This window comes from Megalops cyprinoides, chromosome 9, assembly GCF_013368585.1.
Source record: "Megalops cyprinoides isolate fMegCyp1 chromosome 9, fMegCyp1.pri, whole genome shotgun sequence".
Lineage (NCBI taxonomy): Eukaryota > Metazoa > Chordata > Actinopteri > Elopiformes > Megalopidae > Megalops > Megalops cyprinoides.
Window position 1 is genome coordinate 5,520,688 of NC_050591.1, and position 60,948 is coordinate 5,581,635.

At 43.9% G+C, this 60,948-nt stretch overlaps 2 protein-coding genes across 8 annotated transcripts; both read right to left on the reverse strand.

Annotated features, from left to right (window-relative positions):
• Positions 1–31,016: 31,016 nt before the first annotated feature.
• LOC118782604 (ubiquitin carboxyl-terminal hydrolase 25-like) lies at positions 31,017–52,561 on the reverse strand. Of its 6 annotated transcripts, none has more exons than XM_036535967.1 (24): positions 52,398–52,561; positions 50,567–50,644; positions 49,315–49,459; positions 48,349–48,454; positions 47,926–48,088; positions 45,560–45,646; positions 44,376–44,513; positions 43,966–44,042; positions 43,690–43,763; positions 43,421–43,569; positions 42,713–42,840; positions 42,426–42,521; positions 41,146–41,310; positions 40,826–41,007; positions 40,483–40,553; positions 39,792–40,020; positions 38,271–38,477; positions 37,442–37,581; positions 37,044–37,222; positions 36,213–36,291; positions 35,558–35,637; positions 34,929–35,052; positions 32,147–32,342; positions 31,017–31,589 (listed from the first exon to the last, which is right to left on the reverse strand). In XM_036535967.1, exons 1-24 carry the CDS (start codon positions 52,437–52,439, stop codon positions 31,417–31,419), a joined length of 3,108 nt encoding a protein of 1,035 aa, XP_036391860.1. In that variant the 5' UTR covers positions 52,440–52,561; the 3' UTR covers positions 31,017–31,416. The 6 variants fall into 6 exon arrangements, with proteins under 6 accessions (XP_036391860.1, XP_036391857.1, XP_036391858.1 ...); XM_036535964.1 differs by having other exon boundaries at positions 43,966–44,045; XM_036535965.1 differs by lacking the exon at positions 50,567–50,644 and having other exon boundaries at positions 43,966–44,045.
• Positions 52,562–53,199: 638 nt separating this feature from the next.
• zgc:153372 (uncharacterized protein LOC767695 homolog) lies at positions 53,200–60,286 on the reverse strand. Of its 2 annotated transcripts, XM_036535970.1 has the most exons (11): positions 60,073–60,286; positions 59,824–59,886; positions 59,575–59,705; positions 59,183–59,333; positions 58,942–59,078; positions 58,183–58,252; positions 57,284–57,365; positions 56,076–56,207; positions 55,528–55,670; positions 54,837–54,959; positions 53,203–53,700 (listed from the first exon to the last, which is right to left on the reverse strand). In XM_036535970.1, the coding sequence occupies exons 2-11, from the start codon at positions 59,851–59,853 to the stop codon at positions 53,557–53,559; spliced, it is 1,143 nt and encodes a 380-aa protein (XP_036391863.1). In that variant the 5' UTR covers positions 59,854–59,886; positions 60,073–60,286; the 3' UTR covers positions 53,203–53,556. The 2 variants fall into 2 exon arrangements, with proteins under 2 accessions (XP_036391864.1, XP_036391863.1); XM_036535971.1 differs by lacking the exons at positions 59,824–59,886; positions 60,073–60,286 and having other exon boundaries at positions 53,200–53,700; positions 59,586–59,702.
• Positions 60,287–60,948: the final 662 nt, after the last annotated feature.

Below are 60,948 nucleotides of genomic sequence, written 5' to 3' on the forward strand. Positions count from 1 at the left end.
CTAAACTAAGGCACACATCTGGAAAAATCTGCTTTCCCCACTCTGTTTCATTGATGGGTGAATGTACCCTTATTGGGGTCAGGCTTTTTGTGGGGACCACCACGGGCAATAGTGGGGCGGAATACAATCCCAGTAAAATTTGGGAATACGGGCCCATCCCCCCCGATCGTGCCGCCTGTACCCTGTGTCCCCTGGCTGTCCCCATCGAGTGGCCTCTGCACTCATATGGCCTGGCTGTGGCGGCAGGCCTTGGAGCAGCTGCGCTCCGCTCACAGACGCAGGGTCCAGACCGCCACATGCATTATTTATCAGCCCGTCCTCGGCAGAGGGCAAGGAGCGACAGATATGGTGGCGAAATGCCGCCTCTCTCCTCTCCTCTAACACGCCCCCTTCCCCCCCAACACACACACACACACAGAGACACACATGCGCACACACACACCCCTCTCCCCACACACACACACACACACACACAGACACCCCTCTCGCCGCATGCACAACCCCCTCCCTCTACCCTGACCCCGCTGACAGCGCACACTCCCTCATTCCAGAGGCGTCTGGCAGAAGTAACATGCTTGTGCAACACACGGTGCACTTTATAGCACAATTATTACACACATACAGCACACGTGTCTGTAGAAACGTGCCTGTGTCTGCCAGCCATCCCACGATTACGTCATGAAAAAATATCCCTTCAACTGGCTGTGAAAACCTATGAGCATGTAGCATAGAGGACACTGACCATGCCCCAATGTAATTACAACCTGTCTGAATGTCATCTATAACCTTAGATTACATTACATTACTTTATCATATTAATAGACAACCTAACATTACTGTCTGGTAAGGAATTTACCCGACCTTGATATTCAACATTACAAACAGGCAATATTTTTCCTTATTCTGCAAATGAATATATTGTTAAATACAATATGAGTTATGGGGAGTTCATGCACTTCACAAGGTTTTATCTCCAGCATACTTTTTAACATGCTTGTTTTACCTAATTATATTCAGACATGCATAGAAGTTTCAGTTAAATAAGTTCATAAATGTCTGTGAAAATAAAATTTAAACCCCAAATAAGATATATTGTTCTATTGATTGAATTTGAAACATTACAGAATTTGAAACATTATAGTATAGAAATCCTATTCTAGAGTTCTAGAAATGAATAAACCATACATTTGGCACATGAGGCAATAATGTTATTTTTTCTAAAATGGGGGGAGAACACAAACAAAGCTTGAAACGTTTCCCAGGTCCACATTTTCAATTTTCTTCATATTTATAGCATTGAGCTTTATTCTTTTAATTGTCATTTCAGCCGAAGCGTATTTGCCTTCCCAGGCAGCGCGGTTCCTCGCCGCTCTGGGTTTTCACCGGGAGAAGCCGTTACTAAAGCGAGACAGCAAGGGGGAGGGCCCCTGGCACTGGGGAGCTTAATACCTGTGGCTTACCGCGGGGCGAGCAAACAACCCCTCTCCGCCAGCTTGTTTTTGTGATTGTAGACAAAAGGACACACCCATCGCACCCCACGCAGCGGGGCATTAAAGCGTTTAATTATCTGAAAACAAGTAAATACCCTGCATTTACATGACAAGGCGGCGCGCGCTCCTGGAGCGGGTTCCAAAGAAAAGCCGCCGATCGCCACGCGGAAGTCATCCCCTCGAGCACAGCGCAGACCCCCGCACCCGCAAATTACTGAGACCGGACTCCCGTCTGCTTCTCCAATTAATTGGGGTTTTAAATGGGCAGGCGCAGATGCAAATTAGCGCCCGCCATTCAGAGCGGCGGCTGTAAACAGTGTTTACTTCACAATTACGCTGCCATTTCAAATTACAGGCAGGGGATCTCCATACATTAACCGAGACAAGATAATATTCTGTTTGAGTAGAGAGAAGTAATATTACACGAACAGAGGTGATACAAAAGCAAAACAAAACAAAAAATGGTGGAAATTCATAGAATTTTCCTAAAACATCAAACTTGGAATAGTATCCATTCTGACAATACCAAACATGCAAATAATTCGTAATAATAATGAAATCAAAATGATAGCATGTATAAAATGTATTACTACACATTTAGAAGATTTTTGAATGCACAGATACTTTCTACTTTGTTATATTTCTCTAAAATAACCTATCAAATAAATTTTGATATGAGGGGAGTAACTATCTATATATCAAGGATGGCATTTGAAACTAATTAAAAAAACATCACTTGAGGAAGACATATTAACTACATGTAAGTGTAGCCACAACATAAAGAAAGCCAAAGAGAGCAGCTGTAGCCTGATAGAACTTCAGTATGTAATGCCAGCGATTAAAAAATAAATAAATAAATAAAATGTATTAAGCTTTTTGGGGCCTTTGGTTAAAGTGCCCAGTGCCAGAGTTCAGGTTTCCATGACGATGACTCTGTCTGACAGAGTGAGCCAGCTCACTGGCACTGCTTCTGAGCACTGACAGACTCTGGACAACCTCTGCCTTAACCAATAGCATGCTGGGGCACTGCCGACCCAGAAGTGCCTTAAAAACTGGCAAATCACCCCAGCTGATACTCACCCACCACAGAGCATTCTGGGAGAGTGCTATTTATGACAGACACGGTGCCTGCTGGGAATTGTTTTCCACAGCTGCTCCACTGAGCATTTTCCTCAATGAATAGGAAGTGCCTTATGAGGACGCTTATGGCAACATGTCAGATCGGCCTTTCCACCTGACAGCGGAGGGCATGGCAAGAAGAAGATGATATTGTTGGCTATGCAATGAAAATCCATGTGACTCATCCAATCTGAAGAGGAGGTGACGTGCAGACATACATGCACATTCACACACACACACACACACACACACACACACACACACACACACACACACACACACACACACACACATGCACATACACACTGGCATGCATATACACACATGAAAACATGCATAAACACAGTGTATAAATATTAAAACTTAATAAATCTCATTAAACATCAATCACTGATCCAAACTGGGCCCCAGAGAATAATTGCTAAAATAAATGCAATTTATGCAATTACTTGGCACTTGCTTGGGTATTAATTACATCAGCCTTTACTGACCGTGTAACCCCAAAAAAGAGCAAAATAATATTTGCTCAATACTAATTTAATAGCACTGTCAAAACCAATAATAAATACTGAAATACTAGAAATATACATTTTGGAGAATTTGAAGGGTTTTCGCAACATGACTTGACATGTGGAACCTGCTCACCTTGAAAAAGAAGCTCCAGATTTTTTTCTCTGAGAGAAAAAAACATGAATACACAGCAGTAGTATATCATGGGATGATATAACCAGAACTTTCTTGTTACTGTAAATATCAATAAAGATTTCTACCATATATACTATTGATATTTGATCTGACCCAATAGCTCCTCTTCAATAAATACCAGAGGGCAGTTAGATTTATTTCTTTCTCAAAGGAATAAATCCCTTTCATTTTAAAATCTAAATATAAAACTTAATATGATTTTAGGCAGTGTGTTGGCACCATTAGCAGTTTCTTTCTTTGTCACATTAGTCCACCTGCTAGTGACTCAACAGGTCTGGGTATTGAAAAGTACTTGAGTTACAATACAGGGGACTCTGTGTGTGTGTGTGAGAGATAGAAAGAGAGAGAGTGTGTGTGTGAGTATGTGCGCTGAATTATCCAGCTGTGATTCCAATGATAACTGGTCTCTCACACACGCATGAGAAAGAAAGGAGGAATGAGCAGACTGTCAGTGTGTAACTCTGGAGGTGAGAAACAGCAGGAGAAATGAGAGAGGGAGGGAAGAGAGCAGGACAGTAGAGAGAAAGAGATGGAAGAAGAAAAGGAGAGAGGATAACATACATACACACTCACACATACAAATACACACGTACACACTCACACACTCATACTCATACACACAAACACACACTCACACATACAAATACACACATACACACTCACACACTCATACACACGCACACACACACACACACACACACACACACACACACACACACACACACACACACACACACACAGTATTCACAGCAGCATGAGAGAGGGGAAAGTGAAGGAGGGAAGAGGGGGCAAGGAGGCCATGTTTGTGCGCTGTGTCTCTCTCAGGGAGCGCGCCTTGGTGTCCCCTTTGTGTGTGGTGCAGGAATGTGCTGGCTGTTCACTCGCTCTCTTTGTGTCCGAGATGCAGTCTGTCTCTCTCCGCTGGTGTTTAAGCCACACGGGGTCAGGGCAAACAGGCCGCTTTCACCCACAGCCCAGTTTATGTGAGAATCTGCCCTGCTCTGACCCCCATCTCCATATCAATAATAAGCCTGAAAGTACGAGGTCCCGTTCACACTGAAAACTCTGCTGAAAATGGCTGCATCTCTTCTGTTCCTTCTGGCTGAATAGATTCAATCACTGAACACTCCCCTCCTCCCAACCGCCACCCCCAAGATCACCACAATCATCACTGCCCCTGCCATATGCACATCCTAAACAAGCGCGCACACACACACACACACACAATGTACTCCCTTGCTGTCTGTCACATACACACATACATATATGACTACACACAAACACACACGAGGTACAAAATTACACACATACATATGCACAAAATTTCACCCCTGAACAGTCACACTGATATTCACAAATGTGATGATGCATACAAACGACAGATAATATAAAGGTCATACAATTATGACTGCACCCCAGTAACAGAGTGATACAGCAGTGACTGCACGACGATCTGAGACCTGGGACCAGCTCAGCACCACGTCTAGCTATAGAGTATAAAACAGATGGGCCTACATATTTAAACATGCATTCACCTCTCGCTAGGTGTATATGCTCCGGACTGATCTGAGGTTACGCCCGGAATCCTTCATCGTTAAGCCTAAATTAAAATGTCGTCAGACAGACACTGAGGACAATGAAACAAACAGACAGCAATCTGCCTCTCCTACCTCACACACCAGTTACAGACTCCAGCTCATACACTCCCAAAAACATCTTCAGCTCAAGCTATTTATGAAGAAAGGAACACTTCCAACTGCCTCAGCTTACAGCACTATCATACAATATGCCAGAAACAAATTCTGACAAAATTAAATATACTTTAGACAAATTAGGGATTAAATGTGTATCATTTAAACATCACAACTGTAGCATGTCTTTAACTTAAATGTGGTTCCTTTAAAGAAATGAATGTAAAACATACAGCAAAATGCTAAGTGCATTCACTGGCTCACTCATTTTGTGAAATTCATTTTATGAAAATATAAGATGCAAACATAAACACAATTTTGTTTTTCAAAATCAATACAATGCAATGAGTCTAATCTCTTACACAATCTGATCTGTGAAGAAACAAGTCATTAGGACAGAAAAGCCATGCCAGTGGCAGAACAATATTATTCTAGGACAAAATTCACTGAATTTAACATCCCTGCACCAAACTAGAGATCTGGACCAAATGCAAGCAAAGGTTCATAAAAGGAAAATCAAGATTTTTTGGTCATTCAAAGAAGATGTGAAAAAGTAATCTTGTTAGTAGAATCTTGATTAAAACCTTTTTATTTGAAATGCTTTATTCAGATGAGCCCAGAGGGCGAGCTGGCATGACACAGTGACACAGCATAATCCTCACAGATTGCCAGGCGAAACCATGGTTCCTGTCTTACTGAGAGGGGAGTCAAACCTGGAACCTTTAATAGAGCACATCACTGTGCGGTTGCATTCAAACCCACTGGGGAAAGGCAAACAGGCCTCTGACTTCATCATCCAGTTTTATAGTCTTTATTCAGGTTTTGAGCTAGTCACCTCCGTAACCAACTGTAGCATAACATGCATTGTTATGCTACAGTTGGTTACTGGTTATTGTCAGTGTCCTGAGCGCCCCTATGTCCAGTTCCATTTAACGTTCAAGTTCGCCTCTGCTAAGGAGACAAGGATGGCTTTCAGAGACTCATGCTGGGGTTCCACATAAAGATCGAAGCAAATTTTTGTTCCTGGCACGGAGCAGCAATGCATGTTTCTCATTTGGAGATAGAGAGCCCCCTCACACACACCCACACACACACACACACACACACACTAGCTCCTCTTTGGCTTTGCACCACTCCCAGCAATCACAGCTGAAATTCATTCACCATCAATGCGAGATGGTAACGCAGTTTGTCCTTCGATGACCCTCAGAAACTCCTGTGGGTTTTTTGGTTTTTTGTATCAATGGATCGTCACACATCAGGTCAATGCAAGAGCCTTGTTTGACTTTTTTGACTTCCTTGTTCCTTGTGCCTGTTAAGCAAATTAAGCAAATTTTACAAGAGACAAGACAAGACTATTATCTGGAGAGCTGAGTGCTTTTAATCACTTTTCAATGATGAGTGTTATTTACTCCTTTATTATTGATTTATTACTTATTAATTTGTTAAGACGTTTTTATGTAAAGCAACATACAAGGCCATTGTGGCCAGGCACTGAAAGCACTGGTATATGCACAGTACCCAGCATTTACCCTTAAGAGCCACATACCTGTCATGAACATGCATACAGAACATAACAATGACCCACAAGAGTAGCGATACTCCTGTGATATGAATGTGTTCTATTCATCGTATCACTCAGACATAAAGATGGCAGTATTGATGCTTCTTGATGTCAGTATTCGCTCAGCATTCTCAGAAGGAGCCCCTCCTCTTCAACCCCATAATGATTGCTGGTTGAAATTGTGTATTAATATCCTGTATTATTGATAAACTGCAGGTGGCCACTCTGACACAAACATACTTCTGTGCAGTTGGGGATCAAGGGACTGATTCAAGATGGCCGAAAACCATGGGTAAACATCAAGAGTATATAACACACTGGTGTATTTCGAGCTGTGAAGCAGGTGTAAAATAGGCACTTTTGAGGGCACACATTCTGGGGCTGGGGCTGAGGCTGGACCTATTCTTCCGAACACACCCTGTCTGCACTGGAGGGCTGAGCCGAGCCCGTCCTTATTCAGAGCATTAAGAGCAGGGGAGGGGTGACAGACACAATAAGACCCTGACATCAGCACGGTGCCATTCAGAGGCTCTGTTAAAGGCATATAGGTCACATTCGCATTCAGCTGCGATCCGCAAAAAAGACTTGTATACTGGAGCTCTGTCGCTGCAACAAACAGCTGTGTGCGTGGCGCATTGTGGAACTCTAGTATGTGACTGGACTGTATGTGCCACTCACTCTAGCCTTGCGCTATGTAACTGTATGTGCAACGCTCTGAGCCCTGTATTATGCGACCATGCACTGACGCTCAAAATACCACCTTGAGAAGAGCAGGCGGTCATTAAGAGATGATCCGGTTACGGGGCAGTCTGGGGTTTTCTACTCCCTCCCCAGGGCATGGTTTCTCTCCTTTCTTCTGATGACAAAGAGAGCGGCAGAAGGTCAGAGGTCAGAGGTCAGGCATCAGCCACTCTGCCCTTGCTGCCCCTGAAATAGGGACTTTTCTCCTGTAGTGACTATATGTGTGTGCAGACAACAGACACCCACAGACAATCCAAACAGACACAGATAAACAAATGAACGTACACTTATCAGCCACCCAACATTTTGTAAATTTCTCTAAGGCCATGTGCCAAATACTTCTATGATGATATATAACATATGAATAATTATGTGATATTCAGTGTTATCGTCCCATTATATTACTGGCATTACAAATAAGATGATCTCCTGACACCTAAGATGTGTAGATAGACATAGATTGATCGATTGATACATGGATTGATGCACAGCTGGGTTGATACATCACTGACTTTCAAACAAACCGCTATGTACATACATGTACTTTCATATGTGCATTCTGTATTTTTATGTATTATTCACAGCACTGCATGTCCTGAAACAGGCTCAGATCATGTCCTCTTAGTGCAAAATCAATCATGGACATGAAAAACACCAAAAGAGCTTTAAAGCCATTAAATCATGTAAAGTAGATTGAGCCCTCAATAGTTTTAATGATACTAAGACAGATTGATGCAGAAATTCAAATACAATATATTACAGGTAAAATATTACAAGTAAAATAAAAGTATGTATGTCCTTGTATGCTCAGTCAAAAGAGATCAGATTTGTATACACGTAAATACTCTGTGGAAATGAAGAGCTATCCACAGGAGCACCAGTGTCAGCCTTGACACGTGCAAAGTGCTTTTTACGTGTCCGAAAATGCTCTGAGCTTGCGTGGCTTGTGAGCACAGCACACAAAAACAATATCCCCCGAGGTGCCTCGGAAAGCTGACGGGTGCTCCGTTTTCGTCTGTCCGGCGGCCTTCCCTTTTCATTTATTTTGGGTGCGTACGCCTCTCGCGTCAGGTCGGCCTGTTTAATGGGTCCCAGAGACAGGGCTCCAGACGGGTCAATACCAAAGCAGACCACTAATTACTTAGCACCCCACTATCTTGGGCAGCTGCAGGCCCTGGCGTGCACAATGGCGGCAGCCGATATTAAGTTTCGCCCTCCCTCTCTGGCCCTTTATTGCTTTTAAACCTGTCTGAACCGGACCCCTCTAACCTGGGATCGCGGGGCTCCTGCTTTGTCTGGGCCAGAGAGGGCCCGCATCCCATAATACCCAGGGCCCCCAGCTTATCTTTCACCTGCCAGACACTGCAACTTTCCTCCCTTCTCTTTTTTATATCTGAATTTAATATCATCATTTTATATCATCTGGTTTTTGAAAATGCACATTGCACAAATGCTTTCTCACACATGAACACATAGACAAACACACACATACACACATACACACACGCACACGCACACACACACACACACACACACACACACACACACACACACCCTTTCCCCTAATTTGCTTGTGTTGTATTGTTCCTCACTTGTGAGTCACTTTGGATAAAAGTGTCTGCCAAATGAATAGATGTAAATGTAAATGTTATTTCAGTGGCTTCCATGTAGTCATACTGAACACTAAAACGCTATTTAGAATCATGGCTTCGTGTGGAAAGAGACTATTTTCATTTTTGGTTTAAATGTCTGAATCAATGTCAGAAGAGTATCAACCATAACATCTGAAAGTACATTAAAAACACACAATTTTCAGATCAAATACTATTTCACAGCTGGCACAGAACTCCTGAAATTATTATACCTAAGAATTTCAAAAGGGGAAGATTTAAAATAAATAAACCCTGATTATACATTCCATACATGATACCAAAAATAATTAAGTAATTTAATGTCTTAACTTCTTTCATTCTGTGTATGATTTGTATTTGTATGATTTATGATTTACTAAAATGTAACTTCCTGTCTTCTTACCCTCAACTACTTCACAGCAGCAAAGTCACACAAATTCTTCTTTTTTTCTAAATTTTACTTCTATTGTAAATTGTCTGGTTTGGGAAATTCTTATCCAATATCATAAACTGAACTTTCATATTACTAAATGATCTCTTGACATTACTTCTATATTAACTTTGTGTTCCTGGAAAAAATGATGACCCTTTTGTCAACTATAAGAAACAATCAACCCTTCTTTCCTTTCCAATTTCCTTCTTCATGTAAACACAAATGTAGCGGTTAGGGGTAATAACTATATTTAACATGACATGATTATCAGTAACAATGCAAATGACTTATTTAATATAAATAAACATCATAAGATCCAGGCAGCACTATCATCTCTTGATTCATGATTCTTCTCACCACTCTCCAGAACAACTGTTCCACAAAAAATGGAGGCAGAGTAAAATTAATATTTAGATGTTTTTCTTAACAGACTTAATTCATAAAATGAAATCCATATTGTTTGGTGCAGCCTGACCACTCACTGTTGAAACATTACTTTCAAAGGGAGACTTTGTTTCCTCAATGTTAAAAATTCTAAAACAGAACCTGTTTTTAATGAAGGGAAACACATGATATGGTTAATATTAATATATACAACAAATGCAGCCTGTAGCATATGCCAAGACAAATGTTAATGTAGAGAACATTCAGGAAATGTAATTCCTATATAATTTAATAACAGGGTTATGGTACAAGAGTTAAAGTCCAAATAAATTTTAAACTGATTTATTGAAATGGGCTTCCTTTATTTAAAAGGTGAACATTACCAGGAAATTTTTACATATCCGATTCCATGTAAAAAGCTCTACAATTATGTATGTTTTCACATGTTCTATATTTCGCTGTATCTGCATATTAAATGTCTGCCCCCAGCCACATTCCTGCAAAAGGCTTAACACTGAAATGAAGGGATATTTTATATTTGATACACAAACCACTTCACAAAACATCAAACATGACATTAACTACGTAAATCTATATTTAAACTATCAATCTTCAATCAAGAGGAAGGGACGGGATGACTGATCTGAGGAAATGCCTTTCGGTATTTTTGCACAACGGTTCGCTGGAGGACAGACTATGGCGATCTGCTGCATATTTTGGCTAGAACAATGTGGCTTTTATCATTCTACTTTTCACTCATTAACCGCTTACTGACAGAAATGTGATATTAATGTCCTACCAAGCGTGACACTGTTCAGTTAATTACCTCTAAGGCGAGCAAGACTTTAAAATAATGAGTGGTTTATTACCCTAGGGGACTTCTTTCTCCTCCAAAAAAAGCCTCGCGTAAGAACTGTGTATTCATACAGATAACGGCCAAGACAAAGGAGGATTAGGATGGGGGTAAATATGAAGAAGAAAGTCTGAGGCACAAAGGACAGGAAGTGGCTCGTGTGGTGCTGCGTATCTGCCAGATTTGGGGTGATAAATGTGACCGTGGGGGATCGTGTGACCCCCCTCGCACCAGCGGGTGGCTGTTCCAGTCTTTCTCATTTGCAGCCGGCAGAAGACATCCCCTAATTAAGCTCACGTGGGCGGGCGTCACGGCTCCCCCCACTGCGGGCTGCTAACAGCGGCCACGGCAGCCATTGTCTCACACTAAATATTTACCCTAAAAGTCTATTGTATCTGCATCCCCCTCCCTCCCCTCCCCCACCCCACACCCCTCCACTCCATCACATAGGCCATGGATCCTGGTTTCAACCCCCTCTCCCTGCACCCATATCATGAAAAGGACAATGCCAAGGTAGTTAAAGGCTCCCACTGTTTTAAGAAGGTCCACAGCAAATATCCCCCACCCCCTCATTCTCCCAGCTCCCTTCCTACAATGTGATTGGTAGTAAGAGGGAACCTCTCCCATGGTGATTGGATGCACCTACGTACAAGAGAGAGAAACAGACAGAGCAAGATGCACAAGGAAGAATCCTAATTAGTAATACTAATTCCACTCAGGTGACACCCTAGTCTCCCACAGCCAGGTGGCTAAATGTTGTGTTGTTACATGCAGGAAGTGATGGCAGAATCTTAGGCCATAAACTTCCACTTATTTCCTCAAATGAGTTTTCCTGAGTGAAAAATGCCATGCCTTGAGTTAGGTTAAACATGCAGCTCCCTCCCATCCATGTGTGCTAACACCAGTACAACAGCCAGCCACCCTCTGAAGAGGAAAAACTGCTTCTATGATTAACACATGATGGGTGAGCTGTCCTATTCAAGGAAATCTCATCTGGCAAGAGAAAAAGACTCAGTTACATGGTGTGTGATATGTCACTTGATAGAGAGACTGCTGTACGATGTCAAGAAGACAGCTGCTTAAATGTTCTATAACTTTGAGCGATGGAAATACTGTACTTTCCAAAATAATTACTCAGGTGACATAGCAGTCAAGGAGGTGGATTCCACATCACAGAACTGCAAGTTCAAATCCCAGACAAGCAGGTGTGGCTGCTGCCCCTTGAGCAAGGTAGTGAAGGCAGTGAGAATAATAACGCAAACAGCTTTGGATAAGGTGTGTGTGTGTATGGGTGTGTGTGTATGTATATAACACAGCTGTTAAATGTAAAATTCACATTTTCTTCACAATTTCATTCGTTCTATTGCACAGAAAACAAGCATGAATCAAATCTTTAAAAAATGTTACAAGGCTCAGAATGGCACACATGGTTCTGAGTGGGGGAGGGGCTCTCTGAGTCTACAGCATTCAACAGCCACTAAGTGTTTATTGCCAGCAATTATCACTGATCAAAACACTGCACTTAATTAGATCATAAACCCAGAGCATGAGTGACACATTTAGAATTTGTGCTAAACTACAGGAAGGATTAGCAGCCCACTGAACCCACAGCTCTAAAGATGCAGATTTATCCATCAGCTCAACAGCCCCCAGTCAGTTATACTTCTGCACATAATAAATCTTACTTGCTTTATGCTTTTGTGGCCAGAACACATTTTTAAGCACTTGAAGTTTGCTTGTTTTTGGTTTCAATTGTTTTATTGACAGGAGGAATGGCCAACAGCCCATATTTGCCTGCAGAACTTCTTAGATAAGAAGATTTGGAGGGACAATAAACGCTACCCTTACAGCTCACTCCCTCTGCCTTCCATTACAAGCAGAAACTACAGAATGTACTGTAAATATCAGCCTTTTCACATTCAATATCAGGTTTTCCTGAATGTGGGAGAATACGATAAGTTTAAGCAGAGGTTTTTAGCTCTCGTCTGCACTGAAAATAGTCCCCTTATTAAGTTCGGACTTGGACACACCTGATTTAAACTGAACCTTTAAGAGAGTGAAAAACCCAGAGATTACTGTCATGAATGCAAGAAGGTCATTAAGAACCTATTCTTCAGGAAGAGGCCTGTTCATAGAGCAGCCACTTGCTCTTGAGTGTGTTAAAAATCCTGTACGCTTGAAACACTTGAATAAATTAGACTAATTGGTCTGTCAGACCAGCAAATCCTTGTATATGGGCACCATTGTATACACTACAATGACCGTGTCTGGTTCAGGTTTATGACAGAAACCTATAGGAAAGTCAGGCAGCCATAAAGACCGCACACACTCACAGCCACAAGCAGGGAGCTGATGTTATCTTCAAGACTACAGCATGGCTAATGTTTTCACATGCGAGCTCTGTGGTCAGAATCAACCAAGCCTGCTCCAGTGCTCCCAGGCTGTTGTGCTTGTATGCATTATGCATTACAGTCTTATAATTTCCACTGCTGAAGATAGATATGGAATTATCAAGCAGTTCACGGGGCAAAAAGAAAGACATGTTACTTGTACATGTTACTTGTATAAAATGGTGTTTGGGTAAATGAATTCCTTTTTGCAGTTAAAAACTGAAGTTCAAAGACACAATGGGCTGTCTGCTTTGAAACACTTTGTTTCAAGTGAAAAGATAGTAGTGAATTTGTAAAGTAATGTAAGGCTAGATAAAATCATTCATAACTGACTGAAGATCCGGCTTTGCAGAATGAGCATTCATCATCTACATTACACGTGTGTTCAGATCAAATACACAAAGCACGACTTCCAGCAGCAATCAAAATGTCCTGCATTCTTTCCAATTCCCCAGCTGAACCCGACTGTTAATATCAGAATGTCACTCATAGCTGCAGTAAGCCAATGATTTCAGACCAAACTATCACTAAATCCCCAGTTACCACCAGCCTTTGGCCCTAAAAATAGTTAACCGATCACAGCTTTTTATTCACATTCATAATTCATCCCTCTGACTGGTCAGCTCAAGGGCATGAAAAATAAATAGATGACTAAAAACCATTGAAACACCTGGTAAGGAGGCTTTTGACAAACGCCATGCCTGGTGGCCAGCAGGTGCCGTGGCTAATTGTGGCTCACCCTTTCTGCCTTGCAAACATTGAGGGCACTCCACATTAGAGCCTTTTATCTTTATACTGCTACCTGTCCCAATCATGACAGTAAGCCGTATCAAACAGATCAGAAAGCAGTTTTAAGTTAAAACCTTTTTTGTTAAAAGGATTTTATTTGAAGTGCATAGAAGTAATTGTAACATTAGATGCAATCAAGTAAAATCCAGTAATGAGTGATTCCTTATTTAAACCATCAAAAGAGCCCCCTCTATTTATCTGACTAAATGTGAGGTCTCTCCTATACCCATCTTACCTACCTCACTTGTCCCTTCTGGTGTGTATTTTAAAGATAGCAAAGCATCTTATTATTCTGCTGAAACCATGTAAGCGAATGAAAACTGAATTAGTATACCACTGGATTATGAGATTCAATTCCTTGGGCCATACAAATGCTTGTTCATAAACAAGGTAAAGCTTTTTTCTTTTTTATCAATATTTATCTAATATTTAAGAGAGCCTAAGAGCCTGTATGAAATAGCAAATTTATGGATATCATTCATTTTCATAGCTGAAATGTGACTGACTGCAGATCTCTTGGCAGTGAGTCATTATTTACACAGAGAGAACCAGTTTCATACAGTGTTGGGTGATGGAAAAATACAGTGTTAAATTATTCACAAATAATTGTTCAAATATTCTGGAGGCACAGAGTATTTGAATATTAAACTACTCAAAATGAACATTCCTTGTTCAAACAATTAAGTGATGTGTTTTCTATTGAAAATGCTCTCTAGAGGAGGGTATTACAATGTACTTTTATTCTTCAAAAGTACAGATCAGAAATATAAGCAATCACCAAAAATGAATGAAACTACACAAACTACACACTTTTACTACACAAACAAATACTGCAATTATGTGTGAGTCAAAATCAAGGACAAATGTTAGCTGAAACAGGTCTTAGGGTTTAAGCTAGGCACATATCAGAGTATCATGGCAGTGAGGCTACCGAAGGAAACAGGAACTGTGTGTTGTGAGAATCCAGTGTTCTGGAAAGGTGTTGATGGGAGCTGGAGTCCACATCTGAAGGTTGAGGAATGCTTTTGATGTAGCTCTGGACTTAAATTCCCATCAGCCAAAGGTAAAAAAGTGAAGGGACAGTGGGACCAGGAAAAGATACAGTGTTCTACCCCTTCTCTGTCCCGTGGAAACAAAATTTTACAGTAAGGAAATAGGAAGGAGGGAGGAAGTACTGGCTATAGCAGGCTATTTGTGTCTTAATACTGACTGCATATATGCAAATTATGTTCACTTATTTGTTTGTTTATATTGTCAGTTTTTCCCAAACAACATGTATTGACATTAAAAATTAAGAATATGAACTATATACTTGCTTGGAGGATAAACCAAAAAGAAAATAAAGAATGCATTGCAGAAAAGGAAAATTGCAACTGTTCCAACTGAACTCCTGCCAAACTCAAAAAATAAACCACTCCTTGCACTGGGACAACAAGCATCTCAAAACTAAAGATTCCCATGACTATGTGTAATGATAGACAATAGTTTTGTGAACAGTACTTATACTTATTAGTATATCTAAAAGAAGTCACAGCATATTCCATATATCCCATATTCTGTAATGTAGCTAGCTAAATAACTTCAGATTTAACAAAATAATTTAGTAGTTGTTGCATTTATTAAATATCAGTCGTAACAATGTGCTGGTGTAACATTCTGGTTCATGGACATGAACTTGACCTCTTTTGCAAAGTGCAAGGCAAAATTACATACTTCAGAATGTATTTTCTCTTTTTCATTTGATATGAATAGATAAACAGAGATATTTAGTATTATGTGAAATTCAAGAGTTCCACAAATTATTCTACAACCCTATAAATAATACATGACGCTGAAATAGATCAATGTTATTTCTATATGTCGACTCTTTTGTTGACTTTAAGAAATCACCTTCCTTTGGTGGGACCCCACACACACACACACACACACAAACACCCTCCACATTTCCGTGAGTATCCTGGAATAACTGATTGTGAAAGTGGAAAGTTGCTCTGATTGCAAATGCTGTTTCCATGACAGGATCCAGGCTGAAGTAGAGCAGGAATGTGCCACAGACCCCAGCACTCTTGGCTGCTTTGTCTCCAAACATGTGGAGGCCCTTCCTTATTCCAGCACCGTGCTCTGCACACAAATAACCTGCTAAAAAACCCCCTTGCCAGACCAAGGGCTGACATTCCACAAAACCTGAACTCTGAAACAACAGTCCTAACGGTGGAGGCATTCTAACATTAGAGTTTTTAATACAGATACAGATACAGGCATGTAGCAGTGAGTTTAGCATGGATACAGACACAGGCATGTAACCAGGGTGCGAAATACAGGGGGTCTCGGGGGTCAGAGACCCCTTGATTGATACTTGAGCCCCAACAGCAAAATTTTGGGAGGTCTCTGGAAAAATCTTGATTTGTCACTTGCAATTGTCACTAAAAATGTGTTTTAACCCTTAAAACCCGACAGACACAGCCTGCGTCCAAATTCACATCCCCTCTTCCCAGTTGGATTGCTCACGAAGTATTCATCGCTTGTCCATGTGACAAAGTGTTGGCGAGAAAAATAATTTTGAATTTACATCAAATTTAATCATAGTTACAATCTGCACACAGCTCTGCATCCATCTCCACACCCATTACTCTTGTTTGAATTACTCAGGAACTTGGCATTGCATAGATATGGAATATGTATCACAAGAAAGAGCGGAACCCGAACTTTGTTATGATGCTAGTCACATATTTGTACATACCGAAGTAATCACGTTATGAAGACAGATCAAACTTCTGCAAAATAATATCTTTACTAATTTCTTCACCCATTTTCACACTCCTGCTTTTCGGTTGAATAAGTCACAAAGTCCCTATATCGCTTCACAACGTACCGCATATCAAAATATACAGCAGAACTTAGCCTTTCCAATGATACTAGCTGTTTCTCTGTGCGACAAAGCATTGTCTGTTTGTCTGATGTTACCCAAGTTGCCAGATCATCTATGAAACACAATCTACACACACAATCCACACACTACATACAATTTTTCATTTACTTATTTATTTACTTACTATCTGCTATCCACTTTACTATCTGGAAAAACCCGTATTTTGAAACCTAAATGTTGGCAGGTATGGGTAGGGGGGACCCCTTGATTGCCACCGGGTATTTCAGACACAGCTGTGTAGCAATAATTTTAATAGGGACAAAGATACAGGCAGGTAGCTGTGAGTTTAACATGGATACAGATGCAGACATGTAGGAGTGAGTTTAGCATGGATACAGATACAGGCATGTAACAGTGAGTTTAATATGGATACAGATACAGGCGTGTAGCAGTGATCATAACATGGATAAAGATACAGCCATGTAACAGTGAGTTTAATATGGATACAGATACAGGCATATAGCAGTGAGTTTAGCATATATACAGATACAGGCGTGTAGCAGTGATCATAACATGGATACAGATATAGCCATGTAACAGTGAGTTTAATATGGATACAGATACAGGCGTGTAGCAGTGAGTTTAGCATGGATACAGATACAGGCGTGTAGCAGTGATCATAACATGGATACAGATACAGGCATGTAGCAGTGAGTTTAGTATGGATACAGATACAGGCATATAGCGGTGAGTTTAGCATGGATACAGATACAGGCATAACGCAGTGAGATTAGTATGGATACAGCTACAGCCATGTAGCAGTGAGTTTAGTATGGATACAGATACAGGCATGTAGCAGTGAGTTTAGTATGGATACAGATACAGGCATATAGCGGTGAGTTTAGCATGGATGCAGATACAGGCATATAGCGTGAGTTTAGCATGGATGCAGATACAGGCATATAGCGGTGAGTTTAGCATAGATACAAAATACAGGCATGTAGCAGGGGGACTGCGCTCTTCCATATTCTGTGCAACACATAAGCAGCTCATGCTTTCCTGACTGATCTCTGCTGGAAGACTCAAACCAAATGCATGCGCAAACAAGTAAATGCATTTTCCGGCTTTCTGCAGACTCTCATATGAGCAGACTCTGGTGAGCTTGTTCTTAAAATGTCACTTGGTTTAAATACAGAGAAAAACTTTCCCGTCACCTTCTGCTTTGGGAGTTCTTTCTAAATGAACAATCAGAACAGAATTGAGGGCAGAATTTCAACTAAGCTAAGGGAGTTCTGTCGCAAACTTCAGCAACCTGCTTCAGAATGATCCCAAACAGATGGAGAGCCTCTCCAAACTGCCCGCTTTTTGTGCGTCTTTAGATCTGTGACCACGCCGCTCTGATTGGGTCGCGATGCAGGTGTGGAAAAAGTGTCTAAAAGCTCCTTCACTGCCACTGGCATTCTCAGGACACGCACCTCTCAAGAAGTTTCATACGCAAGACGAGTTTCAGAAACCTGCTAAAGCGCCAGCAGAAGCCATCATTGTTTTACTTATTTTATTGGCATTTCTGAGCTTGGTATGCATGAGCACACAGCTACGCCCCCAGGCCACAAGCCTCCAGATCTCCTGGAATTCAAGCACAAAGCCCTCTTTTGACTGCGACAGTGCAACCCAATGCTCACGGAGCGGATAGCCGCGCTCTCCTCGGACGGGGGGGAGAGCCAGCCTTCCGAGGCCAAAAAGCAGAGCCCACGCGGGGAGGGGGGGGGGCTGCCGCGGGACGCCCACGTGTGCGTGGGGCGCTGCCGTCCCGCACGCGGCGCTAGCAAACAACCCACTTTCGGCAACAGGGAGGAAATGAGGGAAGATAGGCACTCACCAGAGAGCAGCCGTCCTGCAGCCGGGGTAGTGGAGAATTCCCATTTTTTCCCCCTCCGGACCTTCCATTCCGAGTTCCTGCAAAGCTTCCCTTTCACAGCGAACAGAAAGTTGGAGCTGCTCAACAAAGCCCCCCCCACGCTCCGTGCAACCCCCCCCCACCCCCGCCCCCTCCCAGCAGAGAGGCGTTTTAAGCGCCCGTGGAGCGCAGAGCCGGTGTCTGCTTTGTGCAGCTGTGTGCCTCTGGCTGCCTCCTCCTCTCCAATCGCAGCCTTCAGTCTCTGCTCCTTCAGAGACACGATGAAGCGGCCGAAAGAGTTCTGTCACAGAGCACGGGGAAAAGCACACACGCGCGCACACATGCACGCATGCACACGCCCACAGACAAAAAAAAAAAACCCTCAGAGTCCCTCGGAAAGCTAGCCGGCCCGGAGCAGCGGGTTTAAGTTTGCGGTCTTCGCTGTAGTTGGTGGACGCGGTGCTCTGTGGGTGGGGGGTTGTGGGGGGGAGGAAACTGCGCATAATCCCTGGCTGCAGTGACTTCCTCCCTCCCGCTGCTGATACGAGCGGCTGCCCCTTCGCAGGGCTGGAATGCAGGGACCGGCCTTTAAGAGGCCCAGGCAGGCGGCCCTCACAGTCACTCCACCGTGACCCGGGGTCAGACACAGTAAGTGTGTGTGCGTGTGTGTGTGTGTGTGTGTATGCCTGCCTGTGGGTCAGGGGGTTCGCGTTGGGGGGTTGGGGGTGGGGGGGGGGCAGGTTTGGGGAAGCAAAACCGGTCTGAAAAAACAAAAAAAAAAAAAGAAAAAAATGCTGACCTCCCTAGAAGTAGGGCAGCGCAGAACTCAAGCAGGCAGGAGAGACATGATTTCAACACACCAGGAAGGAGTGGATGATCCTGCCCGAGCCACTCGCTCTCTTTGGACTGAAATTGCACAACGCGTTCACGCACAAGACACATTCGCTAATTGTGAGAATGGCCTTTGCAAGTTCATAACGTGACAGCAGTTTGTTTTCAGAGCAGAACGTGTGAATTTGCTTGGCTTGAATGGGCACCTCTCTGGTTCTCAGGGGCACATCTATGACAGTGAAAAAATGATCTTGCCCTGGCTCTCTGTCACAGCCTTGCAGTTCCATGACATGGACTCTGCACCTGTGATAATGCACTCAGAGCATTCCTAGCCCACATCAGGGCCCCACCCCTCTCCCTCAGTCACTCTAACTTAGAGAACTATTCATTCACAATGCACTTTACTTACAGAGTAAGCCTAGAGACACATCAAAAGAGAAACTCCGGGGCTGCTGAGGGGCTCAGTAGGTAATGCACTCAGCCAGAGACCAGACTGAACCCTTTGTCTGGGGCTCTCAGACGTGGATGCAGTAAGCATCCTGGAACGGAGGTGGGGGGTACTCAGCAGGGTGAAAGGTAAAACAGTGAAGGCAAAACAGTGGAGCTGAAGATAGCAAACTAACGCAACACAGAATAGGTCAGTGATGACATACGACGGGTCGTCCATGTTAGCCTGCTGATTGCTCATGTAAAAACCTATCTGGCTTTGGCAGATGCTGGAGCCGCTAAATCAAACACGTCATTCTCTGATACATTTACATTTATTTTCCGTATCCAGAGTGAACTACATAGGTTACAATTTTACATATTCATGTACATATCCTCACACAGCTGAACAATTCAGGGTTCAACAATTCAGGGTTAAGTACTACTGGGGGTGGGGGGGGGGGGGGGGGGGGGGGTAAAGTGGTAAAACCTCACTCCATGGGATTATTACATGTGGAGTGAAACATTCTTACACATGCTCAGAAACTTTCAAAAAGTACATTTTTACAAAAATACAATTGTTCAGAACTTTGTCTAGTGTTCTAGAGAAAATGAAACATCTGGAGATAGATAAGAAAGGGAGCAGTTTAAGACTACATATTTATTTTTCCTTTTTTATTAAAGGAGTGGCATTTTCTTATCATAGCAAAATGATTTTTGCATTGCAACACCCTGCCTGTTACTGTGCTTAATGAGAATCCTCACAGAGTTTTGAGACAACTTCATACCTTGAATTTAGTTACATGAATAATGCAGAGGTGGAGACAGAGAATGGATGCAATCCAAATATATGAACATTGAACAACATATTCACCATTTTTAATGAGGTCCAGTCAAATTGGTTTTTCAACACGATTAAAACTTGCCTGTTCCAACAAAAATGTTTAGCGTGAGAAAAGCGTCTGTGACGGACACCTGTGTTTCCTGCATTTCCTGCTTCTGAGAAATGAGAGACTCATTCAAAGCCACGTGAGGCAGCAATGAGTATCAGAGCTAGCCAAGGCAAAGCTGCCTACCAGCGCCCAGAGTTAATGGAAACCGCCTGTGTTTGAAATGTACTTAATTAATACATCTCTGCTCATGGTCTGGATTAAAGACAACCACCATTATTCACGGGGAATGTTTTACAAAAAAATACAAAGGGGAAAAAAAACATTTCTCCGAAATCAAGCTCAAGGTCATATACATTATTCAATCCGTTTGATTTTTTAAAAAGGGTTGCTTGAGGACAGCATTGTAAATACCTCCAACGCGAGCACTGCGCCAGTCCTGCCAAAGAGCTCGTGGGTTTCTGTTGTACGTAAATAAAAAGGGGACTTGGCAGGAGAGACTATGCCTCTCAGTGATCGCACTCATCGAATGCAGAAGAGGAGGCCAAGGAGGGGAAAATGCAAATAAAACATACAGAACTTCAAATTTACAACCCAGCGGTTTTAAATAAACAGCTCTACTTATCTGTGCCTGCTTTTCTGTAAGGATTAACCACATGGTCGCATTACAACGCTACACTACTTAATGGCGAAGCCTACACCCTTCTGCAGAGACCACAACTCAGGTTTCAGGTTTAGGTCTTACCCATCTCCACAGCTGGGTCTTTACCGAGTCCATCCAGCACCCAGGGGACCTCAGGCAGGACACTGGCTGGGAATCGGACCTAAGACCTACCGGGTACACCCCAGCTCCAACAACCCTGCTTCACAGGGCCCTCCTGTTGTGTGTGTTGGAGCATAGCGCCCTGTCTTTAAGCTGGCAGGAGCAGGCCTCCCTTTAGACTGGGTCTGATCCAGAATCAGGGCTCAACCAGCAACCCCATCACCACCACCTCACGCCTAGCACCCACAGTGACCAGACACCCCAATAAAATTGTGAGTCCCTAAATTGTGTGTTCCTAACGCCATTTGTCATGATCTTTCTGTGAAGAATAAAGAAATAAGCAATGTTTTAAATGCTCAATTTTTTCATTTTTTCCTGGAATTCATTGTTGTTGGTACAGAGACCTTTCTCTCGATGTAAGTCATGTTACAATATTCATGTATTAAACATTATACATTCCAATTTTATGGCAAATGAGAATAAGAATAAAATAAGAATATGGAACACTTTGGTTCTGAGCTGACTAAGGACCCCGGACATGGTACACAGAGTTTCAGCTTGAGTTTGAGGCTGAATTAGAGTTTGAAGCTGAACAGTTTGTGGCTGAATTTGAGTTGTGTATGTAAGATAAGAGATGCTCTGATGTTCCATCAGAACGGACTGGCCTCTGTCCTTTGCCAAGCGGACCGCAGTGACACTTTTTGTGGATTACTGTAATTGTAGGAGAGGACTGACATGAGGCGGATAGATCCTCAGCACTCCAGAAACCACAGCATTCAGCCCAACAGGGCTAGGTCAATTATAAAGGCAACAGACTAACCAGCAGCCAACCTTGAGTTGCTGAAATCAGGCCAAGCCACCTAAGGACAGGACTCCAGATCTCCAGGGTCTCTGCAGAGAAATGCAACATATCCCCATTCACCGGCCCTCTCCCTCTCAATCCCATTATAGCTCTTAAAGATCTCCACCGTCTGCCCCTCTCCTCCTCACCTCCCCTGTTGCCCAATCCAGCCTATTAGCATCTCTCCACTGCCTGCTTCTGTCTCTTCATCCTCCTGCCATGTACTCAACCTCTGCTTCTCCTCACCCTCCATTCCTCCTCCTGCTCCTGTCACAGCTGTTCCCTGCAGCCAGGACTCCACCCCCTGCCCCTGCCACCTGCTGACACCCCTGTGCTCTCTGTCCATATTCAGGAGGACCATCCAGCCACTCATGTTCCTCTACTGGAGCGAAAAGCCTTTGATTTGAGCTCTACAGAGCTGCCCAAAACAATCCTCTCCAGCGGAGGGCCAAACTCTTCTCCGCCCTCACACTTCCTGCACTGCCTTCAGACTCCTCCGCCGGGGGAATGTTACTCAATGGGATATATTTGTTTAGGAACCCCTTCCTCCACTAAACCAGGGCAAAGAATATTTCTTACAGTCTATATGCATCCCTTCATAAACAGTATAGAGGATCTATGTGTCTGTTTATAGGTTCAGTGCCTATTTAATAACTGTCTGATAATAAAACACCCATAACTCCACCCATGACATCACACTACTTCCTGTGTTTTCCCTCTTCCTCTCTGCCTCTGCTAGGCTACACTGCATACCTTACCAATGGCTCGAGAGATGTGCTCCACTGCGAGAGACAATTCCACGGCGTGATCCCTCTCACATTCTGACATAGCTAGCTGCACAGTTCCACGGTGACAGCAGCTACGTCTGGTGTCAACAAGACGACCATCTTCCTCAAGACATATCCAACTCCAAAAGCTCCTGTATGCCACACACTCAAAGGCTCTGAACCTGGAATACTGAAGAGCCCGTTGGAAGGCCACTGCTGCAGAGGCTTCATAGAATGATCAGTGGGGTTTGAGTAGGTGCCAAAGCAAAACTTGCTGCAAATGGCCACCCTAGCCAAATGGAAAGGAAGAAAGAGAGACAACTACCACTGTACAACCATCTACAGATGAGTAATGTATTTAGACTGTGTGCCTATAATGCATCTTAGCACTGTTTTTTAGCTTGACGCTTTATAATTGATGGGTCACTACTCTGCACCTGCAGCCTCGCTCTTGGAGCTCTTATGAAAAGTGCATTTCACCACAATGACCTTGTAGGTCCCTTTGGAGCATTTGCTAAGTAAACGCATAAATGCATAAAAAAGAATGAAGAGAAAAAGAAGGCCCAAGAAGACTCCTGTCTCCTAGCAAACACAGGAACTTTCAAGTGCAATCCAGTGAACCCTAATGACTTGTCCTTGCTCCTGCTTCCTGAATTTCACTGAAAGAATAAAGAAAGCAAATGACAACACAGACCAGAGAAGCTCACCAATATACACAAAAACACTATTCAATTGGTGAAATACTGATGGCCATGGCATTTTCTATTACCATGGAGATGATGGTAAACATGATCAAACCAGTGCAATTCATGTGAATTTATCCATCTACATATTTAAACAAGGATAAGGATTCAATAACAATCAATCAAGTACAAGCTTGATTAAACAAAATATAGGTGTTATTGTAATTACCTCTGTAATTATTCATGGGTTTTTAAATTTTTTGTTCCACATTTTTGAAAATCTCTACTTGTGGCAAAACTTTGTTTTCATAATCAATCCATACAGACAAGATAAATGATCGCCCTTACCAAATTAATCCACCAAAATATTTCATACAGATGAACAGAGAAGCAAGGCCATAACTCAGCAAAGGAGATTTACAGAAAGCTGGTAAAGGCTGTGATAAGTTGATTTAGGTCTGAATTTCTCTGAGCTGACATATTTTCTGGGAAGTGTGGTTTTGTGCTGGAAGCAGAAAACAAATCTAAAAAAACCCCCATTTTGCACTCCTGCCATGCGTTTTCTTTTTAAATAAAGCATTTTCCTCAAGATTCGCAAATTCTCCGAAACTGTAATTTATGGGTTGGGCGAGCGGTGGACATCTCTGGCACACCCCGGCCGCTCAGATGTTTTTCCTGGGAGGAGAGCGGTCCAATTTGCCGGGGCGAATAACAGCTGAATGTGGGCGTGGGGCCAGAGCCCTCCCGTCGCAGCAGAATATGAGGAGCCGCTCTAACAGTGCAAGAATTCCCCTGAAGGGTCGTATGTTATTACAGATGATTCAGATTACAGGATCTGCGGAGGGGCTAACTCAACACTTAATCAGCACAGCCCCGCGCGGCGCATCCAGGACGCGCCGTGACGCCAGCTTCGCCTCTTTTTGTCTTATCATGTTGAGCCAAAGAAATACAACCTGCTTCCTCCTCTCTCACACACAGCTCCCCACAAATGCAGCCTCACAGAAAGCTCCAACTGCGAGGATGAAATACTATTCACAGAGGAAAAGAGCTACAGAAAATACAGGTGTGTATGCGTGTGCGTGTGTGCATGCGTGTGTGTGACAAACATACGATATGCCTTAAAAGGAGAGGCTGACTGGTTGAGCCATGGGTGCTTGTAGATTTTGTGTATCAGGTCACTCACTGTAAAAATAAACCGCTATGTTTTTTGCCCATCATCTATGCAAACCATTAAGCAGCTAAAACCATCCAAGACGAGTTTTGCTATCCACTCAGGAAAGCCCCCAAACTCCTGCCACTTCTGCAGGCGCATGCACATCGGACACTCCGTGTTTCCAGGCAGAAATAACAGAAGGGAGGGGTGAAGGGGGGGAGGCACAAGGAGGAGGACAGGGAGGGGCTAGGATAATACCAGGGGCTCAGTCAAGGTTAGAAATGACCTCAGTGCTATTCATTAATAAAATGACATCCAAGCTGTGATGGAAGAATGAAATATCACCGAATCCCGCCTCGCCCGGGCCATGGCGTCGTATGGAAATGCAGTCGGGAGCAGACAGCGGTGGCAGGGCGGAGAGCGGAGGATGAATTTCAACAATGACCGAATAAAAAAACAGAAGCGGGGGGAAAAAAGAGTAGGACCAGCACAATGCATCGCTGTAGACCAACAATGTCTGGTGTCACCTACGCGCCGACATATCAGCAAGACCCGCTTCCCAAAAAAGCCCTGAGAAAAGAGGATTTAAAGATGAATTCACGGGAATGGGGGAGAGCGCGCCTGCATCTCATTCTGCGTCTGCGGGCGCCTTGCAAAAGCTGAACGGGAGCGCATTCAAACGCAAACAGGAATGAACTGCAGAAAGTGGGGGGAAAAAAAAATGGTGAAAGAGAGAGAAAGGGAGAAAGAGAGACAGACGCGAATAAATACAGTTTGCATAGCTATTCCCAAACCGCCACCAGAATAATTAATAGACGGAGCTAATCTACAGGGGTGGGGGCAGGGGTGGGGTGGGGTGTGGGGAATGGCAATATGTTAAACAAAAGTCATTACCGTGTAATGAAAATGAGTTCCTCACCAGTGCAGGCGGTGATTGGCTGGGAGACGGAGCGCCAGGGCTGGATTGGCTGACGAGGCTCCTGGTGGCGATCTGGATGGGGGCTGACACCAGCTCGCCGGCAGTTTGGCGACGGAGGGAAACGCATTCAGTCCCAGCTGCGTTTCCATGGAGGTGCCACCTGGAAAGGGCGGGTGGGGGGCGGTGGGGGTTTTCACCACAGTGGGGGGACAGAGAAAAAAACCTCTGGCAGCGTTTTTTCATCCAAATTTCATCTAGCCAGAAAGCAATGCTGGACCAGAGAAGTGGCTAAAAGGCGCCGTAAGCAGCTAATTCAGCCGATTCACGCCCAGGTGCTTTTCCTACCCCTCCTGTTCCTTCATCTTCGACCGGTCACTGTACTCTTTCACTGAATGACATAGCGACCATGCTTGTGATCAAAAATATCTTCTATGTATGATTTTGGTTTTCAAAAAAGAAAAAGGTCTTTTCTTTGCGGTTTCTCTTTTCTTTGATTTATGCTGACTGCCGCATGGCACGACCGGAAAGCCTGCGCCTTAATCGCTGATGTCTTAATCGCGTTCAACCCATTACATCACATTACACCGTGGCCTTGTTGCCCTTTCAGGTGACTGCGATTAGCGTTCTTGTTAAGTTCACAAAATTAGATGGGTGTGGTACATGGACGAGGAGGGAGAAAAAAAGCGTTTTCAATATCTCCCAGCGCATCATGAGAAAAAACGAGCGGTCATATCAACTTTACCAGACAATGAAGCATCCACTGCATTCCCTCACCATCTATTTTATAACCATCTGCTATTGTCTGCTGCTTCTATTGGCCAATCGTGGCCCCGCTCCCTGCAGCAGTGACACAATAGGTGCACCAGCCATGCTGTTGAGCCGGAGCCTCACAGTGGCTCTGGCTCACTTACTGCTCGCTGAAATATGCAGACTCATTAAACAATTGTTGTGAAGCAACTGTCTGAGAGTCCCATTCATTTCAATTACATCAGCTTAATTACCCAGAGGGAGAAAAAAACCTATCTGTGTTGGCTCCACCCACATGGGTGCTGTATAAATATGCATAAGTGTGCCGGGCAATTTGAATATTTAAGTGACTCCAGCCTTGCAAAATGCAAGCAAATTGTTTCAGAATGATTGTGGGTTAAAGCAAGAGTGGCTGATTCCATCCCAAACAAAATTATGGGTGATCATTTAAACACAAATTAACATACAGTTGCCCAGCTGGTACAAAAACATGAAAAAAATTAGATTTATCTTTAAAAAAAATCTTTTAAAATTAAAGAAATTAGTTTTCCTTTGGAGGAAATGGCAAACCCATTTCAACTGCAGTGATTTCCACACATTTATCCATTTACAATAACACCAGCTATCCACTATGCTGTATATCTAACATGCTTCAAAATATCAGATTTTATCATTTAGATGGCGTCACACACAATCACACCAAATTGCAAAATAAAATCAGGATAATATGATAGGACATACACAGAAACAATGTTTCTATGTCATAACATATGTGGATTTGCTCGGGAGAGATGTCGCCTCTTGGTTAGACATTGATGACTCTGAGGTGTAAACATGCAGACAAAGTGCCGCGACCTCCGCACCGAAGCTGTCCCTTGAGCCCACAGGGGGAGGGAGGGCGAAAACTAGCGACGGTGAAATCACACTGCCAGTCGGCGCTCACAATGTTTGCCGAAACAAACCAATGCGGGATCCATTGATTTTTAGACAAATTGAAGAACGGTGTGTCAGGTGACGCTGGGTGTCTAGACAGCCAGACAAGTAGAGATCGCCCTGGAAACGTCTGGTCGTTATCAGTGGAGTGTAGCGGAAAACAATTGGAAGCAGCCGCGTTTAAGAGAAATACACTGGGTACACGCTGAGGCCGCACAATACAGCAACGATCCGCAAATCACCGCACCGAGAGCTCTTCGTACTTTCCTAATTCATTCCTGTTTTTCAAATCAAATTGAATTTGTGGTGTTTCAAACACAATTACTGCACTTAGGGAGGCAGCAGCGCTTATGAAAACGATGCTTAACTTGAACTGATTGAATAAATATCCAGTTTGTATAAACAGATAACATAAGAATAAGGCTATCTGCTATGCAAATAAATATTGATAATAATAAACCTGTCAAGCAGAATATAGGCCGATAAAAGGTTTTTTTATGGAAACAAAAGTTGACACAGTCTCTTCAGGTCATAATTTTATCTTCTGCCATGTAAGATTAACTGATCTCAATTTACGCTGCTAGACCATCCAGCGGCCCTACGCTCTCACAGAACTGCGCTTCTACACTTTGTGAACTACCGGTATGTTATGCGTTTCGTTCATCAACCGGGCTAATTAGTGTTGATGTGCACGTGAAAACAGTGCTACAGCGCACTCTACCGGACCGCTGTAAATCTAGCAGACATAGTCTCTGTGCGCTTATTTGACTAACGCAGTGTCATTACACCATTACACTTGTAAAGGCAGGCGTTCCTTATGTCACCCTCTCCGGCTGACCTGCGTGGCTCCCCACCTCGCCCCCCCTAATACAATGCGGAAGCCCAGGTCTCCCCTGTTTTTGAAGGCCACAAGAGGCCACGATATTTAGATTTAGTAGTATAAATTTGTGAAGGGGTGCCTTCGCCTCTCTTTAGAAACTAAATGTTCATCGTGGGTAAGTCATATGTCAATTGTGTGTAGGCTACATGTTGTAATTGGTCTGGGAACCAGCCTATTGACTAACAAGCCACACCTGATTAATTGAAGGCTGATTAAATACAGGTGTGGTTGGCGAACTGGGGGAAGGCTCATTTGGTCCATGCTGTTTGTGGAGGCTCGTCTTCGTGGTTTTAGAAAAAAAAATTCGCTCTTTTTGGGTTGTTTTATGGGAGAAGTGTCGGCTAGCTTCTCTACGTAATTATTTCAGTATTGAACTATTATTAGTAATATTCTCATTTATATAGAGTATGATAAACAAATTAGTAATTATTTTACCCATAATACTAATTATTACTAGTATGTACGGGAATTGATTCAGACCCAATTAAATTTAACAAACCTGATCGGTTTTTTTCTTTCATTTTAAAAGATGCATAGGCTCAACACCTTTACAGTTTGCATTAGGAAACTGGGAAGTAACTTAAGACAGTGTCGCAGACCTCGGTGTCGAATTACATTTATACATCTTTGCTATCTGTGTTGTGTGCATGTTTAGCGATAAATTCTTCACGGCGTTACACCAATATCCGTGCTCTTTAAATTCGCTATCAACTGTCGATGTCAAACAAGGGCCCTCACCCGTTGTTACATTCATTAACAATATGTTAAAGTTGTGGTTGTAGCAAAATTGTTACAGAATGGATATAGGCACACATAAAATAGGCCTACCGTATCGAATTCAGCATGGTTCGGTTGACATTTCATACAGGCTACATAAATTACAGGCCAAATTTTACGACCGGAACCATACGTCTCAAATGGTAGGCTATGACACTCCATCAGGTCAGTGGATTTGCGCCCTGTGGAAAGCACACATCTCCTCTTCCAACATCTTGTATGTCCTTCTTCCGTGTTCCATCAGCTGTGGATTCATCAACTTTCATTAAGATCGGTCCACCTCCAGTTACCTATTCATAGATGAGGCACCCACATCCTCGCTTTACCAACAACTCCAAAATAAAAAATTCAAAATATAACCCACGTATCTCAAAGTTTTTCTGCAGTTATTCCACCATAACTTTTGATTATTTCGGTGGAAAATTGTGTGACAATCTATTTAATATTTGTCCGAAAATTGATTCAAAATTCTCTGCACTTTGTTTCAGGCAAGGCAAACCGCGGTAATTTGACCCATACATCGGTGAAATAGGAGAGATGAATCAAACGTCCACAGGAAGCTAATGCCGTTCCTTTCAAACCACGACCGTTTGGATGACCATATCCAATCTGACCGAGGCTTTACTCAAAACACGGTTTAAATACGCTAACTTTAATTCTACTAAAATGTGGAGTAGCCTACACCGGTGCATGTTAACAGAAACAGAAAACAACATTTACACTTTATCTCTTGAAGCTGAGTTTATTTCTGACAGTAATAATTTAACGTAACGAGCTATCTGATTCCAAATAGACCTAAAAGTGAGAACTACTTCGGCCAAAACCCAAAACGCGGAATATGATGGAACCAACTAATGTAAACAAGATGTTGAGCGCAATGGCACAGGCCACATCACTTTGCCACATGTGTACTAGTTTTCGGGCTGTCTTGCTTCCTATAAGTATTTTGCTTCCTCTAAGCGTTTTTGTAATTAAGCCGCAATTTTTTGATTTTGCAGTATAATAATGTGACCTATGGGCAAGCGCAGCCAAAATATTAAACTTTCAAATTAACGGTCTGAGATTAACAAGTTTTTCAGAAATGGTGGACGAAAGAAAAACTGACAATATGTTCTTTGCAGCTCGGCTGCTGACTCTGCTCTACATTTATTCGCTTAGGCTAAATAATGGGTTCATGGTCCCTCGCCGAATAAAACCATGGCTTTTGTATTTCGCGTGCCCAGATAAGCGCGACACGGCTCACCAGAACTTACACCGCGATACAACTACAGCGCTTACTTTGATAAGCAATTGCTCATCCTGGATCTGCCTTTGTCTGTATTCATAACCTTTTAATTAAACGCGATAGCGACGGAGGACAGGGACTGAGTAGCTCTTCTTAGGGCCAAAGAAAGAGGAATCGATAGAGACAGACCATCACAGGATCGCAGAGGCATGAAAGGACAGAGGAGAGAAAGACTCGGTACCTCCAGGGACGTGGTGACAAAGTGACAGAGCAGAGGTTTGGTGGTCAAAGTAAAGGCGCGGCAGATGCAATTCAGTACAGCAGCACTGTAATCAACGGCCAGCCTTCAGAGGCAAGAAACGCTAATCATCTAAACTACTTTTAGGTGACTGTCACAATTCTAACATATATTTATATGCATGTGTATATATGTATTTTTTGTGTCGATATGAACATGTACTGTCATTGAGTAAAGTACACATGCTTATGCATATATGTATATATTTTAACTACTGATGTTCTTTTAAATTGTAATATGTTTGAAAATAATTCAACCCATGTGAGTGGATGAACATGAAGAAAAATGTTATCACCATACTGAAACAGAAAAGCCTAAAAGGCCACAAATAAAACTTTATTCCCCTGGCTTATTAACAGGCCACAGAACGCCATTGACTGACTCAGCAGCTCACAGCACGGCAGCCCTCAGGGCCAGGAGAGTTACACTCCAAATACGAAACCATTCAGAAAATAAAAATCATTTTCCTCTTTTAGAAAAAAAATAAAACTCTATAACAGAGGGGCATCAGAACCAAACAAAACAATTACCTTTCAGAACTTAAGTTATCATCCATCGCTTTTGCTTACAATCCCTTCCTGTGCTGCAGAAATGTGGTAATAATAATAACTCACAGAAACAAAATAAAGCAAAACGGTCCAGGTGAAGAATAGTTAGAGAGACAACACCCTTCTGTAGGTAAGGCATGGGCAGAGAGAGAGGTGTGACCCCAGGCTGGGCATGAGGCTCAGCTCCCAGCATGGGCGGAGTTCTGCAGGTAGGCTGTAACCTGTGAGAAATGCTCACACAGCTCCAGGGTGGAGTAGGAGGGGATCTGGGGTGGTGCCTGGAAATTGACCGTCTCTGCTGGGCAGTCCAGCAGCTTTGGTAGGACATCGGTCAGCTTCTTCTGAAGAGAGGCTGGGGGATTAAGAGAGAGTTAAAACAGGGGTAAAGAGCACTTCCTCCGTATTTGGCGTTTCTACCTTTTTATCCCTCTACAGCATCCATAGGTTCAGGAGCCCTACTAAATGAGCGCCATTTCATCACATACAGTCTGGCCACATGAAGGGGTCAAAAAAGTACTGCCATCTCTGAAGGAAGGGGAGGTGCAAAGTAGCCCATCACACAACATCAGTGTTAGAACACCATCACATGGGGACAGTCACACTGTTAACATTCAGCCCTACTGTGCTGTGGACAGGACTGTGGGTAAGGGTGGGTAGAGTCAGAAAAGACCTTATGGGGTGTGTGTGCTGTTGTCCTGTCACACATCAGCAATGGCTCAGAGACTGAGCAGTGAATGTGATTTTATGATGTGAGGGGAAAAAAAAGGAGATTACAGATGAGAAAATTCACTTCACAGCTAGTCTTGTCATCTTGCGTACAGACACATTGGAACAGTGACAGGCACAAGACTAGGACAGAGCGAACTAGGGCGACCCTTTCCGTGTCCCACGGCCCCACCCCTGACTCACGGTCCATCTCCTGGCCTAGGTAGGAACACCATCTGTTCCTCATGTCCTCCGCGGCGGCAACGTCAACCTTTTGTGCCTCGTCAGACAGGAGGAGAGGCAGGCATGGCACCACCAGGTCAGAGAGGATGTTCAGCGCCTTGCTGACCTCTCCTGCGTCACCTGTCTCGAACATGGCGGCCGCCTGGTCATTCAGCTCCTGTAGACCACACAGATGAGGGTTACAGACAGCCATAAACTCACGCTTGCTTAGCTCCTATGGATCACATGGCGAGGGTTAGAGACGCCCTTAAACTAGTGCTTCTCTGACACCTGTGGATCTCTGTGGATCACACCAACAAGGGTTAGACACCCCCCTGACCTCGTACTCATTCGGTTGCTGTGGATCACACTGATGAGGGTTAGAGATGCCCCAAAAACCCACGCTTGTTTGGCGCATGTGAAACACTGGCGAGGGTTAGAGACGCCCCTAAACTCACACAGAAAAAACGAAAGGTCGTGAACACCAAAATAGATGGGGCTGTTCACATGTCAACAGCAACCAACTGCGCTGACCCAATTAGAGTTTTTAGCTGTGGACAGTGAAGTCTTTTGATTGGTTATAAGCAGTGACCTTCTGATTGCACACAGTAGCTTCACCAGGCACATGAAGGTTCATGAACCCTCACTCTCCCACTGGTACCCTTCACACAATATGGGGTAAAACATCACAAAGAGGGAGTGTCAAATTTGTCAAGTCTCTGAAAGAAAATCTGTTTAAAAGTTGAACAACCTGGCACGTTTCCTGGTTCAGGCACACATGTGAAAGGGGGAGGGGTTTATTCTATGCCTGAGCGCTAAATAAACGCAGATGCTCTTAGGGTACCCAGCACTTCACCTAATGCCGAAGGTCATCTACATCCATTATAATAATAACTGAGCCAGTTCTGGAACAAAGAGCTTGGATGGAATAAAAAGCAGAACAATCACTGATCCAGGATCAGGGCTGCCTGCGAGCATTCACTCCTTATGCTCCTGTGGAATCTTAAGCTGCCTTCTCTACTAGGCCTTTCCTTTACAGTGGTGGAAATGACTTCTTGAACCAGTTATTTAGTTTTTTTGCTATTTCAAAACAATTTTGTCTACAATGTCTAATGCAGACCAACACAAAAGTTTGCCTCAATGGCAACACGTAAACATTTAAATAATCCATACCAGCCAGCTCCGCTGGGAGTAAGTGCTTTGGAAAGAGCATGACCGAAACAGCCATGATGAGGAGCTGGTCTCTCTGGTGTGGTGTTTCCGAGCAGGCAGCGGCACAGTGAGCACTGGGATAGGCCTTCAGATCGGCTCGGAGGGGCCGCGCCTGCCGGAGAGGGCAGCTCAGGACACAGGATACCGCTCTGCCGGGACCTGTTTACTTTTTCGGCACGCCAGCTTCCTCCTCTAACAGCAGGTCACTGGGAGCGCAGGCTGAGTGTACGGTTACACTCAGCTCTGAGGAAGACGGGGGGGGGGTCTCCAGTCTCAGCCCATTTAAAAAAGAAGTGCGTGTGTGTGTGTGCTGCTTCTAATTAAATACACACAGCTGTGAAAAGACCATTTTTGACCTTCAATGACAGTGCTAAAGCGTTTTGTTCTCTATATTTGCTAGGCTACAATGATTAAGGCACAAGCATGTAAACCAGTTTTTAAAACCAGTTTATTCTGTAATGCCAAATATATTGACCATTATAATGCATATGAGGACACACAGACACATCTCTTAGATGTTCCTTCTCCTTGTATTTCATATCATACCGATTTGGTAACATTTTGATATTTCTGCTGTAGATGGCTCTTTAGCCCCTCTCTAGTGGCTCCCTAGCCTTGTCAAAAAAATATGGAAATGAATAACAATTTTTTTGTTTTTTTTACATTTTGCTATCATTATTGTAGGCCTAAAGTCATCCTTACATTATCCACTTGTAAAAATATGTAGCCTATACATCAAATTAAAAAAAAATGTTTTAACACTTTGTCAACTAAAATGTGCGTCATATGCTACTTCACGGCCTGGCGCCTCTTTGCCGAACTCAATAGTGGTGGCTTGAGTGGGTGTTTTCCTAAGCTAGCTATGAATTCGACAGATTCATTTGCTTTCACCACCACTACTGCTGGCTTACCGGAATGTTAGATCTGCAGTAAGAAGTTAGCAAACAACAAAAAATGTAGTGTTAAATGCACCAAAACATTGCACTATTGTAATGGAAATGCAAAGTTAAAGTACCAAATAATCATAAATAGCCTACCCCAGCCACCTTGTGGTAAAACATATGAATGAATGCTCATTTTGACCTATTAGCAATGTTGATAGTCTAAATTAGCCTAACAGGCTGTGGTACCTGCATTTAAAGGGCTCAAATATTTTTTTGCGGCTCCAGACAGATATTTTTTTCTTTCTGGCCAAAAATTGTTCTTTAGATAGTAAAGGTTGCTGACCTCTGTTCTAGAGACACGCTAGAGATGCTTTCTGGACAACTGCCTGGGAAGGCAAGTGATCCCACTTCCCATCCAATCAGTGGCTTCAATTAAGTAGCTAAGAACTGAATCAGATTGAAACGCATTAGTGTTTGTATCTGCAGTGGTCACTAGAGCCCAATATAGCACCATCCTCTCAGTCCATTTAATTTCATTCAGAGTAATTAAACTGGCAAGCATTGCTCAACACCGGCACTCTGACCCTGCAAGGCATTAGCAGCATTGCTGTCCGATCTGCAGCAAGCTTGGACAGGAAGTCAGAGGTCGTAAGTCATGCTCCACTCACCAGCAGGCACACCCTCCTGTAATGGGCCAGCATCTTCTGGTCGTGGCCACGGTGGGGACCTTTTGAGAGCAGCTCTTTGTTGTACTGGGAAGAAAATACCAGGTACACCAGGGCCTCTGCGTAGCTGGGTAGGCAAAATGCAGGTTGCAGTTATTCACATGTAGTGTTGGAAGAGTGGCTGTATTTTTAGTCAGGGAAGGGCGGGGACAGGGGACAGGGGACAGGGGATGGGGGGGGGGGGGGTCTTGGGGAGTGTTAGGGATGAGCACTTAAACCAGTTGGGGGATAGAGAGCATCAGGAAGCTTGCCCTGGAACCTTTTCAACTCTGTATTGTATACTGCTAAAAATACATTTGCATTTCGGAGTAAAATGCTGATATTTAAATCAGAAAATTACACCACCCAAGCCACATATAATATTTGCTCTCCAGAATTCTGTGTAAACTTTAGAGGAAAAGGTTTTTCTCCAAGACTCTGCTTCCCTCTAGTGGTAAATGAGAGTACCTTAAATAAAAGTGTAAATGGACCAAACTCCCATTGTAGCCAGGTTAGGACATGGAGTGCACTATTGCTTTTTAACAGCAGCATGTTTGATTGGGAGCACAGAGACAGATGGATAGGAGCTTCACCTCCTCTTCTGGAACAGCTCTACGCCTGTGAGCAAGAAGACGGTCATATGTCTGAATTTCCGATAGTCCCGGTGCCACATCTGAAGAAAAGAAGAGGTGGAGTGGAGTTACAGAGGAGTAGCGCATGACTAACTAAAAACTTGAAAGATGTTAAAGAATTGGCATCAATTCCATTTCAATTCAGTCATTTCAGGGAATGTGTGCAAATTCATCTGATGAACTGAAAACTGCCCATCTTTTATATGCATCCTTTTCAACTAATGAATTGAATTTCAACTCATTCCCTGAATCAACTGAATTGAAATGGGATTGAACCTGACCTGACCAAGATGCATAAAATCCCCGCTACAAAATACCCTTTTTCGGGTTTGTTTTTTCTCCAAAAAAGCAATAATGAAAGATCTCCTATAGAACTGCAGCTCTAAGCATGTTTTGTAATGCCATGTTAATATGCTTTCATTAATATGGGTTTAAAAAATTGAACTGTATCACATTTAATAAAACTGGGGGAGTACTCTTTAAGCACCTCATTTGTGAACATCTCTCTTTCCTGTGGTTCCTCATTCTTAGAGTGAAACATCATTTTAGGAGCTCAGAACAAAGACCCACAGCTACCCCAGACAGCCAGAGCAGAGACAGACAGAGAAATGCTGACCTCGTACTCCTCTCTACGTGCCTCTTTGGTCTTGAGGAGGTCTAGCTTGACACGCGCCACTCTCACCACCGCCTTACATCTGCAAGAGGAACAGACAGCGCAGCTGAGAGAGCATCTCTCTGGGTCGGGTTCGAGCAGGCCTTCCAAGCCCTCAGACGGGCGATGACAGCTCCCCCCAATGAGTCACGCCTCATTTCAGAAACGCTGATCAAACGAGCTCGCTGTCGGCGGCCCTTGGTGCCAAGCCTCCTCCTCGGTCAGATCGCATTAATCAAACGGAGTGAAGGGGATGAATCTGCAGTTTAACCTGGATTTAGTTCAACACTTAATCTGCTAATCCCTGCGCTCACCTCAAGATAGAGGGATTCAGAAATAATTGCTATGCCCAAAGAGCATGCAGGCTTCCATGTAAAATGCACGGGAACAGCAGTGGTGTGGTAGCTAGGGATCTGTACTGGTAAGCAGGGGTTGCAGGTTCAAACCCCTGTTGTGCCTTTCAGTAAAATGCTTAGTGCGCATTTGTTTAATAGGTGTCCCGCTGATCAGGCATCCAATGGAGGCTCATAAAGAGATTCAGCTTTGGAAAGCAGCCAAACATGAAACAAGCAACGAGCTGATTGCTGTTTAAAAGTTAACGTGGAAAATCAGGAGTACAATACTTCTGCTGAGCACATTTTTGGGGAACAGTAAGGGTGAGGACAGACCCAACCAGAGGGGGCGGAAAAACAGAGAGAGTGAACAGTTCCAAAACGGCGCAGTGTGTAACGGCGCTTCTGCATGGTTTTAGCCAGCGGGCTGAAGGAGAGGGCAGGTCCAGGGAAAGGCTCCTACCGATCGTCCAGCCTAAGGTTGCGGTCAGCGAACTGCTCGAACAGAGTCCTTTCCAGGACGCTCTTGGGCGCCTCGTTCTTGACGAAGTAGACGAGGGGGTGTCTGAGCCGGTGGTCACTCTTGGGGGCCGTACTCTCCCGGGCCAGCTGCACGAGCCGGGCATACTCCGCTCTGATCGCCTGAGAGGGAACGCCTGGGGTCAAGCACAGTTCAGCCTCCACGCCAGCAGAGGGCAGGAGTTTCTGAGGTTGAGCAATTAACTTAGCCACTGACCCAGAACTTTGTCAGTTATCTGCAAGAGGTTCTTTGTGCATGTGTAAAGAGGTGCATAAAAACAGAAGTGCTGGCATTTCAGCGTTCTCATACTGATAGGAATGGGTAAGAGGCTGGTTTCTTACAGCAGACAGCAGCACTTCTGCACTCCTGCCCGGGAGCTGGGCGGCAGCATGGGAGATGGCCCTTTCTGTCTCTTCTCGCTGGAGCCTGCAGTCATCCAGCAGGGGGCGCTGCTCAACGTGTTGTGGGTCCTGCTGCAGGGCTGGCAGAGGGACAGGCTGCTGTTAGTGACTGCCACAATACGTAGTGCAGGGAATAACGCTCACACACACACACACACACACACACACACACACACACACACACACACCACCAAGTACAACATCAACAGTGCACACTCTGACACACACTGCCACAATGCCAACACTTTATACACTACTTACTTATACATACACAACACAGTTACACATACCACTCATGCAATAGTTACCACTGAGGACAACACACACAGTCTACTCACCACAAACACAAACATGGCACACAAAACTCACATACACCTCTGATGCACACTACACATGTACATACTCCATACACCACTAACACAGTACAGAGCACTGGCACACGCTGCCACTGATCACGCACACACCAGTCTCACACAGAGTCTAGCTCCTACACTAGTGCACTGCAATATAGTATACTAAAGTACAGCCCCAGCGGGCAGAACATCATCATTCTGCTGCTGCCAGTGTGCCACATCATCATTCTGCGGCTGCCAGTGTGCCACGCCATCATTCTGCTGCTGCCAGTGTGCCACATCATCATTCTGCGGCTGCCAGTGTGTCACATCATCATTCTGCGGCTGCCAGTGTGCCACATCATCATTCTGCGGCTGCCAGTGTGCCACGCCATCATTCTGCTGCCAGAGTGCTGGCAGAGGAGAGGATGATTCACCTGTGCTCTGGGAGAGGTGAGGCTCCGAGCTCCCAGGTTGGGGCGAGGCTGACGGCGCATCTTGGCGGGACGTCTGGGCATGTGCTGCGTCCCACTCCGCCAGCTCGCTCTCAAACCTTAGGTTGTCCTGTGTCACGTACTCCCTGAGGTCCTGGGGCAGTGAGTCCACCCCTCTCTGAACCTGCCCCCTCTCCTCATCGCAATCCTCTGCACAGAGACACAGGGAGTGTCCACACTTCAGCCTCCACCAATCAGAGAGCACAGAGTAGTCACTTTCATGACTTTAAGTAAAATCATGTGATAAATCCTGGAAAACAGATTCTGTCATGTGTTCTTACAGCCCAGGACCTTCTGCTGAAAAACTGGAATAAAGATCATGAATCAGGACATCAAATCACAGACAGACTGACTTATTCTGACATTACTCAAATAATCCCCTCTATCTACAGTTCTACTCTTCTGCCCTGCTGTGATTCATTATGCTGGCCCCACACTAGAGGATAACTGGGCCGATTTTGGGTCCGATTCGCCCCTCCCGACAATCGGGGGGGCGGCGTTCCCAACTCAAGGCTGGTCTGAACCGATTAACTGCCCAAATGATCCTGTTAGTGTGAGAGGTTTACAGACATAGTCTTAATGTTATCGACTTGATCGGAGCCTTGTTTGAAATTTTACGACTTGAAATCCTGTAGTGTGAAAAGAACAGCGATGCAATATTGAGCAGAAACCTGCAACAGCCAATGAGAGAGAGCTGACCGGGAAGCGTCACCAACCCAGCAATTGACAGTTACCTTTGTACAAGCCCAGAGCACAGTAATATTAATATGGAACAGCATCTCCATGGCAGTGGAAGGTCAGAGAATGTATAAAAATGACTACATTTCTAATGATCACAGGTATCACTCTCCCCTCCACCTGTGTACAAATAACAATAACGTTAGCTTGTTGCAGTAGCTTGCACTAGCCCCGTTTGAGACTAACAGTAAATCTTTATTTCCAAATCACCTCTAGCTTGTGCTGCAAAATGTATAAGCCATGCTGACTCCACCTTCTCAGCCATGACTTCATCCGCAGTTTTTTCTCCTATTTTTTTTTCGGTGTAAAACACAGCACACACAAGTGCAACAAACTGAAGAAGACAGTCCGCCTCCATGTTTGTTTTGCTCTGAAGTCACGTTTGATCGCACGTTTCTGTGAGATCCCAAGTCCCTGGAATCGCCACTCTGAAATCGTTTAGTATAAACACCAGGTGTGTGGTCCTGCGTCTTGACTTGAATCATAAGGTGTGTGTATTCTTACGATTAAAATATTAAAAATCGGTTGAATCTGTCGTTATGTCTGTGGTCTCCCACGTCTTTAAAATCGGTTAAGACTTGAAAATCCTCTACTGTGCACCAGGCATTAGAAGAAATCTGGCAGGAAATCATCAATGCACCACCACCTGACCCACACAGACAGAATAACATCATGTCCTCTACCCTGCAGCTCTGTGCTGAAACAAGCAGGCCTGTGGAAACTTACCTTCGAGCAGGAAAGGCTTTTTGTCGTTGACGTACATGAGGCAGTACGCGCTGGCATTGCGGTCGCCTCCAAAGGAGTCATGCATCAGCTCGTCCCAGGAGGAGGCGGTGACGGCGATGTCGTTGTATTTGATCCAGCCACGGTGCTGCAGGCTGTAGACATACGCCCAGTAGTGCCCGGAACTCGCCTCGCCCTCATGGACCAGAACCGCATGCAGCCGATACGGCACCTGCCACCACATGCATGTCACATGACCTGGGACCAATCACAGTGTTCGGCTAGAGACTGGAGGGAATGGGCTTCATGCTTTAACTTAGAAACAAAGCCATTTAGGCAAACACCATACTGTTTAAACTCTGAAACCAACAGATGATTGCAGTTAAAATAATCTGGTAGCTAGCTGTTTCACTGAATGCCACCCCAGAACTACAGCGCAAACAGATCAAAGGAAACTAGCTTGCTGTGCTGGCTGCCCAGAGTTCCTTACCTTGTTACAGAGGGTACAGCTGAGGTAGTGTCATCGTGTTGTGGAAGGTACGGTTAAGGAAGTGTCACCGTGTTGAGGAAGTGTCAGGGTACATTTGAGGAAGTGTCACCGTGTTACGGAGGGTGCAGTTGAGAGCGTGTCACCATGTTGTGGAGGGTTTTGAGCAGACAGACTTTATGCTGAGGGACATGCTCACAGGCTCACCTGCATCATAGTCTTGTCCGTATACATGAGCTCCATGATCCTGAGTATCCGGGAGACGCTCCCCTGCAGGGCTGCAGCAGCCAAGGTGACAAGAAAGGACAGGTAAGACATGCAGACCGAGGGAAGGAACACAACCCCGCCAGCATCAATACCACTGCTTAGAATATACTTTTACTAACTTCCTTTATTTTGCATGGTTATTCACATTTCCAGCTGTTTATCAACTACACTTCACTTCTGTCTCATAAGAGAGAGTCTGATTTGCATAACAAAGAGATACAGATGGAGAGTAAGAGAGGGAGACAGAAGGCCATGACAAGGCAGTGTAGGGCGGGGCTCATACCCTGGGTATCGGTATCCACCTCGCCCCTCCAGCGGTGCAGACAGGCCTGCAGTACTTGTAGCTCCTCCTCTGTAGCATGGCGGGGGGCGGGGTTCATGGCAGGCTTGTGCACACTCACACACAATTGGGTCTCCATGGCAGTGGGGGGCTCTGAAGAACCGGACGCATCATGTTCAGCCTCGCTGCAGGGTCAAACACACAGCAACACTGTTCCCAGATCAGTCACAGAGAAGCCAGCAGAGACTGCATAACGGTGGATCTGTGTTGATTACAATGCATGCATTTATGCTGATCATATGAAATATGAAACTGGAACTTGCCTGGATGTGGCCTGCAGTGGTGATGCTGAGCCACCAGATGGGGTTGCTGTGTGACTGTCCTCCGCAGGGTAGGTGCAGGAGGCTTTGCTGGAGGCGAACTCCATAGCATACTGCAGGACATCGGCCAGGGGGATCCTCTTAGGACCGGAGCCATAGCTCAGATACCTGCAGAGGAGGACCAAGCAGCTACGAATCACGCTGCTCTAACAAACATGAGGAGCCTGTAGATTCCACCAGTCAAGCACGAAACACAAGGCACCTGGGCCATGCTAATGGTTTCATGAGACTCCATGAACCCCACAATAAACCCTACGATTGGTTCATTATTAAATCTCTCAGTGAGGATGAGATGTGGGTTCATGAGTTCATGAAGCCTTGCTCACCCATCATTATTTAATGGAGCTCTTAAACTGGAGATACACACATCTGACAGTTGGTCAAGATGCTCCCAATGGTAGTCATCATCCTAAAGACGCGATGGAACACACAGCTCAGTCTATTGCTGATGGCTCATTAGTCTACGCACAAAGAGCAAACTCTCCGGACCACGAGAGCAGCAGTGTCTGCAGCTGTAGCTAACCACTCTTCAACTAGCTAGCTAGTAAACAGCCAACACTAGCTACCTTCTCCATGAAACACAATAGTGTTGTCTCTGTCCAATAATTGTTTACTTAAATCATTAGTTAAACCAGCTAGTTAACTTGGGACATTAACATAGTTAGCTAAACAATGCCAGCCAGATGGTCCCTAATATCCCACTACAGATTGGATTTCACAAGTTTTGACACTAGACACTCTGTTGGTACAGAGTTGGCCTCTTCTCAGCCAAGCTCATTAATTTGTCCTCGTTCTCATCTGTCCAAATAGCTGCCATAACAGCGGTTAAAACGCATCTCCTTTCTTCTTCTTGGGTGAGCATGTGAGTCCTCCTTTTCCTTCCTGCTGTTGCTCATTTCTGTCCTCTTGCAGGGGACCTCCCCCGTACTCTGACTGGCTCAAGGTTGAACCACTATATCCAACAGCCGATGCCAATTCTGCATGTTGAACCAAGAGACAAGAACGACATCCGTGAAGCAGGGGAGACTGCAGACTACACGCGGGACATACCACGGTAAATACAGGTAACGGTCAGCCACAACCAGTTTCTGACCACCCGTCCCTGCCTCAGCATTCCCCTGGCTGCGTCCCACACCACAGCCTCTGGGTTTGGTTTGATGCGTTGTGAGATCATTGTGTGGGTGTTGTGTGGGTGTTTGCTGGCGGCGGTCAGTGCACGCTACCTTTCGAGGCACTGCTGCAGTGACGTCAGGTGCTCTCTAAGGCTCCGCATTTCTTCTCTCTTGATTCTGGAGACATCTCTGTTCCTGTACACATACCTGCAACCACGGAAACAGAATCAGTGTTTACTCACAGGCAGACTGCACTACACGACTATCCCTTTCACAGTATTTTCTTGACTTCTCATATTTAGGTATTTAGATTATGTAGCATGATGTGAAAATATGTGAAATTAAGTGTGTCATAATGAAATCATCACAGGCAAGCTAGCAAAGAGGTGCAAGCCAACCTGTCCATGTAGAGCACCAAGGGAAACTCCAGCCTGCTGTGGATCTTCTCCGGTCGACCCAGCGCCTGATTGAACTCAAACCTGGAGAGTTCAAAGGTCAACACGGGTGGGAGTTCAGTGAACCAATGCTGGAAAAAAAGGAATGGAACATGTGCCTTTTTACCTCATCAATGAGCTCCATTACATGTTCCTCCAATCAGATGAAGTCCCACAACACAAAACACTGACTGACCTTTTTAGCTCTCCATTTTACAGTTTTGACAGGTTGATAACTTTATATAACAATTCATATAATACTAACTACTCCCTTACAGAGACACACTGTGTTGAAAACTATAAGAACATGGATCAGTGTAGTTTTTTTAATAAGTGCTTTATGTGAAGAACACTCACTTACATTACAAAGTACCTAGGGTAGACCACTGAGAATACAAAAGCCAGGGATAGCATTTGGATGGATGTTCCAAGCATATACAGATCTTCTTTGAAAGGCCCATTGACATCGAACAACTAAACACATCTTCTGAGGTTAATTTTGAAATGCATCAAATTGGCGCATTTCAGAAAGATTTAATCAAACTTCCAACTTCATAAACATGTTGAATGATCACTGTAAAGTAACCTACAGATTATTTTTTAATTCCTGAAAGCAACCCTAGATGCAAGAGTGAAAGCGGTGTTCATTGCGGCTCCGATCCGCACACTGACCTCCTGCCCAGACTTTGACGAGTTCCCTGCGTGCAAGACCTCGATCTCGCGCTCCGTCATGGCTGCCTCCAGACACTCGTGCAGGTCTTTGAAGCCATTCACCTGCAGAGGGAACTGCCCAAACATCTCTGTGTTCTCAAACTTCTTTCCTGAACAGAGACATGCCATCACACTCATTCAGTGGCCCTGTGACGCACTCATACAAACGACCAGAGAATCGGCGCATCTTGCTGAAAACGCGTGTTTAGTTGGGTTATTGTTGCTCGCACCTTCAAGGACGCCCTCTGCCAAATAGTGTCCATAGAACAGCTCCACCATTGGGTTCCTCTGTCTCTCTCCTTCACTGTCACAAAGACAGAAAAGGAGAGCCACGCTTGATAAATGAATAACTTTTTAAACAATCAAGGTACGCGTAGTGTACGAGCACATTTCCATTGCTGTGTTAGTCCTGCATTGTGGCAGAGTTATCTGGTGGTTCATAACCCTGCTGTCCTCCACAGACTTGCGTGTGCAGTCAGCACCTGCTTAACAGACTGGTGGCTTACCTCTCCTCCTCCACCTTCATTTGGAAGGCATCCTCCAGCCAGTCCAGCAGCTTGTGTGTAAACTCGCTCACGTCCTGCTGCTGACACACACACACACACACACACACACACACGTTCGCATGCATGCACAAACGCATGACACACGGACACAAAAACACATGAGCGACCAGCAATGTCCAACAGTTCTGGCTGAACAGGGAAGGTACTTAGTTTCATAACTTGTGACTTGTTCAACATAAGCAGTAAGTGTTACTGGCATGGAAAAGTGGGTCTGTTTTTCAGAGAAATACCACTGGCTCACTTTGACTGGGAGCTAAAATAGACAAGAAATCTTTTTTACACGTTTTCACCATCACGTCAGAGAATCTATCGTGTCAAATGAAGTCTCCTGGGAAGGTGTTTCTCTGTACCTGCTGGGAGTCGCTGGACTGGAAGTCATCTTTCAGAATGTCCACGGCTCGAGAGGGGTCCACGTAGCTCCACTTGGACCCGAGCATCAGGGCGAAGAGACGCCGCAGCTCCTGCATGAATAGCAGGATCCTCCGCTCCTGAACCAGCAGAAGAATCAGCACTACACCAGAGACCGCCAAAAGACCCAGGCCCAGACCCATCCACATGAGACCACCAAAGCTGCTGCTTAACCGCCACACTACAGACACAGCTACATGAGAGACAGCCAAACCTGCAGCTCAACAGCCACATTACAGACACAGCTACGTGAGACAGCTAAACCTACTGCTCAACAGCCACACTACAGACACAGCTACATGAGAGACAGCCAAGCTTGCTGCTCAACAGCCACACTATAGACACAGCTACACAAGAGACCACCAAAACCAAATTACAAACCCAGATACACCAAAGACTACCAACACTGCCACTCAACTGCCAACTTAGAGACGCAGCTACAAGAGAGACTGCCAAAATCACCACTCAATTGCCAAATTACAGACCCAGATAGGCGAAAGACCACCAAAACCACCGTTCAACCACCAAATTACTAACTGCAGCCATCCAAAAGAGTGCCAAAATTGCAGCTCAATTTGCAGAGTCAGCCATACAGAACCATTGGGAAAGACTAAGCAACATATAATGAGACATAGGAATAAAAATGGAAGCAGGAGGAACCCCATTAATGGGTGGATCCATCAAGTACTGTCAATCACAGACTTGTATGAACCAATCAAAACACTCTATTTTGCCAAGAAAAACACTATGATTGGCTGAAATCTGTGAGTCACTGATAACACAGTGGTTTTGGCTCCTATCACTACTGAGCAGTGAGATGAAATGCTGAGTAAATTTTAAACTCCATGATTATGTGCACACCACACTGATGTCTTCTAAACCTAGCATGTTCACGTTCCAGATGAGTTCTTGATTGATCAGGTTTGAGCTGTTGATTGATTACTGGTCTAGATTTGACAAGGAATTCATGCAGTTATTTCTATTCATTTGAACCCCTTTAATAAATTATCAATGGATAGACATTCAGTTTCACTAAGAAAAATTATTTGTTCAATGTGGTCAAGTTTAAATGAGACAGCTGTCATACATGTGCTAAGCTGAGGGTGTGGTTGGGGGGTGGACTCACCTTGTGATTATGGGGCAGGTCCTCGATGCGTTTTGGTGCACAGTAGTGTAGTACCAGCCTCTGAAACTCCAGCAGGTTGAACAGAGACTGAAACAGAGACAAAACCTTAGAAAGACCTGACACATCCCTATTTACAAATGTTTTACAAAATTTGTTCTCTTGAACCCAAATGACCCTGGGATCAGGGATCAAGTAAGTGAGCACCAAACATACTGTAGATACATCTTACATATCAAAACATGGCCACCTGGCATACAACAAACTGGCACAGTTTCCTAAAGAAAGTGGTGTCTGAGGTATTTCTTGGCTGATCTTGGCTGGCATTGATCTGGGATCAGTATGGTGCATAGATGCCAGCCTGTCGTATCTACTGCAGGCCTGTGGGGACTGTGCAGTGAGGTGAGAGTTTGACGCCCCCGTGAAGGTCAGCATTGGCAGATCTCCCAGAATGCCACGCCAGAGTCCCACAGGCAAACTGACAGGCAGACCCCTGTGGCATCCTGGGAAATAATCCAATGAGTTTGGACAGTGCTGGAGCGTGGCACACAGCCAGCCAATCAGCACCACCTTCTGGACCCCCTGTCCCTGACCAGTCCAGCTCTGTCTCTTTAGCAGGTGCCTATGTCCCTTCAGAAAAGCTTCTTAGCAGGTGCCTATACTTTGGATAGTGATCCAACTGCAATGTCCCACTGGGGAGTCAAACAGTTCCCCATTGTTCCCCAGGTACCCGCTTTGAGAGGGTGCTCCATGGGAGGCCAGACACTCTGAAATCTCAGAATGTTTCAGGCTCATTATGATGAGGTGTCGACAGCACTGTAACTTCCCTGGCAGACAGCTTTGGTACTGTCAGCCAAACTGTGGAGGCAGTCAAACGGTGGAGTCACGCCCAGTTAGCAAATAGCTGGGAACTGCCTGTCCTGTTCTCCTTCTGTGCTCCTGGGACAAATTTCAACAGCCCAGTGTGCAGGCTCAGATGCAGTCCTTCAATCCTTCCCTCACCTAGACCTTAAGATATTTATATTCCCCACTAAATAATAACTAGGACTTGAAGAGTCCCTTCTCACCATCCTTCCTTTAATTTGGGTATTTTATACTAAAATGCCTTCTCCCTATGTGTTTTTAAAATAATTACTTGCAAACAAATGTGGAATTAACTGTGGGAGACCAGACTAAGCATTCTGTTCACAACAGTGTCTAATGCTCTTCTGTTACGCAGCAATCACAAGCCAAGAAAAAATACTGAAACCATCCAGGGAACGAAACATCTGATGTTTGTCAGATGATTATCAGGCTATCTGTGGCCATCTGAGAAGCTCAACACCAGAGAATGCCAGACTTTACATCATTTACTGTTCTGTTCTATGCAACATCTGAAAGGGCTCAAAAATCCAAACGGCACTTTTCCCTGTCATGCTCAGCAAAGCTAAAGCTGGGCGACCCTTCCACACAGCTCTACAGGGGGCGCTGTCACATGCGGTGTTATGGGCTTTGTCAGTAGCAGGAGCAGTAGCAGTAGGGAAAACAGTGTGGGCCCAGATTAAGTCAGAAGTGTGGTGTATGATGTAAGCATGTTGCTTTTCAGTATAATTCTCATGCACTTGTTCTTTACTTTACAGTACTATCTTCCAGCTAAATGTTATTGTTATCCTTGTACCTCCTGCTGTATGTATTTAATGTAACATGTCTTATTAGTCCTGCAAGAAGCTCTGGATGACAGTGTCAGCCAAAGAAATAATGATCCTCTTACCAAGTAACATGATCAAAGTAGAAGAGCCCCTCAAACACAGTCATATGAATAGAATATGCCTGAGCAGCAGCAGGCTGTTATTGCTGTGCCCAAGAAGGAAGAGACTGAGTAGCTCTAGCACTTATCTTGTGCTGAAATTTTCTGTGCAAAACTTACTGATAAGTGATTGACTGATTACATTTTTTGAGAATTAAGAAGTTGTGTAGTTTTGCAATAGTTTATTGCATACAGTAGTAGTCAGTATAAGCTCCAGGAGGATAAGTGTGTCTTCAGTTGCCCTATCAATCCCTTGGCATTGTTGTAGAAGTATACAGCTCATGAACTAAATGGACCAATCAGAGCAGAGCAATTGGTCAAATCAGCAACCAGCATACACCCCAGGCACTCTAGTGACTCAGTTTGCCACTTCTGCCTTAAAGTAATAGTCACTAAACTAATCTATCAATCATTTAGGTCGTATTTAAAATAGCAGCACAATGCAGTACTATACAGTACTATTATTTAATATTATGTAGTACATCAGACTGTCACAGAGCACTTGTGAGCATTTTCAGAGGGAATAAAAACAACACTTTAATCACCTTGGGAAAACTAAAAAGGTTCTCCACCTACGACTCACCTGGATGACTGCACTGAACCAGCAAGTGTTGCCCACGTTCTTCAGCCCAACTGGACAGGTGTCCAGCCGCTTCCTCTCATGGGGATTTGGCGAGTCCATCCATGCCTCTGTGTGCGTTTGCCCTTGTCTGGCCTTGCTCTCTGCCAAGCTAACCTCAAGGACCCTGTTGAACCGTTGTGAGATGTCCACTTTTTAACTGAATTTTTTTTGGCGGTTTTATCTTATAAAGCTGCTGACTAGCTCTGCTGGACTATATTATAAACACTGGTGGAAAAGAAAGACATGAAGAGTGAAAAAGAGAGTAACATTTGTCACTCATTACGTGGAGGTCAACCCACAACTGAAGAGACTACATTATTACAAAGAAGAAACTATATTTCCCAGAATGCACCTCAGAGCTTGTACCCCCCCGTGACTGCCCACCTGCTGATGTCCTGCTCCTCGTCGGTGATGCCCGTCACCCTGACCGCCTTGCTGGACTCTTCCAGGCTCAGCGCAATAGCCCTCTGAAGGTCATCCTTTTCATCACCTGTCAGACCAACCACATCTGAAACAACAGCCTCCTGCGCTCACACACACAAGCTGCCAAGAGACAGCTGGCTTTCCCTCAGTCTCTGCGGGGCAGCATGCGGACAGCAGGCTGGGCCCGAGACAATAGTAAATCTGCACCCTGTATTTATGATGATGGCTCGTAAAGGCAAACAGCTCGAGAGTACGCCAGCCTGTAAACACAGGTGACCACAGCATTGCCGCAGGGCAACGACTCCAGGCAGGAGCAGAATTCAGAGGATGAGTGCTTGGGGATGAATGGAGAAGGGAAAAATCCAGCAGGAAGTACCTGACTTTTAACCACGGCCTCTCCACCTGTATTACAGGCTCCCCAGGCGTTCATGACACACTGCACGAGTAACGCAACATATATCAAATGTACTGACTTGAGCGCGGACTAATGACTTCAACACGGACTAGTGACCATAGCAGAGACTAGTGACCGCAGCACAGAATAGTGACAGCAGCGCAGACTAGTGACCACAGCACAGACTAACAATCACAGACTGTATGCAGAATTACCCAGACCCACATTAAAAGGATAACGATAAACGGTTCTACCTGAAACTACATCTCATCTCTCCACTAAAGACTGGAGGAATCACGTGTCCATGTCTCCATAGCCCTGTAATTCCCCAAGCTGACTCATACTAGGTGTGTGGTGCTTTTACATTATTCCAGCAGCGACCGAGCTTTCAAACAATTCACAGAAGAGCAACACCCATTTTGGAAAGCCAGGTTTGGCACTCAGCTCGGCATTCTGTGCCGTTCCAGCACAGTAACACCCACTGAGAAGCCCAGCAGCACATTCACCACTCGGGAAGGCGTTTTCCTACCTACCTGTGTCCTCCTGGTTGCCCGCAGCGACGGCACTGTTGTTTTCAAAGTGTGCTGTCACGTGATACACGGCCTCGCTATGCTGGGGGCCTTTGGCGTTGCTCGCTGTGAGGAAGGCAACAGCCTTGGCCAGCTCTCCATTGCTGAACTGGAGTCACACACACAAGGCACAAGTTGAACACAGAGAAAACACACAGCAAGCATCATCCACCAGTGCCACGTCTGCTAGCAACACCACATAGCTGGTGCTGTAATGTCACCTCCTGTCAATGTCAGACATTCAGGATTGGTAAACTCACTCTCTCGTAATAGAGACTCATCATTTATATTTCCTACCTTCCAACTGATCCCCATCTATGTATAACATGCCAACTGTTTTATAAGCTCCTGTCACACAGATCTCATCAATCTACCAATAAACTACAAAAGAACTCCTCTCTTCATAGGACTGCTCAGGTTTCCCTGATTCTGGATAAAAGATTCAGAGTGATTTTACGAACACCATCACTCAGAAAGCATACAGCATGCTCTTTCCCAGAACGTTCTCTTTTATTGAACCCTTACTTAACCAGGAAAGGTCAACTCCAAAGTCAATGCTTTTTAAAATAATGACCCGGGGAGGCATGCTGAGTAGGGCTAGAGGGGTTGAGTGTCCAGCTAACTGTAAGAGGGTGACTGTGGCCAGATGAAGAGACTGGGAGTTTGAGCATGACACCAGGGTTAAAAACCCCCTTTCATGCAGTGCCAGGAAACCCTTCATGCCACAGAACTTTGAGAACCTCACATCAGGACCACAAGTTAATGTTTTGCCACTGCACTGGGGCATTGGACTGACTTGATCCAGAGGGAACACTGCCCCCTACTGGCAGAACACATTCATTTCATACTGGCAGCCCATTTCTCCAGCACTACAAGTGCATTTCAAACACCTGGCAGGAGAAGTACCGGACTGTTCAAGGTAATTCATATTGTGTTTAGAAAGGTTAAACGTTTTATTTGATATATTATGCTGCATTGGGTGATGGGTCCATTTAAAATAGTTGCAAAAATAGTCACAGTGTGTAAAGTGCTGATACATCCAGATTAGAAGCCAACACAAGTTACACAGCGGTAAAAGAAGGCTAAAGATTGAAGGAATTGTGTTTGTGAACAGACAGATTCTAGCCATCCTCAATAACTGATGGGGGATCAGCTGTCAGGCTTGGATGAGCTGGTCCTGGATCAGTTGCTGGAGGTTGGCTGCAGTCTATTGTACCTGCAGGGCCTGGTTCAGGAGCTGTATGTCTGTGGTGCCAGTGAGGTCCCTCAGCTGATTCAGTAGTATCTGCTGATACTGCCAAGGGAAAGCACACACTCTGACAAGGGCTCCTCGGTCATTAGAACACATTAACAGACACACTTGAATTCATGTCTCCAGTGTGCTCAAGGAGGCGCTCAAGCACAGCACGTGCTGTCGTGGTCAGAGCACCGAAGGGGCATGGGTTCGACTCTTGGGTGGAACACTGTAACAGAAACACACCCTGAGCTAGCTGCGTTTCCTCACTCTGTCCAGCTAATTCTGCTGCTGAATGTGAAAGCAAAAGCACCTATCTGAAGTCACCCTGCAAAAGTGCATGAGCAATGTATTCAAATATCTAAGCATCAGGATAAGAGAGCTCAAGCTTAGAGCAGCCCACACAGGCTACACATGGCTTCTGTATAACAGCATTGAAGCCAACCTGTTGAGCTTTCTAATGGCTATTGGTATACATGGCTATTGGCTTCATTCATTCTCATTTGTTTGGCCCCATTTGTTGAACATACATTGTTTAATGTGTAAGGAAATTCTCAGCCTTACATATTTTAAAATGCTTTACTTCAAATCACTGTGGCAGAAGTCCATTCTAATTCATAAGATAGCAACTACTTGTGAGTAGAACTAGAGCTGCTGTTGGACACTTCAACACACATACCTGCCACAGGTTATGCAAGGAATTATGCATTTGGTGAGCTACAATACATAACTTCAAGGTGTTTGTGATTACAGCATGTAGCTTCATTGTTTTGACATTCCTTTTAATTCGCTATAGCTCATGTTTCTTTAAGATTAAAAACATTATTACGCAATATATTAATAGGAAATATTGTAATGTAAATATTGTTATATATAGTTTTGAAATGTGCCAGTTTTTACCATCATATTAGTAATGACATGGTTTTATGCACCCCCAAGTGTACTTTCAAGAACAAAAAATGCCGCGAAGCGCGTGGGACCAATGTGGCGGTCAGAAGCGCATTTCCCACACCGGCAGCCTACAGATCCAGGAGAATAGCAGCGTTCTGTTAAATGTGACCAACACCTCGACGCTTGCTATTCGTAAACAAACATTTCGCAACGGTAATTTGAGTAAAAATAACATGACAGGGCATATCTCACGCGGCCAGTAGGCTAACGCTAGCCGCACAGACGGCGAACTAAGCAGCGGCAGTGAGGCGTCCCTCGATAACAGCTGTAACTTTCAAAAAAAACTTTAAACTGCGCGCTTTTTCATTCTTAACAAGTAACTTTGTGTATTATTTTTTCTTTTTCAAAAAAATAAAATAAATAAACACCCGGTTATCCACACAGCTAGCTAGGAAGCTCATGTCAGACACAGTAACGTTACTTAGCAAGCTGTTCCGAAATCGAAATTAGCGAACTGAAACCTTTATAGTTAGACGCCCTCTCTAGCTAAGTTAGCCTGCTAGCTATTTTTACACTGGCGGTCGGACTGTTTGAAGGCGTGACCTTATGTTTATCAAAATATACAAATAAGATAGTTTAAAATAGTTGTAACGAGTTCGTTGTTTAGCGAGTTTAGTTAACTACAGTTAGTTGATAAATCTAAATGATGTCCTGTCAAAACAAACGACATTGCAAACACCTGCAAAGTGTCTACAGCTCCGAAAGATTTCATCAGCTAGCTATTTGGCGACAAAATATGAAATAACTGTGGCAAGAAAAAGAAGATGCGGATTCCTATGTTATAGGTTATAGCGACGTTAGTTGGGTCGAGGAACACACCACCCAGCTGTTTAAACCAATTCGCATAACTAAACAAACTTACCTTCTGAGAATGCTGTTGAAGGACATTTTGCTCCACGGTCATGGCCAGTTGAGAACGAAACTGATTTTTTAAAAATTAACAGCTAATACTAAAAGAACAAAGCTGTTAAAGCGATTGTACACTAAATACAAGTGTCGCTGAGACGCGCCATCAAAACAATCGAGTTTTCATGTTACACTAGTCGAGCCTTGATAAATGACCATTACGTAATGCTAGTACGCCACACAGCTTTCGTTTTCACCAGCTTGCGGTTTAGAAAGTCATTTTGCATCGAGAGCACACTTCCCTGAACATTAACATTTAAGAATCAGAGTATTAATACATTTCGTGTCCCACGAGAAAGAAATATAATTAATGAGTAATTTACGCTACAAATGACCATAGTATTGACCGCAATACCTGATTGTTGACGCCTAAAGTTTCAGACTAAAATCTCGCAGAAAGGTGCCTAACTCAGTCCATGAACTTGCAGAATTATTTTCAAGCTGGCTGAGACAGTCAGTGGTGATAGGACTACTCAAATATAATTTCATAACTTCCTGTCTTTCATAATCTTGCCCCAAGTTAATTGTGCATCGTTATGTATTAGATATTTATCTTCAGAATAACAGTGTAGATGTAATTGATCGTTTTCCCGAGTCTAGCAATACTTAAAACTCTAAAGGAGCTAATTATAACTGTAAATTCCAGGAACTACTACTACTTTTTTTTCACTCAGATCTCTAAATCAAGATGTTTATGATTAAAAGGATTGGGAGACAGTGAACCAAGGGAAATGAATGACAGCATTAAAGAGACATATCTGTACTGTTTTAGCTTGACTTCGCGGGTTTGAAAACACAATAAACATATAAAAAGCAAATTTAATCAAATGGATGACTTTCACAGCACGTCCGCTACTTCTGCGTATTTAACTGCCAGAATCTCTTATACAAATCAATAAGGCCATCATGCAAGACACGCTATGTTTATGTCATAAGTGCACAGACTACAAAGGAACAGACAAAGAATATCTAGTGCCACATCAGCAATCACGGCAATTAAGCATCTATCTGGAAGATGACTGTGCTGAGCATAAAACCAACACTTGTTATGTTATATCATGCTAAAGCATCACTGATGCAGAAAAGCAACATAACCACAGCACTGAAGAAAGAGGTTATTCTCCTTGGCCACAGCTGCTGGTGGCTTCTCCAGCGTCACAGTCAGAGGAAGCAGTCCCATCTGCCCTCCCAGTCTTTGAGCACTGCTTGATGGAGGAGCCCAGCCTGTCAGCAAGGAGGAACGGGCTGAGGTGGCAGTCCTGAAAGGCACAGGTGACACAGGTAATGCCAGGTGATGGTATCTTTAAAAGCCACCTAGGTTCGTTCTAAGTAGTTTACCTTCCAATTCTGTATTAGCATGCAGAAATAACCGACAATCTTGTTTTTCTTGTGCTGTCTTGTGTTTTCAAAAAAAAAAGAGCTCGTTGCCGGGAGAGCTCAGTGGAGGTGCTCCCATGCAAGGAGAGAGAGCAACAGCCTCTGGTCTGCCATTTTTTCCCCAAAATAGGGCTTTAGTTATCTGTCCAGAGTAGTGACGCAAAGTACTTTAAATAGCTAACTGTCCCGAAGCTGCTTTTGAATATTCCATATGAACAATAATTGTGGCCACTTAAATAAGCTTCAGCCATCAGGAAGTGACTGCGTTTTACTTAACACACTGTCATCATCTCTGTCACCTGGGTGCACTTCACGTGAACATTATAATCACGACAAAATGATTGAGGGTAGCTTATTCCTTAATTGGATGTAATGCAACGTCTTTATCCTAATTAAGAATTATTTCATGTGAATTACACAAAAGCAATGCAGCCACATTGAATCAAGCCAGAAAGAACTCTGTGGCTGATCCTTATTTAAATCGACATGCGTCAGTTAATCAAGTAAAACAATCAAACACACATTCAGAACAACTGCTACTTTCAAGATAAGCTTTTCAGCTCCCTTAAATTTAGGCCTCACTCTATGCTGCCCTCTGCTGGTTGACATGCAAGAGAGAGTTGCAGTATAGGGTTATTGTCATTCAGTCACTGTGTATGCTGGGATGCGTGATTCCTTTACCACTCTGCATTGTATGAATGTGTGAGGTTTCTGGAGTAGCTGCTAATGTGTAGGCCCAAGGGCACAACCCGAAAAGTATTAGACACCCACTATTATACTGTATGCTTGCAAACTGGTCAAAAGCTATTAGGATATTTGTGAATTCCCACACACTATTTATGTGTGTGTGTGTGTGTGTGTGTGTGCACGTGTGTGTCTGTCTCTGTGTCTGTGTATCTGTGTGTATGGGAGAGAGAGTAACTGTAAGCGATCCAGGGCAGTGGTAAGTACAATCAGTGTTTTGATATGAAATGCTCCTCATAAGTGATGGCATCCCCTTGGTGATGTGTCTCACTACCTGCAATGGGCAGCTTTGATCGGTCACCGGGCCGCCACAGCTCTGGATGCAGAAGTCATCTGAGAAACGAGAGAATCGCAGCACAGCAGCTGTCTCTGCGTCCACGGGAACCGGCACATCTCTCTACAGCAGACACCAAAGAAACGCAATGAGGGCTGAACCACCACCCGCCACGCTGTGAATCTGGACACAGCTGAGAGAGCACGGGACTCTGCTCAGTCCAACTGCAAAAGGCTGAACCCTTTCTTAACTTAGACTAATGAATTTAGGTATCGGTTATGCTTCAGTAAAATCTTAAATCTTAAAACATTTTTCACTTAAAAAAATACCAAGCTCGTGGTATAGTTGTGTAAGTATTTAAATAGTAACATTATTACAGTACATTAATTCTGTAACTTCAGTGCACCACCTTGTGATTAGAGTGTACCCTCAGTTGTGTGCCATTACCTTCACTGCCACTAGGTGAAGCAGAGGTAATATCATCACACCTGTGTGTCCGATTGTCTGACTATCAGCAGAAAATTTGTATCGGATCTCAAATAAATTTTATGGGCCTGGGATGAAATAGTTCAAATTCAGGCCTGAACACATCTAAGGGGCTTTGGTGGTACGTCTTCGACCAATCGCCACTCTGGGATCTATTTGAAGATCTATTTCCTGTCCAGCGTGTCAGGATCCTCAGTTTGCTCACCTTGAAGGAGTGTGAGGAGTCCAGATCCAGCTGCTCACTGTAATCTGGCACTGTTCCCTTGTACGTCACCACGGCAGGAACCTCCACTGAGTTTTTGGGCAGTTTGAAGAGGCGGTATGTGCCTGACGCATACACGATGTCCCCTACAAGAAACAGGAAACGGGGTGGAGTTAAAAGAGCACAGAAAGAGTTGAGGTGAGGAAAGAGTTCCTCTGCGAGAGCCTCGTTCCCTTCAACCCTTTGGAACAGACATGGGAAAAACCAGTGAGAAGAGTGCAGTAAAAGGGTTTAGCATGTGCGTTCTGCCCCTGATTCAAATATTAGGTACCATTTATACACTAGCCATGCTATCTCTGACTTACTTCACGTCGTTGTTATTGGTTTGTTAAAAGAATTTAAAATATTCCTATTTTTAGCATTATCCATAATGCTATATTGATGAGGGCTGTCATAGCCTGTCACAACAAGAGATAAATGACACCCAAATGGGGACCACCACAAAACTTCTGTCTGACCATCACTGGATCCACTCTCAGACCATAAAGTACCTGCTTTCCTCTGGAGTTCACTGTTGTGGACCATGATGTGACTGGCGGCTACCAGGCGAGGGGTGCTGAAGCCAATATCCTTCACAAGGGCAATAAGATCTCGCCAGTAGAGGGAGCCCCCCATTCCCTCGCCTGTCACAACACACAGCACTGTTGCCTTCAGACACAGATACTCTACACACTGACCAGATATTCAGCTCTGTATGCCTTACATAGGAAGCTCTGTCATTGTACTGTAAACATTCTGAGGTTCTGTATTATCACAAATATTCAATAAGGGATGTGGCCTAAAACAGAACATCTCAAGAGTCAAGTCAAGAGAGCTTTTATTGTCAGCCCATCCATAGACAAGTATACAGTAGGGTTGAAAATAACATTGCCCTGGGACCCATGGTGCTACATTCAGACGGGAGTGCCGGTCGGCTATGGTAAGCTTTTAGTCTATAGCCATCTATAGCCAGCACACAAGCACCGGCAGCTCCAGAATCACTAATTGCCAAATGGAATCACCTAGACAAGGAAGAATGGTAGATGAAAGGAATGTAGCAGAAAATCTGGTCAGAATAAAGAAGACTGAGACTCAACTGGCAAACCAAAGTGTTTTGTAATAGGGATGATGAGAGATAGAGTCCAAAGGTCATCAAATGGCAAAATCTCATGGTGCTTTCTGTAAAATGTTTTGTGGTGTTCTGCCAATGATTTTATCATTATCATTCATCCTGTCATTTAGCAGGATGGCCATGGAAGACTCATAAAGGAAGTAGCAGTTTAAGGAGTGAAGAAAATATTAATTCATGTTGATTAGTACAAACACTTCACAGAAAATATTCTGTTTTTACCATTACTACTGTTTGCAAAGGAATGTTACTGTTGCTTAATGATTAACATGACATTATATTTACTTTGAACCTTTTTGCCCAAAAAATATGATTAGGACAGCACCAGATATTGCATTCAAAACAAATCAACTTTATTTAAAGCAATCATGATACCAGGTAGTCTGTCCTTACATTTTCTCCTGAGGGTGACTGAATTTTATTGTTTCACTGACTGGTTGTTCCTCAGGTATTTTGCAAAACTGCTGGGATTTTTTCAAGCCTGACATGATTCTCCACATGCAACATGTTCTGTTCTCTGGAATGAAAGCTATATCAGGTCTTTCTTCTGTCAATTGGTGTCACATAATTAAAATTATGATCCATATTTACCCCACAGAACCGGATCTTGTTTCAAGTTTTCAGGAACAACTTTGCTTGCGTACATGTCGCTAAAATAAAATTCACCACCTTCCTACAAAACAAAGCAGAACGATTAACCCCTGCTATTAAATTCACCACCTTCCTACAAAATAAAACAAAATGATTAACCTCTGCTATTAAATTTACCACCTTCCTGCAAAATAAAACAAAATGATTAACCCCTGCTATTAAATTCACCACCTTCCTACAAAATAAAGCAAAATGATTAAGTCCCGCTATTAAAGTCACCACCTTCCCATAACACAAAACAAAATGATTAACCCCTGCTATTAAATTCACCACTATCCTACAAAATAAAACAAAATGATTAACCCTTGTTATTAAACTCACCACCTTCCTACAAAACAGAACAAAATGATTAACCCCTCTTGTAAGCAGGCCATAGAACCCTTTCCTACACAAGCACAGTAGTACAAACACCTATGTCTAAGCATGAAGATTCATCCATAAAAAGTCTTTACATTAATATCCTGGATTCTGGTTGTATTTTCTCACCCTTCTCTTTGAGTTTACATTTCTCTCCCTCACTGATGTTTGCTGTTGTATGAGGCAAATAGACTTGTCTGATTCACTGCACTTTAGGAGAACTTCAAGGCTAGTAGGCAGCAGCAGTTAAGAATTTCAGGAATAGGGACTGTAGGAAAATCATAATGGAAGGACACACTTGGGGAAAAAAAAACATTCTGAGAATGAGATACTCTGGAATAGTTGGACACTTAAAAATATCAGAATCTGACTACCTGCCTCTTATTGTTAACCCCATTAGGTCTAGAATAAATTACCGATGAATGCTGTCAGAGGGGAAAATGTTTTAAGTTAACAAATACCATCAGAACATCGATGTTTACCTTGAGGACCCTGTACGCTTCCTGCAGGACAGCCTTCTTATCCGGACACAAGCAAATCACACAGTTTGACCTTTAAAAATGAAACCACAGGATGGATGAGAAAACAAAATTTTACTAATTTAATACCAACTAAATTTTAATTAAATAGATTGACTGTACTATATCAGGTATCCACCAAGAAATGGAAATGTGTGTCTCTTCTATTACTCAGGAACAGCTTCTATCCAACAGCCATCAGACTCTTGAATGGGTCAAATACACAAATACCTCCCCATGCCTAGCCCATGCATACATTCACAAATACACACCCACACCGCAACCAACTGTGCAATGGAATGGAACTGACATTGCATCAACATTGCACATCCTACACTGCACTGATGTCCTTTTTGCACATTTAATGTATATATCCTTTATTTATTTTTTTCTTACACTCTCTGACCTTTTTTATATATTTTCTTTCTTAAATTCTTGTGTTTTCTTGTGTTTTACTCCTAACGGCATTCATAAGTGGAAGGCAAAGGACGAATTTCATTGTACAGGGAACTTGTTTCTTTACTGTGCATATGACAATAAACTTTGAACTTTTCTATTAATCTATATTGAGGATAGTGAAAATGAGCCAGCGTACAGTTTCGTCACTGTGGCTGACAGATAAGCAACTTGTGACATGCAGAGACTTGTTTTTCATTGAACAGTACACTCAGTTCTGACACAAATCCACAGGAAACACTGCCATGGGAGAGAGAGCCCACTCACACCAGGACATCCAGAGTGTTACTCTGTATACCAGCCTCATGCAGTCGCTCCATGTATCCCTGGACAAAGATGGTGTTGGGTTTCTCGAAACCGAACTTCTCCTGGTGGTACTGGATGTATTTCCGTGCTGCTACAACCTGTATGAAAAAAAAAACGCAAGCGTGACAGACACCAACAGTATTTCAGGAAGCGACTCATTTAACCTGACGCTGAAGCTCTTAGGGGCACGTGGTAGCCGTACCAGTTCCTCCGTCATGTCGATACCAATCACATGGCCGCTCTTCCCCACAAGCTTGCTGAGGATGTAGCAGTCTCGACCAGTGCCACTGCCCAGGTCCAAAATCTTACAGCCCTGGAGCTTCTCCGGGACCACCAGACCACAGCCGAAATACCTGCAGGGGGACTTCAGGAGTCAGTAGAGAACTCAGCCACGTGTGCCAAAAGCCAGGATTTGACTATACAAAATACAATCCTCTTCATTTTCAATCGCTCATACTGAAATAATTTCTGCATACAAGCCCTTTTATTTTGTCTTGTCGTTTCCATGGTCGCGACAAAGAACACAGAATTCAATCAATATGGACAAAGATTCAGGCATGTAGCTGGTAGTAGGATGCGATTAATAAGACCTACTTTTTGCACACCTCTGGGTGAACCAGTTTGAGGGCATCAAATGCGCTCTTGGACATGGGGCGCGAGGGTAACGTACATGCTGCGTTGGTCTGAAGATCTTCCGAAGATTCAAGGCGGGAGCCGTAGTATTTCTTGAGAAAAGGCAAAGACAGTGCACGAAAGCAGGAAACGCCATGCTTTAAATACAGTACTTTAACACAATACGAAATCGGGCAAAAGTGAAAGCTTCCAGGAGAGATCCGACCGTACCTTAACATTTTCATGCACCAGTGTCGCCATGTTGTCGGAGTTGAATTGACACGTATTTTAAAGCTACAAAAAATCACAAGAACGCAGAAAGCAAATTTAACTGTGCATAAAATGACCGTAATAGAACGCTCAAGCACACCGAAAAACATGCAGTAATTTACAGTTGTTTTATGTCAGCATTAAGATGTTTTATGTAGAATGTTTTATATACATATATTTAGCAACCTTGCTACTAAAGAATTTGCTTACCCAACTGCACAGACTTCTTAACCGTAGGATGAATATTATCCGATGTTAAATTACTAACATACGGTTATGGCCTGGCATGGAAAGAGAACTTCACAAAACGCGCCTTAAGCAGACTGAACGATTCACAAAGTCCTATAACTCTAGTTATAGCTGAATGGATTTCAACACCGCTATCCTTCCCTCCGCATTCTTGGCAACTACTGCACGAATTGCTGGCGCAGAAATGAGGACAGCTGGATGAATGAATTATCTACAGCAGTTGAAGCAGGGCCTGTTCTAGGGTAAAGGGCACTCCTAACTGGTTGTTGCGTTTATATGATAATTCACAGAGTACTTGTATAGTATTTGTGCCTTTGACTATACATTATCGTGTGGAAAGGGACGCTAGGACATATTTTAAATAGACGGAATAACTTAAAAATGTCAACTATATTGAACCCGTGTCGTGCTGCTTATATGCCAGCAATTACTCTCGGCGGTAACAGATAGGAGAAGCAACGAGGTCGAAGAATAACTGCTTTCATTTTTGCACCGCTCAAATGGGTGTGGAAAAGCATAATGAAGAATATGTGTTGAGTCTCTTGTCCACGAGGAGGCATACGCGCGCCATCTCCTCTTCACCGGACGCTCAATCGGTGTGTAGAGGGGGAAAAAAAACTAACTGGACAGTGAGAAAGTACGTGATCCCCGCGGCCTTGTGTCATAGGCTGTAATAGGTTGTATTCCATTTCCACTAAGACTTTGCACGTTGAACTGAGATTGCATAACACAGTCCAAATTCTTTCCAAGAAATTGCAAAACACTATTTGTTTACACAAGTGGAAACTAGGCTGATTACAACCGTTGCCAAAGGTAATGTTTGTTCCTAAATATGCG

Excerpts from the sequence above, each read along its gene's own strand:
- LOC118782604 (XM_036535962.1), bottom strand. The coding sequence starts at position 50,698 with ATGTGTTCTAATGACCGAGGAGCCCTTGTCAGAGTGTGTGCTTTCCCT. Across the intron at positions 42,841-43,420 it reads CGTCAAAGTCTGGGCAGGAG|CATTGGTTCACTGAACTCCC; the intron begins GTCAGTGTGCGG and ends CTTTTTTTCCAG. Across the intron at positions 36,292-37,043 it reads AACCTTAGGCTGGACGATCG|ATGTAAGGCGGTGGTGAGAG; the intron begins GTAGGAGCCTTT and ends TTCCTCTTGCAG.
- zgc:153372 (XM_036535970.1), bottom strand. The coding sequence starts at position 59,853 with ATGGCGACACTGGTGCATGAAAATGTTAAG. Across the intron at positions 59,706-59,823 it reads TGGTGCATGAAAATGTTAAG|AAATACTACGGCTCCCGCCT; the intron begins GTACGGTCGGAT and ends CCTTTTCTCAAG. Across the intron at positions 57,366-58,182 it reads AAGCGTACAGGGTCCTCAAG|GAAGGTGGTGAATTTTATTT; the intron begins GTAAACATCGAT and ends TTTGTTTTGTAG.